This window comes from Cupressus sempervirens, chromosome 1, assembly GCF_028749045.1.
Source record: "Cupressus sempervirens isolate cs-2001-9-10 chromosome 1, ASM2874904v1, whole genome shotgun sequence".
Classification (NCBI taxonomy): domain Eukaryota; kingdom Viridiplantae; phylum Streptophyta; class Pinopsida; order Cupressales; family Cupressaceae; genus Cupressus; species Cupressus sempervirens.
Window position 1 is genome coordinate 677,428,825 of NC_143118.1, and position 72,089 is coordinate 677,500,913.

Sequence of the window (72,089 nt, forward strand, 5' to 3'; positions counted from 1 at the left end):
TCTAAGATCTAGATCAAAATATGACAAAAATTTGCTTATGCCTAGTCCTCCCAAAGTAGCCCCTACAACATAGTTGGCAAAAGAGGCTGTGAATGCTAAGAATGGAAAGATGGGATGTGAAGCAATGAAGAACATATATTGTTTAATGTAAAATACTGAATATAAAGTAGATCTTTAAATCTAGACTGTTTAGGTGTTATTTTTTCTAGAGTCCATTATTGAAGATGCATAACCTACTATAGTTGACAAGTATTGTGCCTTATGGACCGTTCATTGTATAAGCGCTAGATTCATGAATTTTCATCTATACAATATTCCTTGCTATATAAAAAATGTGATAGTTTAATATCATTAGGCAAGGAAAATTTCTATCATCCCATACAATGACTAGAAGATTAGTCAAATCAACAATTTCTTCATGTCAAAGTGGAAATACTTAATGCCCTATTCTCTATTTGTTTCCTAGCTTGAATGTTATGTGAAACATCATCCAGAATATTACCTTTCTGTTGGCAATGAAGCCAAAAACTATACTATGTTTCAAAAAATTTAATTCTTCAAATTAAAGGCTTTCTCCAACATAATTGGAGGAATCAGATTTTTAAAGTAAGTGTTAAAGTCTATTACCTTTAGTTGTGATTCAAAGGAATGGATCTTGTAATTATGATAGATAAGTTGAAAGATACTTATGTTGTAAATAAATGCTCATTTAGCATATTATACAGATGGACTGATTTCTATGCAAGTTAGTTATACTCATTCATATGCATCTTAATTATATCCATAAGGAAATTAAAAGAAGAAGAAGAAGAAGACAATAATTAAAATCTATTGTTTCCTTATAACTTGGATTGAGCTTCTTTAACATATTGACCATAGAACAAGTTCTTTAATTTTTTTCTAGATCTGCCTAAGCCAAACTCTAATTTTTATAGTATATAGATGTCAAACATTTCCATTTGGAAAAGAATACTAATAAATATATTTCTTTAAAATAAAATTCTTTAGCTATGTTGTACTTCAATCATGTAATAGACAAGCTGCAAAAAAATCAATGCAAGCACAATAATTACTTTTAATATATGTGTCCACGAAGTTGTCTAGTGCTTGATTCCTAATGACTATCCTTGAATGTATCTTGTTCTATGGCAGTTGTTGCACCCAATGAAATTCATTGTTTGAACTTATCTCATGCTTGTTTGTTGTTAAATTGATTATGTTCATGGTCAGCTTCAAGGTTGGCATGTGATGATTACCACAAGTCTGACTAAGAATGATGATGATGCTTAATGTGTTGAAGGCATCATAAAAGGGAAATTATGTAAAGATTGTGAAGATGTGGAAAAATTTTACATGATGAAATGTAGCTTAAATCATCCAAGGGTCTACAACATCATGGGAAATTGGCAACATGGGGAGATAATTTTTCTTGGCATAGAAGTTGAAGTAGATAGAATTCTGCCAATGTTTGGGATGGCTACAAGCCTAGTTGGAAGATGTGTAAAATAGTCCCAAAGGCTGCGAAGATTTTTTTTGCTTCTCTTATTGATGTTAACCTACTTCTGGTATTCTATTTTAAGAACAAACTACTATTACTTTTGAATTAATCAAGAGTGGACTTTAATTGATTTGGCTACAAGGTTTGGTCGAGCAGGTTACCACTAGATGCATTGAAGAAGGTTTTTCCAATGTTCTCTTCAACATGATTCAACAGTTGGAAGAATGTAATCCAAATGGAAGTATTCCAAAAGTAATTGATATGTGGAAGGATCATGTAAAGAATATTGGCTATCCAAATGAATATAGTATTAAGAAAAATTGTTGGTTTTAGAAAGGCCAAAAGAGTTAGGACTAGGGTGGTAAATTTGCATCAAAATTTGATAAGGAAACTTGAACATGTCTAGAAAATGATATTTAACTATCATAAATGGTGCAGAAAATAGCCAAAAACTTCTAAAAGGACATATTTTACCTTATGGATGTGACTATAGATTACTAGGAGATTAATGAAATAAGAGAGGTGAGGGAAAAAGCTTCTTAAAGAAAGGCCAAAAGAGTCAGGATTGGGGTGGTAAATCTGCATCAAAAATTTATAAGGAAACTTGAACTTGTCTAAGAAATGATATTTAACTATCATATACGATGCAGAAAAAAGCCAGAAACTTCTAAAGAACATATTTTACTTTATGGACATGACTATAGATTATTGGGAGATTATTGAAATAAGAAAGGCAAGGGAAAAAGTTTCTTTTAGAAAGCCCAAAAGAGATAAGAAAGATTTATCAATCTCTTGTTGCAAATTTCTTAGAATTATTGTTGTGGAAGATGACTTATGGACATCCATAGTTCTTCATAGTTTAAAAGAAATTAAAAAACTTGGCTCCTGTAAATGAAGGTAGTACTAGTAACCACAAAGTATACATACATATATTCAATATTTAGTTTTAGTTACATATATGAGGTGGTTAATCTATTTTGACAATACATCAGGTAAACTACTCAATTACAGAACAAGAAAAAGAAATAGAAGAGACAATAAGAGAGAAACAAGAGCAAATGTTGATCCATTTGAACAAGAATAGTAGACAACATAAATTGTATTAAGCATCTACTCTATTTAATTTGTGAAGGTATCTATCAAAGACATTCAATAGTTTGTATGGAAAATGAGTATATATAAACATCTTACAAATCAAACCTTAATACATATCCATGGATAACAAGGTATGACAATGATTTTACCTTACTAGATGCCAATTTGAGATCCCAAGTGATATAGGAGGTAACAATATCAAGTGCAAGTAGAACCTAAGAATTTTATATTACATAAGAGTATCAGATACAATATCAAACAATCAATAAAATATTATAAAATATTATGAAATACATTGAACAATCTTAAAATTTCAACTTCTAGACTTAGAATTAGAGAGCATTGGAAAATGTTTGTTCATGTACTCATCAAATTAATTTAAATTTTTATATTCAAATTTAAACTAAGATTTTTGTACATGCAGTTGATTCTTTTGATTTATCTATCCAAATTAAAAAGAGGCTTTTTGGAAAATCCTTTAGCTATGACGTGCTTTAAATGCTGGTGCTAAAAATATGAAAGGCACTCTAGAACTGACATCAGACAACAGGGATGCATTTTCTTGATAAAAACATATTCTAGAACTGACATACTCTGGTATTTAGATCTAAGTTTCTATTCAATTTTTGGACTGGCATGGAATATTTGAAAATAATTAGCACTTGGGAATTTTTATATGGTACAACGTATTCAGCTTTTGAGTGAGTGAACTTTCTTCAACAATCTTATCCTTATGCTGTGGCTTTTTTATAATCCTATAAACTTATAAAGCCTTGACTCTTTAATACTTTGAACTCTATCGCCTTATCCCAATTCAGTCCCTTTGAAGGATTTTATAACCATTCATGAGTTTGTTTTCCCATTTAGAATAGGAGCATGAGTGCTAGCTAATACTTCTTCAACTACAAGTCCAAGGACTCAAAAAAAATTCATTATGTGGAAGTTGCTTGAGGTACAATCCCAATCCCATCCCTTATATCATACCTCTATGGGCTTGAGCCTTGTTAGATGGCATACTCACACAAGGTACCATTACCCTCACCCCTTATAATCAACCAAATGAATGAAAAAATTTTGTCAATCTTTACATATTAAAGGTTGCATATGAGCACAAGGTTCTTTCACCAGTATTACGTAGTTTAAGTAGTGAAAACTGATAGTGGCTATCTAGTCACAAACTTGGCTTTTGTTATAAGGCAGTTTATAACTTTTCCAAAGAAAAAACTAAACTAAATGTTCTCCTAGATATGATTCATGGATTTCGTGGCTGCATAGGTGCTGCCATGAAGATTTAGTTGTGTGGTTGCGAGCCCATATCAGATGTCCATGGTCTCCCAGGGGTGGGGATCCAAGACTTATGACTAATGGAACAACATATAGAATTTTATGCTAACAGTCTGCTTGGAGCAGCAATGCTTTCATGTTACAGTTAATAGATAGAATTTATAATGGTCTCTGGACTAAATTTTTCTATTTCCAAACTGATAACAATTATAACTCTTGATAATACTATTCTCATTGAGTTACAATAGTACAATAGTATAATTGAAATGAGATATCAAATAACAAGAGTATAATAGTAATTAAGTTATCTCAAATAATAGAAGATCAATAGCCTTTAGAGGACTAACATCAGAAAAGTTGTCTCCCTTCATTTTGGGATAATGTAAATCCATGTCAATTTCTAGCACTAGAGGATAACATTTTGGAGGAATCTGATACAATAAATTCCAATTAAATTGGGACTGACTCATATTCAACACCATCAACAATTATGCCTAGAATGATTGAAATAAATGATTTATATAGCAATTTCCTAGTGAATTAGAGTATTAAAGCACTCAATCAATATTGATTGAGTTTAGAAAAAGAATTAGAAGAATATGTGGTGCAAACTATCAAGCACAACAACTATTGTGGTGCTTTTAGAATATGTAAATTTGTGCTTAGCAAGACATTAAAATTTGTTGGAAGTATGACATTTAAATATAATTCTTTTGTTTAACTCATCAATCTCATCCTCATAATAAATTATGTAATATGATTTGAAATTTTAATACTAATGAAAATTTATTATGCAAATATTGTAGCATCTGAATATGATTCTTTTGTCTAGCACAAAAAGCTCATGCCAACCAACATTGCTGCTTAAAATCACAAAAAGAAGGCATAACAACACAAATATTACACAATCAAATCCAAGGACCTTAACATTTTAAAAAATTGAAAATTAAATAAAATGCTTCTACAAATTGAATCAGCATAGCAATTCAAAATTTTATTGAAAATCTATTAATAAGAAAACCAAAACTATTAATAATCTATATAGAAACCCACACAATATGTGGGGATCCAAGACATATGACCGATGGATTTCATGACTGCATAGCCGCTGCCATGAAGGTTTGGTTGTGGTTGGGCACCCATATTAGACAACCATGGTCTACCAGGGGTGGGCATCTAAGACATATGAGTAAGACCTATTTTCTTCTGCTAGTTTTATTGAACTTGTAGATTAATGTTTTAGGTTTCTGTATCAAAGTTTCATAACATGAATATCAAGCTTTTTCTTTTTAGGACCACATGATAGGGTGAACTTCGTATGCCTAGCTTTGGGTGTCCTCACATTCCACCCCTTACTTTGATACCCTGTACATTAGTTCTATTATAACATATACCACTAATTTATCAAAACTAAATTGTTAATAAATTATAAGAACAAAGTATGAAGATGACACCTCCAATTATATTGATTCATTTATTTGGGGTTGTATTTACATATCCAAGATTACATAGATGCACAACTACCTTATGAGAAATGCATTCCCTATTGAAGAAGATGCTATGATCTTCATCAAAAAATTTGGCAGACACAAAACTTGTCAATATGAAAAAGGAAATGCAGATAAAGGCTAAAAGATCACTTCAACTGACTACTAAAGTAGAAAAATTATATAAATTCTTCAATTTACTATGACTATGGAAAATAAATACCATAAAACATTGAACTATTCTCAAATGCTTATCACTAGAAAAGAAAGAAATGTGTGAAAGAGAAAAAGTTTCACTTAAATGAAGTATAAAAGCTAGAAATATTAAATTTCTCTTCAATCAACTATAGATGTTGTGGCTATACACCATTAAACATATTTTAAGAGCACCTCTCAAAATAGAGAAAGTTAAAATTCAGTGCATGCCTATTTTCAAAAATAGACAATACTATTGGTTATTGCATAGTTAGGTATGAAACATATCAATAGAAAATCTTCTTGCTTCTAATAGAATATCCTAGCACAATGCCATTACATTCAATATCTTAAGTTTGAACAAAAAAATGGAAAAGGATAATTGCTGAAAAAATCTAAAATTTGATACACAACCGATAATATATGTCTTCCCAAAACAAATAAGTAATATGTCTATAGAAAAGAACATAAGACTTGGAAGATTTGATAGTATTATGAAAAAATCTACATGTAACGCCCCGCTCGGGAACCCAAGAGAAATAAACCTAACATGTTACAATATTTACTGAACTATTTTTTTTTTTTAAGTTTAAACAACATCAAGATAACATTAATGCGGAAGCAATGTGAACATACACATCAAATACACATATGCAAATATAGATACAGTTTCAATTCCTCAAGAGTTCCTTTACGTTGAGTCACAATTAATAATTTTAAATTAATTAGTTTAAGTTTCCAAGTACAATGTCTCATGATCATAAAGAAATAACAAATACATAATCGCATAAGCAAAGCATAAGTATATCTAATACAATGAAAATACATCCACTAAATAACATCCACTGCACATGTCGCAGGGTATGTGAAAATAGATACAATACACCAGGATATATGATAACATATATACATCATCGAAAAAGAAGTCTCTGAGATAAGAAATAAGAATGATAAAGGTACATCTTCTGCAACGAACATCCAATAGCTAGCAATGTAAAGGGGAACCCAAATGGTAAGAAGACACTACCTCCCGACTGCGTGGTTACCTAGTCAGGCTTCCACTCCCACCGTGCAGGGAAGATAATGAACGATCCACATACGGAAAATCAAACATAAAACATTCCTAGGCAAGGTACCCCTAATAGCCAAAACTACCTCAAAGGTAACGCATGCTACTCAAGAAGATAAAATAATCCAAAAGTAAGAACACTCACTCTAATACCGACACCACATAATCAAACATCATACATGAACCAAGTATAAACCAAATACCAAGGTCATAAGATAAAGTCAACAAAAGATAATCACCTCAAGTCAAAAGCCACACGTCAAAAGTACAACATAATGAAACACCAATCATCATCAATGAAAGTAAGTAACCACAATAAACACATCCAACAATAGATACACCACCAGAGGTACACAAATTCTACAGAGGAGACTCAGGCTACATACTAGGGAGTGTCATCACATGGCTGCTTGAGTTACCCTGGACTGATCTCTTAATAGACCCCGGACCCTCAAGTGTTGAGTTACCCAGGACTGGTTACTCTGAACCCTGAACCCTCAACATCACACATATGGAAACTAGAAAGCCCTCTCAAGAAGATGAGGCACTCATCTCATTCCCATCCTTAGTCTATACAAGCACTAAATGCATGGGTAGATCAAAATCTCTAACTTATCTTTTTAGTGTGTTTCCCCCCATAAATTTTAATTACTAGATTATCACTTATTACATAACTTGCATTAGGTTTCCCTGGTACTGACCACTTTGGGTCCCGGACCCCTATGCAAGCCACTCCCAAGTCACATACCTAGACAACCTCTCCTAAGCACATAAAAAACACAGTTGTGTCCCATACCACAACACCCATAAAGATCAAACTCGGTTCCTTAACAGGCAACCTGATAACAAGATGGTTCTCCCATCCAAGTACACATAAATGCTCCATAAAGTAACCCTCATAAATATAATTTCCAAGTACCAGACATAACATGACATCCAACCACAAAATAGTCTCAAAGAATTTTCACAGAACCTCTGGTGTACGTCCTAGACTAGTCGACATCTAATCAACACCAAAATCCCAAAGCATAGACAGTGCATAGAAAACATAACAGTCTCATAGATTAGTTTGATTTGGAAACAAGTTAAACAATAAAGTTTTCAGTTTTGTCTTAATGTATATTTCAAGTAAATAAGTCTCAAAGATCTCCCTTACATATTAACCCGATCTTAGTTCGAATATTACCCTAATTGATTTAAAGTCATTTTCCTAAAAATAATCCCAGGGTAATAATTTAAAGATAATACTTGTTCTCTTCCAAAGAAAATAATCTATAATTTTATTAGTATTACAATAATTAAGTTTACAACTTCGTTGAATAACCTCCATTATAAATAATTCTTAGTTAATCCAATCTAATTAAGTTAATTAATAATCTTTTAAAACCATAATTCATTCTTTAATAATTAATTTAGTTATTAAAAAAAAATAATAATAATATAATTTTTAAATTAATAATTAAAGTTTTATATAATTTAAATTTAATAACTTAAAAAAAATTAACACAATTTAAATTTATTAAATTATAATTAAATTACAATATATTAAAAAAAAAAGCAAAAAAAAAAAAAAATGTTTAAAGCCTGCCGGCTTTTGGCCGCAGCATCTGCTGAGCCGGCGACAGCTCTGCCATAGCAGGCTGCTGCCGCAGTAGCAGTACATAGTACTGTTGTTGTTGCAGTAGTCCCTGCTGCGGCAGCAGCTATGCCGCCCACAAAAAGGGTAAGGCGGGTAGGGGCTGGGGTAAAACCCGCCCCTTCCCAATTTTAATATATATATTTTTTATTATTTAATTTTTATTTTAATATGAAAAAATAAATAATAATAATAAAACCATTTCTCCAAAAATTATATATATATATATATGTGTATTTTGTTTTTTTTTTTTTTTTTACATATCTTGCAATTATGGTCTAATAGAAGAGTTTTCTATTAACCATATATATAAATATATAATGTACAAGGTCCTATGTCAATTTTCAAATTCTTCCCAAACCATCCGATAAAAAGGTTTGTCTAACATTTGAATTTCTCAATTAAATTTACTTTTAAACTTCAAACCCCTTTTCAATTATCTAATAGATTCTTGTATTGTTTGATTTCTTATTCAATCTTATGCAATCCTCTAAAATAAATTCAATGAAGTGTCCATCTAAGCCATGTACAGATATTTCTCTAACAAGAACAATATTGCATACCCGAAAAACAACTCATGCAAAAGACACGGAGCAGACAGAAAATTGAAAAGCGAAAAACTACTATACAATTAAAGCACGAGACCCTACCTGGATCTGATGCTAAACACTAATAGCTAGATGAAAATTCCTATGCAAAATCTTCAAGCCATGCCAAATTCCCTTCTTTTCCAAACCCTTCCAGTTGCTCTCCAAAACCTATGTGTGCCTTGAAAACCTATGTCTGAAAAACTCCCCTAAATAATGACCCCAAACCCTCTAATATAGAATCTAATTACCCTTTAGGGTTTCTATCTCCACAACTCTAAAATTATAATTATTTTATTTAATTAATTCTTTCATGCACAAAAATATTATTTTATTATTCCTTTCATTCACGTTAAATTAATTAATTTAACTTTACACTTTACTTTGCTTTTAAAATTAATTTATTAACTTTTTAAATCTCATGCACACTTAAAAATATCCTTATTAAGTTCACATATTTATCTTTTAATTAATTTTCTATATTTTAAACTCATTCATGAGAACTTAAAACATATTCAAAATTTAATATCTTTTTACTTTTTAATTTATTTTTGAACGTTTTAATTTGATAAATATTTATTAACTTAAATAACAATAATATTTAGCATTTATTTAAAAATGAACTCTAAATATATTATTATTAAATTAAATAAATATTATCTCGTTCTAAATTTATTCTTAAAACTTTTATCTTCAATTCAATTCTTTATATTTAATTAATTTTTCAATTAATTAAATATAATTAAATATTCAAAATATCATAATAATCTTCCATTAAATTAAATTATTAATTTAATCTATAAATTAGACTTAATTAATAGAAATTCATCAAAGACTCACAAAACAACATACGCACAAAATAATCACGGGTTTAAAAAGGGTATACAGTCTGTTACGAGTCCTCCTTGCAGGACAAGTATTATAGGCTTATGGCTAGGATTGGATCTGATCATTATCTTCCCATTCTCACCATTTGAGTATTTGTAATAGGGCACGCTCATCCTGGCAACTCAGGGAAGTCAATGCCCGGTACCTGCATCCTACATAAAAGATGAGCATGTACATGTATATAATATATCTAAACTAAACAGACAATGGCGGGGAGTGGTTCATCATGTAGATCCCGACTAATAGGTGACTACGACTCCCTCCCTTAACCACATCAAACACTTCAGACAGAAAGATAAAATAAACACGCACACCATACACATGCAAGTATGGGGTAAGTATCGTAAAAATCACAAGTCTAACATCAAATGCGTACATGTAATTATGCATCTCTATCAATACAAAATAATCATCATTAAAGACATCATGTTAACATTTTTATGAAAGAAACCACATTTACTAACTAGGATCATCAAAATATCATTAACAACACACGAATGAAATCAACTAAGCAATAATAACCAATGCATTTGTAATCAAAATCATGAAATAATATCCTAATATTGCAAATCCAATATCTCTAAACTAATCAATGCATAAAATCAGCCTAAGGAATTTGACAATGATAACAGAAATGCGAACTAGGGGCAGGCACTACACTACAATTGTTTAGAAGCAAACAAGATTACAGAAAGTGTCTTTGGAAGAAATAACCATAACCATGTTTAGATGATGCAATCCTTGTCAATGCAAGGGATACAAATGTAGATGATCTTTACTCTTTGCAACACTTAAAATATGGTATTAACTCTTTCATTGTATCCAGATTATGATCAGTGTATGAGAATAGATATATGATTGTTGAGTTTACAGCTATTTTGCCATAGTATCTATAATAGTTATCTGAATTTGTTTTAATCAAATCACATTACATCATCTATCATCAGATTAGATAGAAGTAGTGTGATTCATCAATAGATCAGATAGAAGAAAACAAGATAAGAGAATAATATGCAAAAATTTCAAAAATAGAACTAATCTCACTTTTTGCCCCAACTCATCAGTTAACAATTATAGGGCCAAGCCTTTATTCAGATGGCATGAAGCCTTCAACAACACATTTAGACACATTTTAAATTGAAAACACCATGGATCTAACAAGTTAGAACAAACAAACATTGGGATGTAAATGAAGACTAATTAAATTGTACATGTATAAGGTGGGACGCCTATTTTGGCACCATAGAAGAATGTAAATATTACCGAGCTCTGGACATATAAGTATTTAACTTCTTGTAACACAAATGTGAATTAACATACAGAAAAATATTATTCCAATGAATATATAATAAATAGATACTAGTAGTGAGTATAGTAACATTGCATTCTACACCAGAGTGAATAAGATAATGAGACTCAAAAACTTTCTAAAACATTCCAGAGAGCTATGGGAAGTTCCAGAGGCACAGATCCTAATCTAGAGCATAGTCCTCAACCCAATTACAAAAAGGAGAAGGGTCTGAGAGCAGCATAGAGTAGAGCATCTAGTCATATGGTTGCACTAGGAATGTCTCCTACTCAAGCCATAAACACATCTCTGATTTAGGAGCAACATTCTTTGATTCAAGGGGGCTCTCAATTGATGGGCTAACAATTTCATCAGATTGTGTATTGGCACTAATATTAAGGCTAATAGTTTCATCAGATTGTGTATCAACACTAATACTAATAGGAGAAGAAGAGGTAGAGGCACTAGTAGTAGGAGATTGAGTATTAATGGCAGAAGGAGAGTAATTGTATCTTTGACTGGCTGTAGTAGCTGCAAATCTCTGGATGGACCTAGGAAACATAACAACACTAGACGCCTCCTTGCTGCTATTGTTATTGAAGATGGTGTGAAGAGAAATGGTAGAAAGTAGACAAAAACTTCAAAAAGGACATATTTTACCTTATGGACATGACTATAGATTAGTGGGAGATTATTGAAATAAGAGAGGTGAGGGAAAAAGTGGCTTTTAGAAAACTGAAAAAGAGATAAGAAAGATATATCAATCTCTTGTTGCAAATTTCTAGGAATCATGGTTGTGGAAGATGACTTATGGACATTCATAGTTCTCCATAGTTTAAAATGAATTAAAAAACACAGTTCCTGTGAATGAAGGTAGTACTAGTAAGCATAAAGTATACATACATATATTCAATATGTAGTTTCATTTACATATAGTAAACTGCTTAATTACAGAATATGAAAAAGAAATAGAAGAGACATTAAGAGAGAAACAAGATCAAAGTTGATCCATTTGAACAAGAATAGAAGAGAACATAAACTGTATTAAGCATCTACTCTATTTAATTTGTAAAAGTATCTATCAAAGACATTCACTAGTCTGTATGGAGATTGAATATATATAAGCATCTTACAAATCCAACCTTAATACATATCCATGCATAAGAAGAAGGTATGACGATGAATTTATCTCACTAGATGCCAATTTGAGATCCCAAGTGATATAGGACATAATTGTATCAAGTGCAAGTAGAACATGAGGATTTTATATTATATAAGAGTATCAGATATAGTATGAAAGAAATTGCTAAAATATGATAAAATATTATGAGATATATTGAAGAATCTTAAAATTTGATCTTGTAGACTTAGAATTAGAGAGCATTGAACAATGGTTGTTCATGTACCCATCAAATTAATTTAAATGTTTATATTTAGATATGAACTAAGATTTTTGTACATGCAGTTGATTCTTTTGATTTATCTATCCAAATAAGAAAGTGGCTTTTTGGAAAATCCTTTAGCTATGTTGCACTTCAATCATGTAACAAACAAGCTGTAAAAAAAAATCAATTCAATTATAATAATTGCCTTTAATATATGTGCCTACAAAGTTGTCCACTAGATGCAGAAACCAGAAATTGATAAAGAAACTTGAACCTATCTAGGAAATGATATTTAACTATCATAAATAGTGGAGAAAAAAACTAGAAACTTGTAAGAAGACATATTTTACCTTACGGACATGACTATAGATTATTGGGGGATTATTGAAATAAGAGCTAAGTGAAAAAGTTGCTTTTAGAAAGCAAAAAAGAGATAAGAAAGATGTATCAATCTCTTGTTGGAAATTTTCGAGAATCATGGTTGGGGAAAATGACTTTTGGACATTCATAGTTCTCCATAATTTGAAACAAATAAAAAAAACTCAGCTCCCGTGAATGAAGGTAGTACTAGTAACCATAAAGTATACATATAGATATTCAATATTTAGCTTCAGTTACATATATGAGGTGGTTAATCTATTTCAGCAATACATTAAAAAAAAACCAAGAAAATTTAAGACACAATCTTGCAGTCATTAATGTCTCCAGACATACAGATACAATAAACTATAGAAAAGAAATCATTCTTTAAAAACTATGTTATCAACTTTGGGGTTGCAGGATTGAGTAGGTCTGAGTTTAGGAGTAGGTTCTGGTTCACAATGCAAAATGTTGAAATCATTCAATAACTAGGGAAAAATTTAACACGCTAGAGAATAAAATAAGTCAAATTCCATGATAATATTCTAATTTTTTTTCCCCTGAATTTATCACACATTGAGTAAATATGCTTGGAAGTGATGCAATCAACACTAAATCCATGGAATCTATTTTGGAATTTCCACTTAAAGAGAAATAAAGGTTAGTTTTGAATATTTGAGTAGCTACCATATATGTCTTGTTTCATAATTTGCACTAGGAATTGATAGCAATAGAAAGAACTCTAAAACAATGAATATCCATGCAAATTTGTATTTCATAATCAATCAAAATTTCTGCACTAATACCCCAGATTTCACGTTTATCTTACTATTTAAATTTATGGCCATGAATGCACCACACTCATTATTGAGGTAAATGAAATATGTTTATGCCTTCAAAAACTTAGGTTGTGGTTTCTTTTTTGGTTATTTTTAGTTTGGTTCAGTCTAGCTAATTATTGAGATTTTGACACTAGGAATCTGAACAAAAATACATAAAAATTCTAAAATATTAAACAAAACATTAACTGTGCATATAACATTTTCTATGATGATCAATATTTTTGATCAATTTTATATTTAATCCTACTTTAAAACTAAATGTCAAAGAGAGTGAAATGCTAGAGGCTCTGACTTTGCACAAGGAATGCCAAATATAATGAGTTAAGACCTAATATGAACAAGTGTAGAAAAGCTTTTTTGCTAATAGTTCCAAAGACAGTTAGAAGACACTGAATGCTACAAATTGAAATGCATGAGCCTAGGAGGTCTAGAGGACAATGAGCACAATGATTTCCAATTGCCAAGATATGGGACATGATACAATTCTAAAAGGTAGTAGAAGTGTCCTTTTAGTAGTCCAAGTCAAGTCAATGATTTCCTATTATCTTGCACATCTACCATTCTTGGCACCAACATCAAACCCAGAAAAACCATCTAGAGGCACCTGTAAAAATTAAAAAATTAAAAAATTAAAGCTTACTTCGAAAAAAAATTGTGCTCTGATTAGTAATGACAAAAATAGCAAGCTAGTATGAAGAAAAATAATGGCAATCTAAAATTTTGAGCTTCTATTACTAAATATTGTGCATTGATATGATATGGCAACAACTTTGAGCTGATATGGCAACACCTATGCAATTAAATATGTTAGATACTTCTTGTAAATAGTGCACTCAAGTTAGACATCATGTTTGTCTGAGAATGTGTTTTTGTGAAAAATATTAAAACAAAAAACATTCACAACCCTAAACCTAAAAAATTTCTCGGCAACAACTATTACCGAGTGACAGTATTTTCTTGGTAGCCAAAGAAACCAAGTGGCAAGAGAGTTTACCAAGTGATCTCGATAAATGAAAGGAAAAACAACTTGATAGCCAAATGATGCCAAGTGAGCTTGATAAAGGAGTTACTCGGTAGCCATAGAATACCGAGTAAGCTCGGTAGAAGAGAAACTCCGTAGCCACAAGAGAGTGGAACTTGGTAGAAGGCATTGAGTGAACTCAGTAGCCACTGCAGAGAATGACTTCTACCAAAGACAATACCGAGTGCAGACTTATGACGTGAATATTTTCACCATTAAAACCAGAGACCCAAAGCTTGAAATACTCAACAATAAACTTATCAAATGCAATAAAAAAAGGGAAGAGTAATGGACTCAAGTATTCCTATTTGCTTTACTATTCAACTTGATTAAACCATTAAAAAATCTGGGAACATTCGGCTTCAACCAGAAAACCCTAAAATAACCCTAAACTTCAAACTAAACAAATTCAAACTTTAAACTTGAAACTTACAGCTCTAATGGCTGCATACTACAATGCCTGGAGCAATCACTGCTTCAACATGTCAAATCAAACAATGAAATATGAACTTACAGAATGACACAAAGAAAGCACGTGCCACTACAGTTACGGAATAAGCTTCCTCTGTCTTTGCCACAACCAGATCTACTGATCACTTCCTTTCCACTTTGTTCTACTCTGCTGAACTCTGTCTGTCTCTCTGGATCTCTGAATCTATGAATGAATGATAAAACATTCCTTTTTGTCTTTGGAAAAATATTGTCCCCCTCATTTTAGATTTCAAAATCTCACCTACCAAAATAAATGTTTATGACTATTGACAGGTCACCCGGGATGGTAGGTGGGTGTTTGGCTCCAGGGAGAAATGACCATCTGCAATTAATATTCCAACACTCCCCATTTATCCCAAGCCAAACAAACAAGGATCACTACTGATCCACATCAACCACACAAAGACACTCTCTTAGGTTAGACTTTGTAAAAATGTCTGCTATTTATTGCTCAGACTTATAAATTTTTATTTTGATATCCCCATTCTCCACCAACTCTCTGATGAAGTGATATCTGATCTCTATATGTTTGCTTCTCCCATGGAAGACTGGATTCTTGGACAATGCAATTGATGAGATTTTGTCACAATAAATTGTGGTTCCATCCTCTTGCATTTCATTCAAATCTGTCAAGATCCTCCTTAATCAAATAGCTTGACATGCTGCTATGTATTCAGCCTCTATTGTAGATTGAGCAACAATAGGTTGCTTCTTGGATGTCCATGAAATTGCACCAGATCCCATATGAAACATGTATCTAGAAGTGCTCTTCCTATCATCTATACTTCCAGCCCAATCACTATCAGTATAACCTACCAACTTGAATTTATTTGTTGTAGTATACAAAATTCTAAATCCCTTGGTACCTTTCACATATCTTAGGATCGTCTTTCCTGCTTGCCAATGGGAATCCTTTGGTATTTCCACAAATTTGGAAATCAAACTTACTGCATGCATTATGTCAGGCTGAGTTGCAGTCAAGTACATCAGACTTCCAACCATACTGTTGTATAGTGTTGGATCCACTCTCTTGCTAGAGTCTTCTTTGCTCAATTTTAGACCTACTACTATTGGTGTGGGGGTTGCCTTGCTGTTCTACATTTTAAATCTCTCCAAGATCTGCCCTGCATACTTTTCTTGAGAGATGAAGATGTCATCATGCATTTGTTTTACTTCTTTGCCTAGAAAATATTTCAAAAGACCTAGGTTTGTCATCTCAAATTCATTTTTAATGACCTCTTTGAACTCACCAATTAGAGCCTTGTCATTTCCAGTAAAAATTAAATCATCTACATACAAGACAACAATCAACACATTTCCATTTGCTGCCTTGATGTAGAGAGTAGGATCACCATTGCTTTTGCTAAAGCCATTGCTCATCAAATATGAGTCAATCCTATTGTACCATGCCCTTGGAGCTTGCTTGAGCCTATAAAGAGCTCTCTTCAATCTATATACTTTATTCTCTCACTTGCAACTTCATAACCAGGTGGCTGCTCCACATATACTTCTTCTTTCAATACACCATTTAGGAAGATAGACTTCACATCCATTTGATATACCTTCCATTTGTACTAAGCTGTAATTGCTATGACATCACACACGGTTTCCATTCTTGCAACTAGGGCGTATGTCTCATCATAATCTCTGCCATACTACTGTTTGTAGCCCTTGACTACTAGCCTTGCCTTATGCCTATCAGTTTTGCCTTCAGCATTGCATTTGGTCTTATAGACCCATTTCACTCCAATCACTTACTTCTTGGGAGGAAAATTGATTAGCTCCCATGTTTCGTTCCTTTCTATAGCATCTATCTCCTCATCCATAGCCTTACACCATTTCTTCTTCTTAATAGCTTCTTCAAAATATATTGGATCACTATGGGAAAACAATGCAAAATTAACACTCTCATCATAATATTCATACCTTTCATCTTGGTATATCTCCCTAAGACTCTTGGTCTTTCTTGGTAATAGGGAGGAGAGTGTGGGATTAGAATCTCCATTGCTACTGCTTGGCACTGACACTCGGTCATGCTTGTTAGGAATAAGGTGTCTCAACCTTGTATAATTCCTATTCTTATTATTTGTTTTGAAAAATGCATTTTTTTCAAATAATGTTGATGTGTCGACATCTTGAATTGTGTGTAAGGAGATCATGACTAAAACGGTTATGACAGATTCCTATGACACGTAAGAGCTATGTTAGGAAGATTCAATGACAGGTGAAGACATGTGGCAACTAAGATATTTGAGTGCTGAAATTTTTTTGGGGTTCCTATTTTCTCGAAGAATGGTAAAACCCTAATATGGTTTACCTTTTGGGAGTAGCCCTAAAGTGAAGCGCATGTTATAAGCATTTTTAGGGTTGTGAAGAGATGCGATGTTAAAAAGGTGTATTGTTGGTACTGCAAGTAGCTACTAGAGTCTTCTGTTGTTGATGTTGAACTTGGATTACAAGTGTATTGTAATCTCGTGTTGAAGATAATACATTGTGCAGGTTCTGAAGGGGTGGGGTTATTTTACCAAAAGGTTTTTCCCCATCGGCAAATCCTTGTGTTATGAGTTCCTTTCTCTGTCTATTTTCTGTATACATGGTTGGCTGCAATATTGTTGTTTACATGATATTGAATTTGTAAGTGTAGAAGATTTTAATAGGATTTGCATCATACTTTCCTTATGAGATTAGTGTAGGAAGCTGTTTCTGCACCTGAGTTTCCTTACAAGTGGTATCAGAGCTTGATCAACTTTTGATCCTAGTTGTTGGGTAGGGTTTTTTGAGCTAATCTCAAGTTGAGTGGGAGTCTTGTGCAGAGCATCCTGAATCTTATTTGTAGATTGAGATGGCAAGTTCATCATATGGAAGAATGGAGGTGGAGAAATTTAATGGCACTAATTTTGAGTTGTGGAAACTCAAGATGGAAGACATGTTGGAAGATCGTGACCTATGGGAAGCAACTGCAAGTGTTACAAGACCAGAAACTATAGCTCAAGCAGGTTGGGATATCAAAGCCCGTAAAGCTAAGGGTCTCATAAGACTCTGTTTAACTGATGCAATTCTTCTGAATGTTCTAGATGAGAAAACCACATATAGTTTGTGGGAGAGACTTGGGGCCGTGTATCAGGCCAAATCTTTGGTGAACAAGTTGTTCCTAAGGAAGAAGTTGTATTCTCTACAAATGGAGGAAGGTGGATCCTTAACAGATCATTTAAATGCATTTAATCTGCTGGCTGCACAGTTGACATTAGCTGGTGTCAAGTTAGAGGAGGAGGATCATTGCTACACACTTTTGTGTTCTTTACCGGATTCATGGGACCATCTTGTGATGGCTCTCGGAAGCACATTAGTCACGTTCAAAATGGATGATGTGGTGTCTTCACTGCTATCAGAGGAGATGCAGAGAAAGGCTTCTGTTTCAAAAAAAGAAGCCCTTGTTGTTCATGGGAGATCCACGAAAAGAGGGAAGAAAAATGACAATAAGTCTGACAATAAGGGTAGATCCAAATCCCATGGGAAGTCAAAGACTTCCAATAAGTCCAAGGCAAAATGTTGGAACTTTGATAAGACTGGGCACTTCCATAAAGACTGTAAAGAGCCTAAGAAGAAGAAGAAAGCCTCAGATTCTGGTTCTAAAAAATCTCAAGAAGATGGTGATGCATTCATCGTAACTTTGGTAGCCCATGCATCTGATGATGTGTGGTTGGTTGACTCAGGTGCATCTTTTCACATGACCTCTCATCGAAACTAGTTCTCAAGATATGAAGAGTTCAATGGTGGAAAGGTGTACTTGGGTGATGATTCTCACCTAAAGATAGTTGGACGCTGAAGGGTCACTATCAAATTTTCTGATGGACGAGTAAAGGGAATCAATGGAGTTATGGACATTCTAGGTTTGGCACGAAATATATTATCTGTAAGTATGTTGAATGATGTAGGCACATGCAAGTTGTTTTTTCTAAAGATGGATGTAAGATGATGAGAGGAGCTATGGTGCTTGCTACAGGTACTAGGAGAGGTACTTTGTTTCAGCTTGATGCACACATTTCTCAGTGTAATAGTTCTTCTGTTTCAAAGAAGAGAGTAGCTATCGCTTCATCCCCACCATCTGAACAAGCAATAAAGAAGACTGTGGTTAGTGGTTCTGATGGTAGTGCAACAAGTGTACCTAAGGGTGCAAACACTTTGGAAGGAAAGCTTCCTACAGAAAAGACAATGTTGTGGCATTTGAGATTTGGTCACATTGGTGAGAAGGGTCTCAGAACCCTGAAAAATAAAAATTTCGTTGAGGTTTTAAATGATTGCAATCTTGAGTTCGACTTCTGTGAACACTGTGTATATGGTAAACAAAATCGTGTTCAATTTTACTCTAGTTCTCACAAATCTTTTGATGTTTTGGATCTTATTCATTTTGATGTATTTGGTCCTGTAAAAGTTCCTTCAATCTCCAAGTCTGTATTTTTTGTATCTTTCATAGATGATTACAGTAGAAGGACATGGATTTATTTTCTTAAAAGTGAGACACAAGTCTTTAGTCGATTCAAGGAATTTAAAGCCCTTGTAGAGAATCAGACTAGTAAGAAGATTAAGTGTGTGAGAACTGACAATGGTGGTGAGTTTTTCTCAGTAGAGTTTAAACAGTTCTGTAAAGAACAAGGTATCGAGAGGCATAAGACAACTCCATATACCCCACAGCAAAATGGAGTTGCAGAGAGAATGAACAGGACACTGATGGAGAAGGCTAGGAGTATGCTTAGTGAAGCTGGTTTAGAACAAAGGTTTTGGGCCGAAGCTGTGGCCACTGCTTGTTATCTAGTTAACAGATCTCCTACATTAGCCCTTGTTGGTAAGACACCCATGGAGGTGTGGTCTGGTAAGAAGCCTTCAATTAGACATCTTCATTTTTTTGGTTGTGAAGCTTATGCACATGTTTCAATGGAGAAAAGATCTAAGTTGGGAAACAAAGCTGTTAAATGTATTTTCATCGAGTACAGTGCTAGTGTGAAAGGATACAAGCTTTGGGATTCTATGACTAGTAAGGTGTTGTATAGTAGAAATGTTATTTTTAGAGAGCTAACGTCTTCTCCTATTGTGCTACAACTAGATGAAAAAGAAAAGGAAAAAGATGTTGTTCAGTTGCATCCTACCCCTGAGAAGACTGAACAGAGAGACCATGTTGGGTCTAATGATGAGGAGAGCTCTTGCAGCTTTGATAGTTCAGAAGAAGAGGAAGAACAACCTCAACCTCAGCCCTTGAGGAGATCCACGAGAGAAAGAAAGCAACCAGAAAGGTTTGGTTATTCTATGTTAGATTCTAGTTGTGCTTTTGCTTTGATTACTAACACTGATGAGCCTAGATCTGTGAAAGAGGCTTTGGGCATGGAAGATGCAGGTTCCTGGATTGAGGCTATGTATGATGAGATGGATTCATTAGAGAAAAACAAAACATGGGACCTTGTACCTTTGCCTAAAGGCAAAAAATCTATTGGCTTTAAATGGGTGTTCAAGAAGAAATTATGTGCAGATGGCAGTGTTGAAAGGTACAAAGCTAGATTGGTTGCAAAGGTGTATTCAGAGGTAGAGGGAATAGATTATGGTGAAATATTCTCTCCTGTTGCAAAGTTGACATCCATTAGATTTCTATTATCTCTTGTTGCATCATATGATTTAGAGATAGAATAGATGGATGTGAAGATAGCTTTCCTTCATGGTGATTGGGAGGAAGAGATTTATATGTCACAGCCTGAGCACTACATTGTTAAAGGTAAAGAATCCTTAGTTTGCAGATTAAAGAAATCTCTATATGGTTTGAAGCAATCTCCTAGGATGTGGTACCTTAAGTTTTATGCGTTTGTGTTGTCAATTGGATTTGTAAGATCGAAATCAGATCATTGTGTTTATTTTAGAATTGAAAATGATCGTCTTCTTATTGTTGCATTATATGTTGATGATATGTTGCTGTTTGGGAAGGGTAAGGGTATGATTTTTGATTTTAAATCTCAGTTGTCAGCACAGTTTGAGATCAAAGATCTTGGGGCAGCTAGGTACATCTTGGGTATGGAAATCAGTAGAGACAGGTCTAACAGAAAACTTTGGTTGAGTCAGAGTAAGTATGTGAAGTCTGTGTTGGACAGGTTCAACATGGTAGATTGTAGACCACTATGTGTTCCTATTCCTGTGGGAACAAAGTTATCTGTAGATGATTGTCCAAAATCTCCTAGTGAGGTGGAGGAGATAAGTAGAATACCTTATGCTAGTGCAGTTGGCAGTCTTATGTATGCTATGGTCTGTACTAGACTAGACATTGCCCAAGCAGTGGGAGTCCTGAGTCGATTTATGGCTAATCTTGGACGGATACATTGGGATGCAGTTAAGCGAGTATTCAAATATTTGAGGGGTACATCAAATTACTCCATATGTTATCATGGTAACTCTTTTGGATCTCTGAATTTAGTTTGTATTCATGGGTTTGTGGATTCAGATTGGGCAAGTGATATTGACCACAGGAGATCCACCAATGCTTATGTGTTCACTATGTTTGGTGGTGCCATCAGTTGGATGAGCAAGTGACAACCTATGGTTGATTTGTCCACTACATAAGCTGAGTACATGGCTGCTACTCATGCTTGTAAGGAAGCCATTTGGCTTAAGAGATTGTGTTCTGATGTTGGTGTTGATGTAGAACAGATTACTATTTGGTTTGATAGTTAGAGTGCTATTTGCCTTGCAAAGAATCCAACTTTCCATGCCAAAACGAAGCACATTGATGTGCAGTATCACTTTGTGAGAGATATGGTGGAAGATGGAAAGGTAAAATTGGAAAAGGTAGATACTATGAAGAATGTTGCAGATGCATTAACGAAACCAGTGGGCACTGAGAAGTTTAGATGGTGTTTGGAGTCTATGGGCCTTTCAGCCTATAGCGGTTAGTTCCTGTTATGTTCCTGTTGCTCTTACAAGGTGTTCGACAAGTGGGAGAATGTTAGGAATAAGGTGTCTCAACCTTGTATAATTCCTATTCTTATTATTTGTTTTGAAAAATGTATTTCTTGCAAATAATGTTGATGTGTCGACATCTTGAATTGTGTGTAAGGAGATCATGACTAAAACGGTTATGATGGATTCCTATGACACATAAGAGCTATGTTAGGAAGATTCAATGACAAGTGAAGACATGTGGCAACTAAGATATTTGAGTACTGACATTTTTTTGGGGTTCCTATTTTCTCAAAGAATGGTAAAACCCTAATACAGTTTACCTTTTGGGAGTAGCCCTAAAGTGAAGCGCATGTTATAAGCATTTTTAGGGTTGCAAAGACATGTGATGCAAAAAAGGTGTATTGTTGGTACTACAAGTAGCTACTAGAGTCTTTTGTTGTTGATGTTGAACTTGCATTGCAAGTGTATTGTAACCTTATGTTGAAGATAATACATTGTGCAGGTTCTGAAGGGGTGGGGTTGTTTTACCGAAAGGTTTTTTCCCACCGTAAAATTCTTGTGTTATGTGTTCGTTTCTCTGTCTATTTTCTATATGCATGGTTGGCTGCAATATTGTTTTTTACATGATATTGAATCTGTAAGTGTAGAAGATTTTAATAGGATTTGTATCATACTTTCCTTATGAGATTAGTGTAGGAAGCTGTTTCCACACCTGAGTTTCTGTACAATGCCTAGAGGAGCTCGGTAATGACTGAGGCTGCTTGCCTTTTCTTCTATTTGCTCCTTCTTCATGTTCATCAGCATCCTCTTCACTTATAATTGGCACTTTACTTGAAATGCTCGGTGACTCATCAATTGGACCATACCAAGACTAATTTTCAAGAAATTCCACATCTCTTGAAAGAGTCATCTTGTTATTCAATGGGTCATACAATCTGTATGCCTTTGATTCTGAGCTATACCCTATGAAGATGCACTTCACTCCTTTTCATCTAATTTTTGCCTTTTCTCTTTAGGCACATGTGCATATGCAACACATCCAAACACCCTTAGCTGTTCAACTATCCATCTTCTTTGTGACCATGCTTCCATTGGAATTCTATCACGAACTGCCTTTGTAGGACACCTATTAATTAGGTAAACTATTGTTGCCACAGCCTCTCACCAAAATTCAGTTGGGAGACCTTTCTCTTCCATCATGCTCCTTGCCATTTCAACAATGGTCCTGTTCTTTGTTTCAACCACTCCATTTTGCTATGATGTGTAGCTAGCTATGAGCTCTTTCTTTATGCCATGTTTCTTGCAAAAATTTACAAAAGAATTGGAGGTATACTCCCCTCTTCTATCTGATCTTAGGACTTTAATATAGTGTCCACATTCACTTTCAGCCTAGGCTTTAAATTCTACAAATTTATCAAATGCTTCAGATTTATTCTTTAAGAAATACACCCATGTCTTACGACTGAAATCATCTATAAATGTCATAAAATAAGTACTCCCCCCAATGAAAGTAACTTGCATAGGACCGACTAGGTCAGTATGCACTAACTCTAATGGATATCTAGCCCTCCTAGAATTTTCAAAATTAAAGGGAAGCCTATGTTGCTTACCCAAAATACAAGCCTCACACTTGTCACATGAATTTCCTATGCGTGGAAAACCTTCTACCATTCTTTTATTTGACAATAAATTTAAACTAGCATAGCCAAGATGACCATACCTGAGGTGCCATAGCTGTGAGGGGTCTTCAATCACACTCCTTAGAGCTGATTGTGTGGGAGGTGCAGCACCAACTTGAGATGAGAAACGTGTCTCTATCTTCAAGGGAAACATTCTGTTCTTTGTCATTTGAACTGCTGCAAGTAGGTTCTTGGTCCCATCTTTTTCATGAATGACACATGTGTCATTCTCCATCATCACTTTGTATCCATTTTGAATGAGCTGACCAATGCTCATCAAATTGTGCTTCATACCAGGGGTGAAATACACATTTTGTATTTCCTTCTTCTCACCTTTCTTGGTGCGGACCATAATAGATCATTTGCCCAGTATTGGTAAGGTTCCATTATTACCCATTTTAATCTCAGATTTGAAACTCTTGTCAATGAATGAAAACAAGGTTTCATTTCCACTCATGTGGTTGCTACATCCACTATTGAGGTACCAAACCTCAGGGCTTCCTTCTTCACCAACATTACACATGATGAAGGCAGTGTTTTCACTTCCCATATTCACGTCAGCCACATTTGCTTGTCCTGACTGATCTTTCTGCTTCTTCCAAAATTCATTTGTATAATGCCCATATTTATGACAGTAGTAGCATTCTACATTACTCTTATTTCAATTGTAATTTTTCTTACCTCCTCTTCAAGTATTCTGTGAGCTACTTGCTCCATCTGCTCTTCCTGAGCTTTTTGTTGCAGCATTTCTTTGTTCTCCATTTCCTCGGCCTCTAGCTCTAGAGTTTTTGCCTAAGCCATTTCTTCCTCTCCCCCTTCCTCTTAGATTTGATTGAGCCTTGAATGCCTGCTCTTGGGAAGAAGAAGATGTAGATCTGTTGATCCTATGCTCATGGGTTTGAAGAGTACCCATCAATTCATCCATTGTCAAAATAGTGAGGTCTTTTGCCTCTTCTATGGTCATGACCAAATTGTCATATTTATGAGGTAAACTCCTCAATATCTTCTCCACTATCCTCTGCTCTTGATAGTCTTCTCCATTTGACTTCAGTTGGTTAATCACATTGGAGGTCCTTGAACTAAAGTCTACAATTGATTCATTTTCCTTCACCTGAAGGTTCTCAAACTCCTTCCTTATGTTTTGTAGCTTTATAGTACAGGCTTTATCAATCCCCTTGAAGTTTATCTCAAGGATATCCCAGGCTTCCTTTGCATAATTTGCTGCTGCAATCTTTGGGAATATAGTCTCTGTCATTGCTGCTTCAATCAAACTTAATGCCTTAGCATCCTTCCTCCTTGACTCTTTCAAATGAGTCTTATGTGCATTTTTGAAAGTAGTATACTGAGCTGGGCCTGTCACATCATTGAACCCATTAACTACAAACTCCCACAAATCATTTGCAACCATTATGGTCTTCATCATCTTTGCCCATGTATCATAGTTTTTCCCATTGAATGGTGGTGGTTGCTGCCATAACTTTCCTACATCTCCTACCATGATAAATATCCCAAGAATTTTTTTCCTAACTCACTTTGGATGTGGGCCTCAAGTCTCTAATACCATGTGAAAAATATTAAAACAAAAAACATTCACAACCCTAAACCTAAGAATTTTCTCAGCAACAACTATTACCGAGTGACAGGAGAGTTTACCAAGTGATCTCGGTAAATGAAAGGAAAAAAAACTTGGTAGCCAAAGGATGTTGAGTGAGCTCTGTAAAGGAGTAACTCGGTAGCCACAAGATACCGAGTGAGCTCAGCAGAAGAGCAACTCAATAGCTACAGGAGAGTGGAACTCGGTAGAAGGCACCGAGTGAACTCGGTAGCCACTGCAGAGAATGACTTCTACCAAAGACAATATCGAGTGCAGACTTATGACGTGAATATTTTCACCATTAAAACTAGAGACCCAAAGCTTGAAATACTCAACAATAAACTTATCAAATGCAATAAACAAAGGGAAGAGTAATGGATTCAAGTATGCATGTTTTCTTTACTATTCAACTTGATTAAACCATTACAAAATCTGGGAGCGTTCGGCTTCAACCAGAAAACCCTAAAATAACCCTAAACTTCAAACTAAAAAAACTTCAAACTTTAAACTTCAAACTTACAGCTCTAATGGATGCATACTACAATGCCTGGAGCAATCACTGCTTCAACAAGTTGAATCAAACAATGAAATATGAACTTACAGAATGACACAAAGAAAGCATGTGCCACTGCAGTCACAGAATAAGCTTCCTTTGTCTCTGCAACAACCAAATCTGTTGATCACTTCCTTTCCACTTTGTTCTGCTCTGCTGAACTCTCTTTGTCTCTTGGGATCTCTGAATCTATGAATGAATGACAAAACATTCCTTTTTGTCTTTGGAAAAATATTTTCCCCCTCATTTTTTATTTCAAAATCTCACCTACCAAAATAAATGTTTATGACTATTGCCATCGCCAGGGATGGTAGGTGGGCATTTGGCTCCAAGGAGAAACAACCATCTGCAATTAATATTCCAACAATTTTGATTGTTGTTCTTCAATTTAATGTTATTAAACAAAATTTTATTAAATGCATTAAATAATTTCAATATTTGACATCCTCAATTTGGTTTTAATCTGTAAAACCTAAATTTATTAGAAACTTGTGAAGCTCATTGTTCACGCATTTACAAAAATTTTGAATAGCATTAAGATGTCCACCATATTAAAATTATTATTGATTGACTAACATTGTCGTGGAATTCTCGAGCATTGAATTTTGTCAGAAGAATTAAATAAACAGCATTTGTTCACGTTTCCTGGTCATGTATGTTTGCATGTCAGAATAGGTTCAAAAAGTTAGAAATAATCTTCTATTAGCTGGCATTTAGTCAAGAATTGTTTTACGCTATTCAAGAGAGAGATTGTTATTTAACTGCTTCATACTGTGCAAAAAATTTGTTCCTTTTGGCATTTTCTTGCTATAGATATGCGCACAGAATCAAACAATACAGATTTCCTACTAATAATAATTTCATTTCATCCATTGTCAGTGACAGGTTCCAGGGGAAAAACAGACACTCTGAAATAAGAATTGTGCCCAAAGCTTAAAGATTCTTGAATGTAAACCTTCATGCTTTACAGACTATCTGAAAGGTTGGTTGGATTGAAGTTTGGATGCATCATCAGTTCTGAAGGGGATGAGTATGGTAGGAAGATTGAATGGTGCAAAATGGGTGATAACTACGTTTATTTTTTTCTACTTCCTTACCTTTACCTTGGTTACTCTATCAACTTAGTATTATCCAACAATTTTCACTATAACTTCTGAAAATTATTAGCTGAATAATCAAGGTCAAGAATTTAGGACAACCGATAAGGAAACACTTGGTTTCTTAATTTGTCCTGATTATTTTTAAAATCGAAGAATATGAGTATAATAGAGCAATGAACTATAGCTTTTTGAAAAACATGGGGACATTGAATACGACAAGTTTTAGTGCAAATGTATCACCCAAGCTTTCAGCAAGAAATTCATATACAGTGTCCTTTAATTCAGTTGATGATTTCAGTGATGTATTTGGGGAGCCTCCCAAGTATATTGCATTGAAGCAATTCAAAGACCCTTGAAAAGCCCATTCACTATTGCAGCCTTCAAGCAGGTTTTCAGGCCTAGGCCAGTCTGAGGTACCTCTGTTCAGAGAAACAAGGAAAAGATATGTTAGTGACGAATTCTACAATGATATATTTAGTGGAGATACTATTTCTAATGGTGGAGGAGTGTTTGATAAGTGTTTGATAGCTACCAAAGAAAATAATTCAAACATTTGGCTCTCTAGCACACAAGAAGGAAGCCAAGAGATTGGAACCAAATGACTTAGCACAAATGGCACCGATAGTGGGGAAGAATCAGAAACCAAATCAGTAAACACGGTAACTAAAAAAACAAATCGAAATCAAAGAGCAGGAAAATAGAAAAGGTTCACATAAACTAAAATTTCAGATAGAGGTTTCTTAAGGACTGAATATAACATAGCAGTAAATAGTAGTAAGTCGCAGTGACCACGAAGTTTTAAAAACCAAAATCAGAGACATAAATCCCCATTTAGAAAATTTCAAGGACGTTAGTAGCTTGGTTTATTAGCTGCTAAAATGTGTCTTCATCTTTATTTCTCTTGTAAATAGTGTTGTTCTTCGGCGGCAAATGCGATGACTCATTTATTTTGGTCAAGGCAGAAATCTAAGAATATTCGAACAAGGGTTCATTTGGCAAACATATGTAGGCAGATTAATCACAAGCAAAAATGCTCCATTATTATATAGAAAAGACTTTTTCCAGACAAATGCCCGATAGTTGAAAATCATTAACCCAACTAAAACCCTAATCATTTCAGCTCAGAAAGTAATCAATATTTAGCTTTCAAAACTAGAACAAAGGTCAAACATGGAAATGAGAGCAATGGTTTCATCAATTTGTAAATTGTGTAAAAAAGAGCTGGCCAAATCTTACAAAGAAGCATAGCAAATGCCCCCAGCGCTAAATAGATCACCATGCTCACTAACAATTGTTGGAAAACCAGTCAATAAGAGCAATACCTGAAAAAACAAATTCAATTCAGCCACACAAGACCTGCTGCGAAATCCTCGAAGATGATGAAAACCAAAGGCCCAACTTAGATTGCAGCAAAACAATAATCTTGCTTACATGAAACAAGGTAAAGCTTGGGCTGAATTTAATGAACCCATTTATGCATGATTTGAAGGAAGCCAGGCTGACGATTTAATGCACCATTTAACTGTCATTATGAAAATAGTAAATGTTGAAACGTGTAAACCTGTCCTTAAAACCTCGACAATTGTTTTGCACAGCGACTGCTCCTTTTTAAATTTTTAATATAGAAAAATTAATTAAACGACTAGAAAAATTTGACTGACCAATAGAAAAAATCATATATACATCAAAATTGTACATATGAAATATTAGAGACCATAGGATATGTGATTTTTTTCTAAAATTTGCATCCACTATTAATGTCTATATTTCATGTGAAAACATTAGTCTCTGCCTTTTTAAAGGCAGGGACTAACAAAAACAATTATTTCAGACATTAGTTTTTCCAAATTACAGACTTGCTTGCCACTTTCAGGGATTAAGCACATCAGAGCCATGCAATACGGACTGTCTAAAACTTAAAACTCTGACATAAAACCAAGCAATCAACGTCAATTTTTTTTTTTGTATCTACGTACTAACAACAGCTTGGTCATGCGTGACGGAAGGAGAAGAAAAAATCCTCACGAGAGTTGCCCGAAGCTCATCTTCGAGTCTCACCACAAAACTCATTCCAATTATTTTATCGAATAATCCGCTTTTTTAATAAGGAGGACGACGACTTCATTTCAAGAGCTTTATGTGTGTTGGCGAAGATGAGCGATTTGAAGAAGCCTCATGTTGTGGCGCTGCCATTTCCAGCGCTTGGTCGGCATTGGCTAAATAGCCACGAAATTGCACCGGCTAATCAGCCAGTGCCGTTACTGTCTCCATCTCCGTCTGGCAAGTTTGAAATTATGGTGCCCGTGCATGTGCTGATTCCTTCCCTGTCTGCATTGTCAAATGACCCGTGTTGTCAGTGTCCTTGCTTGGAAGACACGCTGAGCATCATCTGCCAGTGCTGCCAAATTTGGATTATGCAACAATAAATCTTTGGCCACATTGCATTCCATTTTAATCATTTAAATTAATCAAACTTTTTAAAATAATGTTATTATTATCACGTATTGGCTTAGGTTGTATTTAAATAGTGCTTATTTTAAGGTGTTTGATAAAATTAAATAAATGTTTAATTTTTTAATGTATATTAATTAAATATATTTAAATGAAAGTACAAAATAGATTTATGTAGATCAAAAGATTACGTTAATTTGGTATTTTAATTTTAGAATGATTTTATATTGTTTTAATTCATTTTTCCATCTCTACTCCAAATTTAATTACATTCTTTTTTTTTTAATAAATCAAAGATAAAAATCATTTTGGATTATATAGCACATTATATAAATTTAATAGATTAAATTATAAGTTCAAAAATAAAGAGTGCAGATAATTGGCAACATAGAATAAATAAATATTAAAATCAGTCATTTTTATTTTTATTTCAAAAAAAATAATTTTACTTAATCAACAAAACACAATAATAACATTAAATAAATACTTCCATTTACTTGTTTACAAAAGCATAGTTCCACCTTTAAAAGGTAATAAACACTATAATTTCTATATATATATATATATATATATATAACTCTCACAGACAATCAAATCTTGCATACAAATTCTACTCCCACACAATTATGTTATGAACCAAGTTGTCACTAAAATAAGACATCACAAAAGTAAGATTTGTATACCAATACAATGTTATCCTACTAACTTTGTCTTTGGAAGTGAATCTACAACATCATCCAAAGATTTACCAAGCGTCAATTATTACCATATACTCTTGTTCGTTAATAGTTTTTTCCTCCTTCTAACTTGGCTTTATCTTGACTCTAGATGCCTAGAATATGAGGAAACAAAAGGATGTCACCAACAAATGGGTCAGTGTATGTGTTATATCACTATCCTCTAAATTATATGGTACTACTCTCTTATATGCAGGATATTCTTGGAATGATGTTTTTATGTGATCAAAAGGGTGACTATGGGTATGCTCTTAACCTGAGAGTAGAAGAGGCTAACCAAATTAATGATAGACATAAGAAACCTAGGTGAGGTTCTAGGTCTAATACTAACTCTACTCCTAAATGCATCTAAAACTATAGGATGCAAGGAGATGCAATGGAAGAAGAACATCCATGGCCCTAAGTGGCTCTCTGACCAGTCAAGGTTACCTAGTGGAAAACTCCCAGCACATTTCAACCCTAACTTCACATCACAAATACAGGATGTTATGTAGCTCTAGAAAAGAGTAGAAATACCTATGAAAGATAGCACTCTGACTACCCATGCTACTAACACTTCACTAACACTCTGATTAGCCAAAATACTAATAGGTTTGCAAGTACTTGTCCTATAGTTGCAAAAAGACTAATCTGTGTGCATGTTAGCTTAGCTAAAGGAGACAATGAAAGAAACCTAGGCATGCTAGCTCTAAGTGGAATTATAATATCACATTACCTAGTTACAAACATCAATCTAATCCTTCATTCCATACACCTCTCGATTCTCACTTAATAATCTCTACTACAAGAGGAGAAAATGCATGAAACTTGTCGATCCCTTCTAGGTGAACCCACAATAATGGGTACCACTTTTGTGGCACAAAGGAAATCATGAAATGATGCAGAATTCCCATATTCAATTTTACGTATGATCGCGTGAACCTATTAACGATATTCATGCGAACCTAAAAGAATTGTATGTTCATTGAACATATTAAGTTTAAATAAGGGATGTTCGTGCGAACATCCCTTATTAATATGTTCGTGTGAATGCATTTTTATGATGATTTTGATGTGAAAACCCTAGAATATTTAGGCTTGCATGTAACAATTATTTCACAACCTAAGTATTAGGTAACAATTATTCTTATCCCACTTTTGAGGAGTCTTTAATCCACTACACGTACCCTATGCAAATCTCTAACATAAAATCCTTCTCTTATATTATTCAACATATAAAACTTGATTTGATCTACTTCTTTCTACATATCATGCCAACTGAAGGTTGCCTAGATCTAATTAGAGGGATTACAAGTACATGATCTAATTATATAAGTATCAATCACATGATATAAAGTGTATATACATATTAACCTACATATATGCTCTTGTTATAACATTCATATAGAAAATCACATCTAAAATATGCTTATAATACATGGCATTTGTTATATACTTTAAATATATTAATTTCCCAATAATATTTCAAAATATTAAATTTAAAATGTGAGAATATAAATTTTATGTTCAAGTTTTTAAGATAACATTTCAACTTTTCTGCAAAATTATATTTTCGTAGGACACATAGAATGTATAGAAATGGACTTTCAATTAGCATCATCACTTAAATGTACAATTGGAGTAACTTACAAGATCAACTCAGAAGATGTGATAGTTTGTTCAATACTCTCTCACATAATTTAGGGGAATTGAATCTGGGTTCTGTTGTTCATATCAAATATAGATTTCTCATTGTACCCAAACATGCACTTGTTGACATAAAGAGGAATTGAATCTAGGTTGTCTTTGATATCACGTATAGATTTCTTACTATACCAAAACCTTAGATATATCATATAGATTTGTGATTATACCATAAGTATAATTAATAAACTTTCAAATCTATATCATCACTTAGACCCATAATGATGATTAGTCCATGCCATCAAGTTCCAAATAAGTAAGGGTTCATTCAACCGTCTATACCATGTTCCAAGGCTTCTATTTTGGTAGGGTCTAGGATGAAAACATGTGTTATGCTAGTTGCATTTTCTTGAAAGCTTCTAAAGACTTTTCAACAAACACAAAATCTTTACTGTCCATGTGAGTACATTTCTTTGAACAATTTTGTCAAATAGTTCATATGTCTTACTCTTTGCTTTCACATTTAGGAGCACTCAAAAATTTTGTGCCTATATTTATCTTTCTTATTCAATTTTTCATAGAGAAAGTATTAGATTTGTAGATGGGCATAAGCCTTATTAGAGGGAGAGGAGATGAGGGGAGTGAGAAAAGAGTTCACAGATGGAAGAATAGGCAGACAAGTGGGAAGGGGAAGAAATGATTTTAAATAAAAGGCTGTGAGACAACATTTCAAAATTGGAATAAATATTCTTCCAATAATTCACCTATATAATTTAGTGAATGAACAACTCTATCGTGTAGTCTTCATCAAAAAAAAAATTTATTGTCATTACTAAGTTGATTGCTAAGAGAATTAAAAAGTGGCTCCCCATTATCATCTCAGAGGAACAAGGTGGTTTTTTTGTTGGAAGACAAATTTTGGATGGGGTGGTTATTGCTACTGAGGCTATTCACTCTATGGCTAGTTCAAGGAAGCGAACAATGTTTATCAAGTTGGATATGGCTAAGCCCTATGATAGAGTTAAATGGATTTTCTTGATGAATATTCTTCTTACCTTTGGCTTTAGCTATGACTAAGTGACTTGGAATGTGAGTTGTGTTACTTTTGCCTCTTTTTCAGTTCTTCATGGTCAACCTTCTTAACTATTTGATGCCTCTAGAGGTCTCCACTTGGGTGATCCTCTCTCTCCCTATCTTTTCATCATCATGGTTGAGGGCTTGGGTAGATTCATTAAGTATTAGGTGTCCTAGAATTCTATTCAAGGGTGGTGGTGGGGTAATGGTTTACCTACTCTTTCTCACCTTCAATTTGTTGATGATTCTGCTCTTGCGGGTCTTGCTAGGATCAAGGAAGTTGAAGCCTTTCGACATACTCTGGATATTTATTTGGCAGCTTCAAGTCAAAAAGTTAATGAGCACAAATCTTCCATTTACTTTTTTAACACTCCTGATTCTATTAAGTAAAGGATTGTTGATATCCTACGATTTTAGATTGGGTTTCTTCCTTTGACTTATCTTGGCATCCCTATTGTTGTTTCTAATGGTTCTTTCCGGGGGAATCCAGGCCCTTGGGAATCTTCCTATTATTTTTGTTTCTATGGGTTCTTCCTATTAACACGAATGGTTCTTCCCGAGGGAATCCAGGCCCTTCTAGTATTGGGGGAGTGGCTTGTTACATTTTTGCTAAAGTTAAATTCTTTTTCTCAGTGCATAAGGGTGACTACACTAACAATCTCATGGACGCTTAGGCCATTTTATATGCTATGGAATAGTGTTGTTTGCAGAGATGGCCCAAGATTATCTGTGAATCTAACTCCTAAGTGGTGGTGAATTTGCTTTCCTCACAGGAGCTTAAGGATATTAGTTGGCAGCTGGCCACTATTGCTAATCAGACTCTTCTCTTTTGTACGTCTCTTAAGTTCATTAGGTTTACTTACATTCCTCGTAAATGGAACAGAATATTGGTTCATTTGATTATCTTTGATTATCAATAGAACTTTTCCAAAGATAATCAAAAAGCTTTTTCCAAGCAGGAGCATCTAGATCAGCATACCAAGTATTATTAATATGACTGATAATCTCTTCACTATGATTGATAACAGTGTAAATATTCTTAGTTTTGAGCTTGGAGAAAATAATTCCACCAGGCCATTTAATTTTCAGATAGCTATTAGAGTCAACATGATATAAAGTAGGGATATCCTTACTAGCGTTGGCTATCATATTATATGTCTTCTTGTGAGAGTCAGAAAGACTATATTTATTCTTCAACTCATCCCGCTACCCATTTTTAAAAAAAATTACATTTGAAATTAAAATTATAAATTACAATTACACTAAATCAAGGGCACTTGTTTATTATGTACTAACAACAAAAAATGAAATATAATATTTTATAAAGTGTTATATTATAATTATAATTATATTTTAATTTTAATATTATAATAATAACATTTGGTTATCATCTACAGAATTCCTCTCAATGCTACAAAAAGAAGATTACAAAAGAAGGTGACAACTTGGTTCATAACATAATTGTGTGGGAGTAGAATTTGTATGCAAGGTTTGATTGTGTGTGAGAGTTACATATATATAGAAAAATTATAGTGTTTATTACCTTTTAAAGGTGGAACTATGCTTTTGTAAACAAGTAAATGGAAGTATTTATTTAATGTTATTATTTTGTTTTGTTGATTAAGTAAAATTAATTTTTTTGAAATAAAAATAAAAATGATTGATTTTAAAATTTATTTATTCTATGTTGCCAATTATCTACACTCTTTATTTTTGAACTTATAATGCAATCTATTAAATTTATATAATGTGCTATATAATCCAAAATGATGTTTATCTTTGATTTATTAAAAAAAAAGAATGTAATTAAATTTGAAGTAGAGATGGAAAAATGAATTAAAACAATATAAAATCATTCTAAAATTAAAATACCAAATTAACATAATCTTTTGATCTACATAAATCTATTTTGTACTTTCATTTAAATATATTTAATTAATATACATTAAAAAAATTAAACATCTATTTAATTTTATCAATGATTAAAATGGAATGCAATGTGGCCAAAGATTTATTGTTGCATAATCCAAATTTGGCGGCACTGGCAGATGATGCTCAGCGTGTCTTCCAAGCAAGGACACTGACAACACGGGTCGTCTGACAATGCGGACAGGGAAGGAATCAGCACATGCACGGGCACCATAATTTCAAACTTGCCAGACGGAGACGGAGACAGTAACGGCACTGGCTGATTAGCCGATGCAATTTCGTGGCTATTTAGCCAGTGCCCGCTTGGTTAGTCCATCCCTTTTCTCGATCTCGTAAAGCTCCTCGCTTCTAACGGCGTTGCCGTGAGTTATGTCACAACGCCTGCTAACGTCTCTCTGCTCCAGGAACATCTTCAGCAAGCTGTTAAAGATGATCTCGACATCCGTCCAGTCGCCCTTCCCACGCCTGCCGTTGAAAATTTACGTGGACGAGAGAGGATGGATCTCGTTCCCTTCGAGTCGAGAGGTCTCATCTTCCAAATGGTCCAAAAACTTCAATACCCTTTCGACAACTGGATGGAGGAGCAATTCCACAAACACACAGCGACACCTACCGTGTGTATTGTCTACGACAGATTTATGGGGTGGGCTATGGACACGGCGCAAAAATATAACGTTGCCAGTGTTCTGTTCAATACATGCGGCGTCTTTGCGACGACGCTGATGCATTCCTTTGCTTGTTCGATATTGCAAAACATGGTGGAGAAAGATGAGGACGGCAGTCTTGTCGTGACCTTGAATCTGCCACGTCCTCTCAGATTGTCCAAGTATGAGGTGTCCCCTCTTTTCGTCAATTCAGACCTTTCAAACCCCATTCAGCGTGCTTTTTATAAGCATATGCAGGTGATTGGAAAAGGGTCGGGAATACTGATCAATACGTTCCACGATCTCGAGCCTTCCTCTGTCCAGCACTTGAAATCTTTGATTGCTAAACCAGTTTGGACCATAGGCCCTGTGCACCCACAAAATTTATCCAGTGGAGCAAGAAATGTTAACATGGTTCGAGGGAAAATGGTGGACATTGATGAAGAAAAGCTGGTTTGCTGGCTGGATTCGAAAAGCCCTCGTTCTGTTGTGTATGTTTCGTTCGGAAGTCAGACCGTTTTGTAGAAGAGCAAACGCATGCCTGAAGATTGATGCTGAGATCTTCACTTCAAACTCCAGCTCCACCGTTCCATTTCCACCGTTCTATAAATAATTTTTAGAATAGTTCTGTTTAGGAGTAGTTTAAACAAGAAGCATGATGTACATATGGCATGCATTAGATGATATTTTTGGATGCATTTTAGTTTAGTCTTAGTTACTCCTTCTCCCATCCTTAATCATAGGCATGGAATAATGCTAAAACTACTGTTAGAACTCCTGATCTATATTTTGATCTATGTGTTAGGGATTAGTTTTAACAATTTTTATTTGAATAAATGTATTTGGCTGAACAGCAATTTGTTGGTGGAATAATATATCAGTTTTTTTCTCTGCAGTAAAACAGAGCCTCCCCTGTTTTGAATATTATCATTTTTTTTGTGTTGCTGCTGTTGTTTGAATCCTACATTTGGTATCAGAGCTGAAGGTGTTTGGAAGACAGCAGCATGGCAAACAATTTGCAAATCCCAAAGTTTGATGGAGTTGATTATCAATATTGGTCAATCAAGATGAAGACTTTTTTGATTGGGAAAGATTTTTGGGAGATCGTTGAATCCGGATATGAAGAGACTGCAGATTGGAATACTCTCCAACCTAATGACAGGAGATTGAAGAAAGAAGCTGAGAAGAAAAATGCAATGGCATTGTTTCACATTCAGATGGCTCTTGATAAGAGCTTGTTTCCTCGAATTGCTGATGCACAGACAGCAAAAGAGGCCTGGAAGACTCTAAAAGATGCTTACCATGGCAATGATCAGATCAACGTTGTGAAGCTACAAACCTTGAAAAGAGAATATGAGAACTTGAAGATGAAGGAGACAGAGAGTGTGGGAGATTTCTGTGTGAGAGTGAAAGATGTGACTCATAAAATGGCCACTTTGGGTGAATCTATTGCTCAAGAGAAAATAATACAAAAGGTATTGAGATCTCTAACCCCAAGATGGAATATTGTAGTAATTGCCATAGAAGAAAGCAAAAATTTAGCTACCATGGAGTATGATGAATTGGTTGGATCTCTTATATCACATGAGGATAGAATAAGGGACACATCTATCAGTGTTAATGAGAAGGCTTTTGCTTCCCAATTGCAAATTTCAAAGAACGATGGTGCTAGCAGCAGTAGTAACAACAACAAAGGCTTGGGAAGGGGCCAAAATCAGATTTTTTCAAGAGGATCTAGAGGAAGAGGAGGTGCTCAAGGAGGAAGAGGTAGAGGCAAATTTGATAAAAGGAACATCCAATGCTATCATTGCAATAAGTATGGACATTTTGAGAGAGAGTGTAGACTGAAATCAGGTAACTATAGTGCAAATTATGCCCAACAAGATGAGGATCCTTCCTTGAGTAATTTATTTTTGTGTTATGGGAAAGGTGAAAGTAATGTGAATGATGTTTGGTATTTGGATTCTGGATGTTCTAACCATATGTTTGGTAACAGAGAAATATTTTCAAAGCTTGATGATAGTTACAGATCCAATATTACCCTTGGTAATAACAATACTGTGGATGTTGCGGCCAAAGGAGCCATGGATGTTCAGACAAAGGAAGGTATGAAAAGTGTTCAAGATATTTATTATACTCCCAAGTTAAAGCATAATTTATTGAGTGTTGGACAACTATGTGAGAAGAATTATAGAGTGGTATTTGAGAACATGCACTGTACTATCTATGATAAGAATAAAAAAAATAAAGTGATTACAGTTGTTCCTATGACAAAGAATAGGATGTTTCCTTTGAAGTTTGGTCAAAATGATAATCAGCTTGTCAATATGGCTTATGAGGATAAAAGTTGGTTGTGGCATCTCAGGTATGGCCATTTGAATTTCAATAGTTTGAAGAATCTAACATCAAACGCATTAGTTCTTGGATTGCCTAAGGTTGAAGAGCATAAACAGATTTGTGAAGGGTGTACAAAAGGGAAACATTCAAGGGAATCATTTCCAAAAGGCAATGCATGGCGGGCCCAATACCCACTTCAACTTATTCATTCAGATATTTGTGGTCCAATGCAAACACAAAGTTTGGGTAAGTCATCATATTTCATTACTTTTATTGATGATTACTCATGCATGTGTTGGGTATATTTTTTGAAGACTAAAGATGAAGCCTTTGATACATTCAAGAAGTTTAAAGCTCGTGTAGAGAATGAGAAAGGAAACATAATAAGATGTTTGAGAACAGATCGAGGAGGAGAATTTTGCTCAAACAATTTTCAGAATTTTTGTGAGATGAATGGCATCAATAGACAACTGACAACTGCATACACACCCCAACAGAATGGAGTGGCTGAAAGGAAGAATCGTACTATGGTAGAAATGGCAAGGAGCATGTTACAAACCAAGGGTTTGAACAATTCTTATTAGGCTGATTCAGTTGCTACAGCCATATATATTCTCAACAGGAGTCCTACAAGTGCCCTACACAAGATGACTCCATATGAAGCATGGTATGAGAAAAAGCCTAATGTAAATCATTTTAAAGTTTTTGGTTGTTTGGCTTATGTTCACATCCCTGATCAGAATAGGCAAAAGCTAGATGCTAAAAGTGAATCGTGTATTTTTGTGGGCTATAGTGAAGAAAGAAAAGCTTGTAGATTATTCAATCCTATTACTAATAAGATTATTGTTTCAAGAGATGTGATTTTTGATGAAGGGGGAGCTTATGGTCATCAAAAACATGTTGGAAAGCCAAAATCAGTTTTGGATGATGTTGATATTGTTGATAATGATAATGAGCAGCCAGCTAATGGTTCTATTTCAAGATCACCAAGCCCACCAAGAAACCCCTCACCAATACCAAGAGCAAGTCCATCCTCTAGTCCTCCAAGGAAGGTAAGAAGATTGAGTGATATTCATGAGAGGTGTCAAAATCAAGCACATGAAGAAGATCCAATAGGTGAGACAGTAAATTTTGCATTACTTGCTAAAGCTGATTTTGAGCCATCATGTTTTGAAGATGCATGTGCTAATGAGGTTTGGATGCAAGCAATGAATGAAGAGATGGATTCCATTGATAGGAATGAAACATGGGAGCTTGTAGATCTTCCACATAAGAAGAAGAATATTGACACAAAATGGGTCTATAAGACCAAGTATAATAGTGATGGGAGTGTTGAAAGACACAAGGCAAGATTGGTTGCTAAAGGTTTCACTCAAAGGTATGGCATTGATTATGAAGAAACTTTTGCACCAGTAGCAAGACAAGAAACTATTAGGATGCTAATCTCTCTTGCAGCTCAAAAGGAATGGAGTATTCATCACATGGATGTGAAAAGTGATTTCTTGAATGGGTACTTAGAAGAAGAGGTATATGTGGGACAGCCACAAGGTTTTGAGATTCAAGGCAAAGAAGATTATGTCTACAAGTTGAAGAAGGCTTTGTATGGCCTCAAGCAAGCACCACGTGCATGGTATGCAAGAATTGATGGATATTTTCAGCAGAATGGCTTTCAAAGAAGTAAGAGTGAACCTACCCTTTACTACAAACAAGAAGGTAATGATATTCTCATTGTGAGTTTGTATGTTGATGATTTGTTATATATGGGTAGTAGTTCAAAGATGAAAGATGAATTTAAAGTTGCTATGATGAATGAGTTTGAGATGAAAGATTTAGGTCTCATGAAGTACTTTCTTGGCATGGAGGTTTATCAAGGTAAAGATGAAATTTTTATTTGTCAAGAAAAGTATGCAAAAGATATGTTGAAAAAATTTGATATGGCTGATTGTAAACCTCTTTCCACTCCAATTGCTCATGGAGTTACATTATGTAGAGATGATGGTGCTAAAATTGTTGATGAAACATTATATAGGAGCATTGTGGGGAGTTTGATGTTTTTAACTCACACAAGGCCTGATATTGCTTATTCAGTTTCATTGGTTTCAAGGTATATGACAAATCCATCAGAGGAACATATGAAGGCAGCCAAGAGAATTTTGAAGTATGTGAAAAGCACGATAGATTTTGGCATTCACTATTCTTCTAATAAGTTTGAGCTTGTTGGCTTTAGTGATTCAGATTGGGGAGGTTGTTTGGATGACCGAAAATCTACATCTAGTAATTGTTTTTCTTTGGGTTATGGTTTAATTACATGGAGTTCAAAGAAGCAAAGTATGGTTTCTCTCTCTTCTACAGAAGCGGAATATGTTGCGGTAACTTCAGCTGGCACACAAGCTTTATGGCTTAGAAAGCTTCTTGAAGAAATTGGAGAGATACAGGTTCAACCTACTGTGATTTTTTGTGACAACATAAGTGCCATTAAATTGGCCAAGAATCCAGTTCATCACAGCAGAACCAAACACTTTGATCTTAAACAACATTTTATCAGAGATTTGGTACAAAATAAAGCGGTTGAGTTGAAGTACATTAGCACAAACGAGCAAATTGCAAACATATTCACAAAGGTAGTTACAAAAGATCAGTTTTTGGTACTCAAAGATCAGATTGTGAGTCCTCTCAGCATCAAGGGGGAGTATGAAGATTGATGCTGAGATCTTCACTTCAAACTCCAGCTCCACCGCTCCATTTCCAGGAGTAGTTTAAACAAGAAGCATGATGTACATATGGCATGCATTAGATGATATTTTTGGATGCATTTTAGTTTAGTCTTAGTTACTTCTTCTCCCATCCTTAATCATAGGCATGGAATAATGCTAAAACTACTGTTAGAACTCCTGATCTATATTTTGATCTATGTGTTAAGGATTAGTTTTAACAATTTTTATTTGAATAAATGTATTTGGCTGAACAACAATTTGTTGGTGGAATAATATATCAGTTTTTTTCTCTACAGTAAAACAGAGCCTCCCTTGTTTTGAATATTATCATTTTTTTTTGTGTTGTTGCTGTTGTTTGAATCCTACAATACCTTGGCCAGAGGTCTGGAAGCCAGCGGACAACCATTTGTATGGGCTATCAAAATGTATCCAAATATTGAACCAGCATCCTTAGATTAGCACATATTTGACAGAAGGCTTAATGGAGCGAACGAAAGAAAAAGGGTTTATAGTATGCGGTTGGGCGCCTCAACTTGTAATTCTTTCTCATCCCTCGGTAGGTGCCTTCATAAGTCACTGCAGATTGAACTCTGCGCTGGAGAGCATTTCTCTTGGTGTTCTGATTCTCACATGGCCCATGTTTGGAGATCAGCACTTCAATTCTAAGCTTTTTGCTGAACTGGGCGTATTAATCCAATTGTGTGAGCAATTAGATGGGATTCCAGAGGAGAAAAGAATAAAGGAAGGTGTGAGAATGGTTCTGGTTGGAGAGAAAGGAGAAGAGATGAGAGAGCGTGCAGAGAAATTGAAGGAGATGGCTGCAAATGTAATCAAGGAGAAAGGATCTTCAGCCGCAGATTTGACAGCTTTTGTAAATCACGTATATAAGTTAAATTCCACATCGACCATGCACAAGAAAGAGGTGGAACCGAGTCTCATAAATCCAAGTGCTGGATAAGGTTTTATCGCTGAATATTGCTTCTCCACTATAATCCCTTTCCCTCTATGTTTAGTTTTCCAATGACTTTAATCCGACTTCAAGAATTCTCATTTAGTACTAATTCTCAAATTTTTAATCTTTATTAATGTTTTCACTAGTTTCTTTTAATTAATTTTTATAATTAAAAATTTGTAAAATTCTAAGGTGTGAATCTTTTTATTTTCAAAAATAAGTTTTTTTGTTTTTTTTTTCTGTTGATAGGTAATTGGTCGACTATTTATTATTCATTTATTATTATTGTTAAGTTTAATTATTATTGTTATGTGTTAATTTTGAATAGAATTGAATGCAAAACTTGTTGGTGGAGTAATTTCTCCACCTACCCACCGTCAACAGCTATAGGGAAACAGACCACACATTTTCTATGTGCAGCCGTCCAAGCACTGGCCAATACACCAACTTCATTGTCCAACATTAATTATATTGCCAAATCTTTTCTACAGCATTAAATATGCATTTGCTTATAAATATAATGGATTGGGATTGTGATCAACAGGGCCCATTTTGGGTTTCTCATTGTGGATCATGAGTGGATAGAATGCTATAGCATTCTAATGACTTGTAATAGATTTTAGTTATGTATGAAGTGCTGTAGCACATTGTGATAAGTCTTTTTATTTTACATATTGAACTGAATCCTTATCTTTTAGTTGGTGTTTGTCTTTGATCCACTCCATCCACCTCCTTCAAGTGGTATCAGAGATTGATGAAGAGTGTTGTGGCATCATAGTCCAATAGGCAATGGTATTTTAAGTTATCTTTTGCAAGAATAAAGAGAAGAACAAATCAAGAGACTACTATGAGAAACAAAGAAGCCATGAAAAGAAGAAAGCCAAAGTTCAAGTGTGTTTGAGTTAGTGCTATGTGACACTATCATTCAGATATTTGGAGCATCTCTCTGCAAGCAGGAGTGCCAAAGAATGCATACACATGGCATGAAAGATATTGATTATGGAATTTTTTAATTATGTCTATGTTTGAAGTATGTGTGTTTTAATTATGTGTTTTGGATGTTATAGAATAGTTATTTAAGTTAGTTGTGGTTGCAATAAGTGAAAGTAGGTTGTATTCATGGTGAGTTGGTTGTCATGATTCAAAGGCCTGTGTGTGTGTCCTAATTGGATAAAAGTGTTGGGATTGGAAGTGAGAATTTGTTTGTCTAATTGTGAAGGATATGATGTTCTTGATAGTGGTCATGTAATAGGAGTTGGTTGCATTGATATCTCCCAATCAAGTGATGGAGATTGAATGAGAATTGTTTGTTAATGAGCTATTGTAAGGGGTGCATTATCAGTTGTATCTAACACCCTAAAAGTTTTTGGTTTGACATATTGATGAACCATGTATGTGAAAAAGATTTCTATAGAATTGATGAGTACGGCGACTAGGTATCCATGTATCTCGGTAGATGGATTTCTTTTTATATGGACTCAATAATTAATTTGATGCAAGTCAAGAAGGAGAAAAGCCGAAGTGATGATAGTTTTCCCATCATGTGAGTTAGTGGTAATCTAAAACCATTTGTAATGTTTGATGGTCTATTGTAACCACTATTATGTGAGGTTCATGGTTAGTGAAAACCATTCAAATGTAAAGTTTTTTGTCAGCTAGAAACCATTTGTATTCTATTTGTTAGGGTTAAGCTGTAAAACCCAAAGTAATTATGACAAGGGAAAACAATATGAATGTAGTAGCATTAGTGGAAGAAATTAAGGGAGAGTGTTGGCAGAGTAATTTCTCCACCTACCCACTGTCAAAAGCTGCAAATAAATAGACCACACATTTTGCATGTGTAGCCATCCAAGCACCAACCAATACAACACCTTCACCTTCCAACATTAATTATATTGCCAAATCTTTTCTACAACATTAAATATGTATTTGCTTATAAATATAATGGATTGGACTTGTGATCAGTAGAGCCCATTTTGGGTTTCTCATTGCAGATCATGAGTGGATAGAATGTTATAGCATTCTAATGACTTGTAATAGATTTTAGTTATGTATGAAGTGTTGTAGCACATTGTCATAAGTCTTTGTATTTTACATATTTAACTGAATGCTTATCTTTTAGTTGGTGTTTGTCTTTGATCCACTCCATCCAGCTCCTTTAAAACCTCCCTAATAAGAAGCTCACAATTTATCAATGCATCATAGGCTCTTGCCTATATTTTTAAAATAATTTTATATAATAATTTTTGTGTTTATTATTGATTAAAATTAGTTTTATCAAGATTTAATTATTTTTTCAAATCATAAAAAGTGTACAAATAATTTTCAAAAATAACTCCACTTCCTCTTGGTTCATTGAATCTTGGTGGACCTCTAATAATTCTATTCCCATCTTAGTACAAGATTCACCCTCTACTTTTGTTGTATCACCTTGTCCCAAGACCTAGTTCTACTATCTCAAGCACCCCTTCACCCCAAGGTCTCCTTCCCTGAATCACCAGCCTAATTCTTCTATTGGTCTTCATGGGGAGGATCTTGTTGGTAAAGGGGAAGAGCTACATATCTACCACAATAAACTTAAAGGAATCACCATGTGGTTGTTGTGCTAGCTCCAAATTGTGAGATGAAAAATCAATAAATTAGAGGTGTTTATCGAAGCTAAAAGAAGAGTTGAGGACAAGACCATGGGAAAGGATGATGATATGTTGTGGCAAGGATATTGGATAAAAAATAAATAATTGGGAGTTCCTAGAGGAATAAATTGTAGAGCTTAAAAGTCAAGTATCCTCAAAGGAGAGGAACATTGAAATAGTTAATGTCATCACCTCTATTAAGGAGTCTCTAACCTAACTAGGTAAGAAAACATTGGAGTTGGCAAGAAAGAGTAAGTAGATGCAAGAGAATATAAAATATGCCATTAGTGGTATTCAGGTTAAGTTAGAGGAGAGGAGGATGAAAATAAAGAGAAGGGAGGACCGTGTCTAGATGGCACCAAGAGAGGGTAGGCAAGTGATGATGTGGTGTCCTCTAGACCTATGAAGAGTGCTTCCTTCTTGGAGAAATTCAAGGAATTAAGTAAATAATTTTTGTTCATCTAGATTTTTTGGGTTATTCATTGTTTAGGTGTTGTGGTAGTGGTTGTTGATGTTGCTCATGGTTGCTATCAGTTTATGGTTAGATTTTGTTAGTTTCTTGTTTTTCATGTTTTTTGTAGTTGATGTTAGCTACTAGAATTCACTTCTTATGAATTTAATTTCTTATGTCCATTGGACTTGATATTATTTTTATGTTAAGGGTTTGAGCTCTCTCCCAATTTACGTAATTAGAAAAAACTAAATTATAAAAATAATTTTAAAATTAGGTTGTGTTATTGTAGTTGGAGTTCTGCCTATTGCAAATAAGTGGATTGTAATCATTCAAGTGCAATTCCTTTGGAGTTTTCTCAGTTTAAACATTCATAGATAGTTTATTTTTACTGCAACATGTTGGGAGTAACTATTCCTGAATTTTTTGACAATTTGACAAACTTTGCAAATCTTAGATTAAACAACAATCCTTTTGATGAATATATTGGAAATTTTCTTGAACTATAATAGATATAGATGAGAAAATGTAATGTATAAGGAGATATCCCAAGCTCCATTAGTGGATAAGAAGAGTTGGATGAACAGAGCTTTAACATTTGATGTTTCTCACAATAACCTAAATGGGTCTTGGGTTGGAGGTAACACCCAATTTTTCACTTTTGATTAACCAACAATCAATTAAACTGATACAAGCTTAACCCATGTTTCCTATTTGAATTTCATATGCCATCACTTAAACCCATAGTTTTATAGAGGAAAAAGATGTTAAATAAATAGTGCATAGTAATAAAAGGATGGAGATTTCTTCAACCTTATAGTTTGATTTCTGCTAGGTGATGGGATAACTCTCTTATCCTTTCCATGCTAAGTATTGATCTTTTCATGTATCAATAAATTTTTCTTCTTCATAGTGCATATATTGCAATGAGAGTATAAGGTCAAGAAATATCCATCCTTCTATTGGTGTGCCTCCTTCCATCTCTTGTAACTTTTTTGCATAGTCTAGTGCAACATTTAAATTTCTCTTCTCTACATTCTCCAACTAGATACACATAACCCATTTATAATATTTGATAATATTCCTCTCTCATTTATGCTTTGATAGATATCCATACCCTTATTTAGACTCCCCATCATGGCTCCAATGGGGAGGATGCTAGTAAAGGTTGTGGAATTTGAAACAAGTTGATATACTTTAAGTATACTAAAAAAATTAGTACCATCGTCATTGCATAAAATACCAAATAATTTTTAACATATAAAATATGAAAGATAGTCAAAATACCTATGTGAATCATGATCAATGAACAAAGACAATATAGTCTAAAATTGAAAGCTATAAAATGAAGAAAGAAATTATATTTTAACACCCATTATTTAACAAACTATATAGTTAAACTCATTGAGGATGACATTAAAGACCTATTTTTTAATCCTCCCCATGGAGTTTTGGAAATTACTAAAGTTGTTTCCCTGTATTTTCTTAGAATGGATGGATGGACTTTTCACTCCATCAAGATGTTGAGCCTGAAATGTAAATCTTTCCAAAGGAGAATTGATGAGATGCAAATTAGGATAGGGCATAAGGAGAGTGCTAGAGAATGGTAGGATAACCAAGAGATTATACAAGAATTGAAGATATAGATAGATAAAATGGAAAAATTCAATAAGGATGCATTGACTAAATGCTAAATTTTTTTGAACTCTTGAATTGAGTGCTTGCATAGAGTGTTAAGCCATTCAGACCAAGGTAAGGAGGTGAGTTGGTGCTTGACCTAGAGGAGGTTATAAAAGAGTGGAGGTTGGATGTAGAAACAAAATCGTGCCAATACTAAGAAGAAATAGAAGAAGGAGGCCTAGATTGACCAACAAGACATCAAATAGGTCACTGAGAGGATAAAAGCTATTCAACAAGAGTTGAAAGATAAGGTGGAAGCTCTAGCCTAGCATGGTCCACTTCTTTTTTGTCTCTTTTTTGCTTTGTTTGATCTTTCTAGGCTATTAGTTTTGTTTCTTTAGTTGTTAGTTTTTGTGCTTGCTTTAGCTAGGTTGTGTTGGTATTGGTAGTGGGTGTTTCTTCTAGTTAAAACACTATTTTATTTTGAGTCTTAATGTTTTTTATCTTTCTGTAAAATAATTGGGATTTTGTGACCCCTATAAAAAACTTGTTTTAGCCTTAATAAAAAAACAAACTATATAGTTCTATACAAAAAAATTATTTAGTCCATCAGGAACACTGCTAAAGCTTCCAAGCCAATAATCTCCAACTTTTATTCAATTCTATACTCAATTTGAATGCAAACTTATCATCCAAGATTTGAAATAGAACTATTCTTTGTACTAGTGAAGATTCACCAAGATTTTGTGCATTCAAAGAAGAGTTTCCAATATAAATTATAATATATATATTTTCAATCAATTCTTATGAATACTTGTGATATTGATTGATTGTTATACACTTACAAGATTCAACATAGCTAAAGAAGAATATATATATTAGAAGAGCCACACCTTGGTTACCAATGTTAGAAATACAATTGTGAAGCCTTCATATCAAAACTAATACCAATATATTACATTGATCTCAAGATCCAATGAACATAAATAATTATTTTTCTTGTAGATCTTTTGTCCAAAATAAGTTTTAAAAAAATTCTTTATAAGTTCCCTCTTTGTCAATGTGTGATAATATCTTGTCATATCATTTGAATTTCCATTTTTGTTGCTAGCAGACCATAATCAATGCCAAGGATCACATAAATAATTATAAAAATAACTAAGAGCACACAAAAATATTTTAGAGATGCTAGAAAATAATCCAAAATTACTCATCCATAACAACAATTGCAACATCCTACTGTACATGGATTATTTTTGTTGATTGACAAATATTACATACTATCAGACCTCCAATGCCCAAGATTAAAAAGAAAACAAAAAATCCAACATTCATAATTTAGTGGGATTATTGAAATTAAGTGCATAAAAAGTTACAATTAAAAAAATAAAAAAAATTATAAGTTTATGAGATTCAAGACAATTAACACCAGTGAAACATGAGGACTCACACCTACCCCCCCCCCCCACTCAAGCAAAGCCCTCAAATTACTTGCCTTTGCATTGGGTACTTTTCTACCTGAGGACACCCCCCCAACCATTCTACAACCATGCAATTTTTGGGATGGATACTTGAATTTCTATTTGAATTTTAGTTTTTGAAAGTTACTATTGGATATGTATTATGTTACTATGTTAAATTTTCAATGGTTCTAGTTATTGTTGCAATTTTTCTATCTTCAACTATTTCAATATGGTATGTCATACTGAAATATCATTTCATAGCTACCATTTCAAGTTCTACATTTATCTAGTATACAATACCCCTACCCCTTTTTAAAATTAATGGATCTCTAATAGACAAAACTATTACTATGAATATGAGAATAATATAAATCTTATTTGTATCACTATTGTGCAATCTTGTTCTTCAAATATTGATAATCTCTAGGATTGTAAGTGTAGAATCAATTTCTTTATCTTTATTTTTGATGACTTGAGATAGTTACTTGATGTCCTTGTAGATTAGATAGAATGGAGAAGTGTTTATGATAAATTGGGTGCAGATTGTTGAACACAAGATGTCATGAATAAATGTTGTAATGTAACAATCTGGACATTGCATAAATATTATAGAGAAGGGTCATGACCTCCCATAGAGTCATGGCCCTATGTGGCCTTTGGCGACATAGGGTCATGCATCTACAATGGCATGAGCAACCACTGCTTAACACAAACTATCCTTACCATATGATAGTCAGTGTTTACCATATTTACTTGCAATGATAATTAGATCATGATCTCCGCTGAGTGATAAAGAATCTTAGCCAATAATGTCATTTATTCAACCAATATAAATACATACATACATACATACATGTATGTATGTATGTATGTATGTATATAAATAATCATAATGAATGTTTATCTAGAAACATAAATAGAGATTAGTAAATATGATAATCACTATTTATGTCTACAGAAGCTAAAAACATATACATACATACATACATACATACATATATAATCATAATGAATGTTTATCTGGAAACATAAATAGAGATTAGTATATACAATAATCACTATTTACGTCTACAGAAGCTAAAATCATTAACACTCCCTCTTTAGCAAGGGAGCAGTAATACACCATTAGAATTTTAGTATAGAATACTTGATCACTTTATCTAATCTTCACACAATGAAATAGTTATAAGTCAGATAACAAAAATCATCAAGCTATGAACACTATCATAATGTATATTATAATCTCTAATTGTCTAAAACAACATATAGAGTAAACACAATGGAAATGTTACCTATGATCTCTAATTGCCCATAGCAATGTCTAGAGATGTCCATGAAAATTTGTTACTCATGACCTCTAATTGCTCAAGGCAATGTCTAGAGATGTCCATGATAATAACATGAGTTTTTTAATCTATGATCTCTAATTGCCTGAAGCAATGTCTAGAGATGTCCATGATAATAGGCCTATTATTTACAAGATTATCACCTTGTAAATAATCACCTTTTGAATAAATATGTCCATGAAAGATTGTCACCTTTCATTACATATGATGCTGCTAACAAACAATAGAAGCATAAACTCACATGAATTTAAAATTTAATTTAATATTCAATATTACAAATTTATCATACCAAGTTTTCTCTAAAGTATTTCAACTTCACTTTAGCAAGAGGCTTGGTAAAGATATTAGCTGTTTTCTCATTAGTACAGATATACTTTAATTGAATGATTCCTTGGTTCACCATATCTCAAATGTAATGAAAAGGAATCTCAATATACTTGGAGCGATTTTGGAATACTAGATTGGTTGAAAGCTTGATGCAACTTTGATTATCAAAATGAATCACAATGGGCTTCAAAGGTCTTTAAAAAAAAATTTCTAACAACTTCCATAGCCATACTGCTTCTCTAGCACCCAAGGATGATGTGATGTACTTTGCTTCGGTGGAACTTAATGCAACTGAAGCTTGTTTTCTGTTGGACTAAGAAACAATGCTAGATCCTAAACTAAAGCAATATCCAAAAGTACTTTTACGTTCAATAGGACTTCCTACCCAATTAGAATCTAAATATCCATGAAGTTCGATGTTGACTTTATCATATTTGATTCCCATTCCAATAGTACCCTTAATTATCTCAAAATGTATTCAGCTACATGAAGATGTATCTTCTTTGGTGCACACATGAATTGACTTAAGGTGTGAGTAGCATACCATATGTCAGGATGAGTATTAACCAAATACATCAAAGAACCAATAATTTTCCTGTAGTAAGTAGAATCAATAGGTTCTGATTTGATCATATCATCCTTCAACTTGTGTAGGTTTACTTCCATAGGAGCAGCCACTGGTTTACATTCCATCATTCCAAATTTTGTTAAAATGTTGACTATATATTTTCCTTGATTCAAAAGAATGTGGTTATCTTATTGCTAGACTTCTAATCCAAGAAAGTAGTGAAGAAGACCTAAATCTTTCATTTCAAACTCTGCTATGAGTTCTTGTTTGCATTTCTTTATGAGATGTTCCTCACCCATTATCAACAAGTCATCAACATATAACACAAGAATTATCATATCATCACCATCTATTTTGAAATATCAATAGGTAGTTGTCTATCCTTTCATACCAAGATTTGGGAGCCTTCTTGAGCCATAAAGTTCTTTCTTTAATTTACAGACATGAATTTTGCTGTCATGAGTACTAAACCCTTCTAGTTGATCGATATAGACTTCTTCATTAATCTTGCCATTGAGGAATGTTGTTTTGACATCCATTTGATGTACCTTCCATCCCTTGGATATTGTAATAGCCAAGATGGTTCTAACTAAAGTCTATCTAGCAACTAGAGTAAATGTTTCTTCATAATCAAAGCCTTCTTTCTATGAGAAGCCCCATGCTACAAATTGGCTTTTATTTTTCAATGCTACCATCATATGTGTGTTTAATTTTGAATAGCCATTTGGAGGAGACAACTAATTTGTTCTTAGGTCTTGGTACAAAATCCCATACATCATTTTTTATTATCGAGTTATATTCTTCAATCATTTCTTCTTTCCAAGACTGGTTTGAAAGTGCTTCTTTAACATTGGAAGGTTCTGTTTTTATAAGTTCAGTTAACAATGCAACATAACATGATTGATTTCTTGTTCTTTTTCTCTCTTGAATCACTTTATTAGGTCCAACTTGATTTTCTTCTATGATTTTCCTAGCCCAAAGTGGCCTCTTTTTATTATTGACATTTTTAGAGTCTTCCTGATTAGACATAGTGGAAGAAGATGGTTCAATACTATTCTCCCTCTCAATTTCTATTGGTTGATTTTCATCAACTTTGGGACAAGATTCATTAATGGATTCATCACTATTCCTAGAAATGTTAAAAGCTATATCTTCTTCAAATTTCACATCTCTACTAATCTCAATTGTTCTTTGACCTAGAATGAAAACCCTGTATCCTTTTGTAGTTTCATTATATCCAATGAATATCCCCTTCTTCCCAAATGGTTATAGTTTTGTTATTTTCTCTTTCAAAATGTGAATATGAAATGGACATCCAAATATTCTTAGATGAATTAGATCAAGTTTAATGCCTATGAATACTTCTTCTCAAGTGGTGTTCTCTAATACTCAGTGTGGGCATCTATTTTGGATGTAAACTATAGTGTTAGATGCTTCGGCCCAAAATGAATAATGAAGGTTTTGATTGTGCATCATAGCTTTGGTAGATTCAACAATTGATCTATTCTTACGTTCAACAATTCCATTCTGTTGAGGATTATAACGTATAGAAAACTCACTCTTAATCCCAATAGTAATGCAAAAGTTCTTAAAAATATCAAAGATGTATTCACGTCCATTTTCTAACCTTAGTGGTTTAATTTTCTATCCTGATTGGTTTTCAACTAATGCTTTAAAATCTTTGAATTTTGATAAGAATTCAGCTGATTCTTTCTGTTTCAAAAATAGATCCAAGTTCTTCTTGAATAATCATCAATAAAAAATATATAGAAGAAGCACCCATTAAGAGAAGGTACAAACATAGGACCACATAGATTAGTGTGGATTCGTTCAAGGGTGGATTTAGATTTGTGATCACTTTTAGGAAATGATTGTTTAGTATTTTTTCCTAATGCACATGCTTTGCAAATACTTAAATGATCAATTTTTAAGCTAGCTAAACCTTTTACAATTTTTCCTATGGATGATAATGCCTGACCTAGTGAAGGCAACCTAGCCTCCTATGCCAAATTTCAGTGGAATTTGTAATTTCATAACTAAGAGCTAGTTTTAGGTTTTGATTATTACAAAGTTTGTAAAGACTTCCATCTCTAAATCTGATGGAAATGGCTTTCTTAATATTAGAGTTCTTGGGCCAAGATAGAAATCTATCCTCTTGAAATGTGATTCTAAAACCTTGATCAGCATGTCTAGAAATAGAGACTAGGTTTCTCTTTATTCTTGGTACATATAGAACATTCTTGAGTTGTAGTGTAATTCCCAAATTTAGTTGAATTGAACATGGACCAATTACTTCAATAGTATGAGTAGAGTTATCTCCAGTAGTAACTTCTTCTAAGGCTTGATTTGAGAAGGTTTCAAATTTGTCTTTAAAACCTGTAATGTGTCGAGATGCTCCACTATCTATGATCCAAGTATTGTGGTTAGAGTTTAATTCACTTGAAAGGGCTAAGTAAAAGGCATAGTTTTCTCTTTCTTCTTTCTCTTCACCCTCTTCTTTGATTTTTGCTAAGGTTTCTTGAATTCTCTTCTTTTTAGGACATAATATATGTGGGTGACCAATTTTATCACATTTAAAACATCTAATTTTTGACCAATCACATTGCTTGTAAGATTTTTTAGATTACTTTTTGTTATATTTGAATTTTCTTTTCTTATTTGATTTTACATGTAGTGCTTGAATTTCTCCCTCTTGATTTGTGCTTAGTCCTCTTAAGATTAATCTAGATTCCTCTTAAGTGCATTCAAATACATCAAATTTGGAAGTTTGGGTCGAGAGCTTAAACCTCGAATAAATGTTTCCCATGATAGTGGAAGACCTCTAAGTGCTATCATACTGAGTTCTTTGTCATCAACTCGATTTTCCATTGTTGGAAGTTGATCTTTAAGTTCAGAGATTCTTTGAAAGTATGAGGTGATAGATTATCTATTTTTCATCTTTATGTATAGTAGATCTTGTTTTAAAGTTAATAATCTACTAGAATTGTTGATTTCAAATGTATCTCAAATTGTGGAGAACATCTCAAATGCAGTCTTGAGACTAGATATGGATGGTAGGATATGATCTTTTATAGAATCAATAATGATTTTTATTGGTTTTTTATTATGTCTTTTCCATGTAACTTTCTCTGGTCCATTTTTAGGAATAGACATGTTTGTTTCAATATATTCTTCTAATTCCATTTCCCTTAATATTATCATTACTTTAATTTTCCATGATGAGAAATTAGATGCACCCTAAAGCCTATCTTCTAGTCTCACATGATTCACCATTTTAATTTTGAATTTTATTCTCTTTTAAAGTTTTGAGAATTTAGATTTTAACTCTAATTAATAGTTTTTTCTTATTAGAATGGCTCTGATACCATGTTAAAATTAATGGATCTTTGATAGACAAAACTACTATGAATATGAGAATAATATAAATCTTACTTGTATCAATGTTGTATAGTCTTGTTCTTCAAATATTGATAATCTTTGGGACTGTAAGTGTAGAATCAACTTCTTTATCTTTATTGATGATGACTTGAGATAGTTACTTGATGTCCCTAAAGATTAGATGGAATGAATAAGTGCTTATAATAAATCGGGTGCAGATCACTAAAGACAAGATGTCATGAATAGATGTTGTAATGCAGCAATCTGGACATTACATAAATATTATAGTGAAGCATCATGACCTTATGTAGAGTCATGGCCCTACATGGCCTTTGGCCATGTAGGATCATGCCTCTAAGATGACATGAACAACTACTGCTTAACACAAAACAATCCGTAACATATGATAGGCAATGTTTACCATATTGACTTGCAATGATAATTAGATCATGATCTCTGCTGATGTGATAAATAATCTTAGCCGATAATATCATTTATTCAACCAATATACATATATATATTTACATGTATATATATATATATATATGTATATATGTATATATATATATATGTGTGTGTGTGTATATATATATCTATGTATATATGTATATATATGTATACATATATATATATATATATATACATATATATATATATATGTATACATATATATATATGTATACATATATATATATATATATATGTATACATATATATATATATATGTATATATACATATATATATATGTATACATATATATATATATATATATATACATATATATATACATATATATACATATATGTATACATATACATATACATACATACATACATACATATATATATACATATATATATACGTGTGTGTATATATACAAATATATATATGTATATAAATAATCATAATGAATATTTATCTGGAAACATAAATACAGATTAGTATATCAGATAATCACTACTTACTTCTACAGAAGCTAAAAATATTAACACCCCTCACCACCTATTGTTGTTCCACTGTTGTCTCCCTACTATCCCAAAATTGAGGCCCTTTTTCACCCTGTCTTGAAAATTCATCTTGTTTTCCTCATATACCCCAGTACTAGTGTTACATTAACTCACACAAATCAATAATAGATATCGGTTGAGTAGACAACCTATTATGGGAGTTTGAATCAAAATCTAAGGAATATATACCAAAACAATAGTAGAAGGATATTTGACACTTAGAAAACACTAGAAATGGTGCTAAGAATGAGAACACCAAAACTCTCAAGATACCTTGTATTTTTTTATGCTTCTGGATAAAAATAAGATACATCCTTCCATAAATATTGTTAATAGTGTTGTAAACCTTAAATCTTTAATAGACAATAAATAACAAAGTGAAATGTATATTATTAAAGCCTTACGTAAATCCTAAATCATAAATGTCTACCTCAAAAAAATTTGAAACAAATATTGTTTAAGTATAAGATGTGGTCTCAAAATCCTCAATTCCTGATACCAAAAAATTTGTAATAGATAAAGATTGTGGGTAAAGTGATGCAATAATATCTAGAGGATACAATCCTAAACTAAAAGCCTTTAGTAGGAAATAAAATGAAACATGAGAAACAAGTAGGTCTTGTAACATTTAATGCAACATAACATGTGAGAGGTTTCCAAAATTTAGAAAAAATTACAAAGATGTAGGCTGAATCACCTAAAATCTTAGAAACAATGAAATGAATAATTAGCTTAATTATTGAATTTTCAAGTCCTTATATGATGGATTTTTTTAAACTATATATCTAATTGAAGGTTGTGCCACTCTCCTATGTATTCTATTAATTGCTACATGTCCATATGAAAATAAATCTATTATTTTTCATCCCATAACAAGAAAAGATAAGAAAAACATGAAAGAATTATAAGAATAATATTTTCTTGGCATAATGGAAAAAATGAAGTGAAAAAATCAAAGTGGAAGAGAATCCTACCTTTTTCTACCAAATTCTCGTAGCCAGCTGAAATTCAGAAGTCACCATCTTCCACCTATCCTTGCATGTATATGAAATGTGGAAGCATAAATGTTACACATAGACCATTGTATGAACACCACATGCAAATTTCTTGTAAATTTTCTTCATATTTCTTAGTTAATAAAAGAAAACACTACCAAAAAGTTAAGCTCTCACTAATGAGGAAATATAAATAATATAACAAAATCACCTAATATTTTGAAAAAATGGATAAAGAATATAGGTCAAGTGTTTATTACATAGTTTTCAAAGATAGATAAATTTCCTTAAGAGATATGTAAAAAAATTAGTCTCTGGCTTAAAAGAAGAGACTAATTTTTTAAAATTAATTATTAGAAATTATAAAGTATAAGTATAAAATTATTCTCTGTAAACAATACCTCAATTTATATTTCACACCAAAAATATGATTAATAGATTCCTATCATTATCTACAATTGACTTTCCATAATATATGGAATTTCCTCAAGCCACAAGAGTGAAGGGAGTTGAGCACAAAAAACATAAATGACAATTGAATACGAGCTTCACATATCTTTAAATTTGGTGTTGGGTTTTCACTTTTTAGACTATACTCATGCTTTTGTTTTAGCTACAATAGTATAAAACCCAAACTTTTGGATATTATTTTATATAATTAAAGTTGGTACTTTTAGATATTATTTTATAAAATTAAAGTTGGTATATATATTTTCATTCATTTTATTATTTTCATTCTTGAGATTTTGCAATATATTTGACAAGTAAGACAAAACATATGCTAATCAATTTTTTTGATTTTTGTTGTGACATCTTACTTAATATCTATTGATATTCATATGATTTTAACATCATACAATATAAATACTAATATCAATTTTCCCATATTTGTACATTAAATAAACATGTATGATCTTATACTAAAATAGCATCCTTATTTTAACAAATTTACATATAGATTTAAATATATTTAAACTTGAAATGAATATATTTTTAAAACATATAATGCTAAATATTGACAATTTTTCACAATAATTATTAACATTTTATAATCTTAGATTTTTTTAAATATAATACATAAGTTTTAAAGAAAGTACTTCAATTAAAAAGTCCACTTATTGTAGAAGAGGATCTTATTGTTGAATAGTAAATTAAATCAGACAAATTTATATAAAAATATTTCAATATCACTTTTAATTTTATATTTAATTTTTTTATAAGAACTTTATTTTTGACCAAGGGTTAGAACAAGTTTTTTACATGAGACCCAAAACCCAAAAAGTGAATACAAAATAAAAGTAATAGTTTAAACATAAAGAACAACATTGGAACAACAACCAACACCCCAAGCCAAACAACAAAAACTAACAGTGAGCCAAACAATAGAGACAAAAGCTAGCACCAAAACCAAACTGCTACCTATATGAATTAGAAGCAAAAATCCAAAAATCTAAATACTAGACAAACAAACCATCATTAAGTTGGCTCCAATACCATCTGCTCATTCTTTTCTTTGATCTTCTTAGCAATGGCTTTAACATCCTCCTTAATTTGTTCATCTGTCTTCACCTTTAGCTTCCTAGTGGAAGACCTAGATCTCTTCTTACTCGGAGTCTCTTTTGTGCCCTTTGCCTCATCCAAATCCAAAACCATAATGTTGTCCAATTACATGTCAACATTGCCAACAATTTTGTTCATATTTTCCACTGAGGCCTCCAATTTCTAGTAATTGTTGATCAACGTGGAAGTATTTCTTTCCAAATTTTCAAATATGTTCACCAAACCATTTATCTCTTCTTCCATATTATCACCATCATTATCATTTCCTACCTCCACATTCAAATTTTTTTTTCAATTCCCTCCATCTTAGGATTCAGGGCTCTATTATTAATATTAAGTTTTTTGATGAAGTTAAAAGTCCACTACACCATTCTAAAAGACTATATTGAAATTTCTTTAGTGGTTTGAAGCACACCAAGTGGGGGATAGATATCAATGTCTTTCAGGTCCTCCTAGACATCAGGTTGACATGGACCTCTTCCACACTTACTGTGTTTCAAATAGCGAATTGCACGTCTCTTTTTTCTCTCTATCCTCTCCTTGGATTCTTCAGGGGCCACATTAAGGGGAAAATCCCAGTCTCAATAAAGACAACATGAGTAAAATTATCCTCAAAGGATTTGTAGTAGGGGGCCTCTTTATCATATTCCATTTCTTCCTCCCCTATCTTTGCATTCTTGTTTTCCTCATCTTCTTCACAAATTTCAAAATTTTTGCCTCCCCTCTCTTCCTTTTTGTAAAACCCACCCTTCATCTCCTTAAAATAGACCAAAATGGGAGAATGGAAAGTACTTGGTTTCTAGAAAAGATTTTCCACCAACCCACCAAAGTAATCACTCTCAACTTCCTTGTCTATTTCAAGACTTTTGGCTTTGTCCTTAGAGACATCATCCAAATCTAGCTCCCTTTCCTTATAGCTAACCTTTTTTCTTAATAATTATCGCTAACTCCCTTTTCACCTCTCCTAGCTCAACCATCATCCTCTTACCTTTTCCTTTACTCACTAGGGTTTTAGGGCTTTTGTCTTTTTTAACAAGGACAAGCAAAGGGAGAGATTCCTTTATATGATCCATCATAAAATTCAAGATTAACCACATTAACCCTTCATGAAGAATGAATTTGTTGCATTGCTCCTTAAACTATTTGATACTATGAGAAAGAAAACACAACAAATAGAAAGGGAAACAAACCCTAATTTTATGGAGAAAGTGATTAAGAAAGAAAAAATGATAGTTACAATCACTATCATGTCTCCCATTACAAGTAACATAGTGAATTACAGCTTTCACAACAAGTTTCCATAATTTCTTGATAGAAAAAGTAGCCAAAATACAACCTCCTACTCACCAAGTTTTCCCTAACCAAAGATCTATTCTTAGCCTTAGGAAATTCACTAACCACTTCTTCAATAATTTCTTTGTTGCAATAGAAATTCATCCCTTTGTTGTTGACACCCATAATGAGAACCGTAATATCGATTTCCTACTTAAGATGTCACTTAGCCAAAGTCATTGTGCTCACTTCCCAGCCATTCGTGAAGGATTCATTTTTTTCTGGCTTGGCATCTTTCACTCTAGTCATATATAGGACCATACCACCTTTGTCCAACTTCTCCCAGATTTTTGATCTTTTTTCTTTAGTGATCACAGTTCCTCGACTCCCTCCTTTTCAAAGCTCCACCCATGGTGATACCACTACAACTATTTCCAATGCCAAAGAAACTAGAAATGCAACTTTCTAAAAGCAGAGAGAAACCCAAATACAAACTCAAAATGAAAATTGAAATGACCCATACCAATAGGCCACTAAACAAAACCCTAAATTTAATACACTGCTAAAATATATTGCTGAAATAAAAGAAATAATAGTGCCAATGTATTCATTCAATGAAAACCAAATGTTTTTATAAATGATATGTCAATTTTCAGCACTAAAAAATTATTACATGGCACATTAGAGACAACCCTAACTGGATGTATACAATTGAGAACTTATTACAACTACAAACTGAAATGAAGAACCTAGATTGATCAAATACTAGAGACTGACTACTGAAGATGATATGTTGAAAGTGTAACTCCACTTGAAACTCCAAATCAGCAATTAAGCACAAGTGAAAGGACAGAAATATCCTTCCCACAGCTGCAATAATTCAGGTGATCTCTCACAACCTCAAAATTGCCTACCAATTGAGAGTTTTCGTTCTCAATGGCCAATTGTGACTACTTACAGAAACCCTAGGCTCCACAATGCACATAAGAAAAAATCAATAATAAATCTCAATGATAGGTAATGATCCCTCAATGCCTATTTATTTATTTTTTTCTCGATAGGTCGGCCTCCTTTTTATTTATTCATCGCTTCTTCCAACAACCTCTAGAAGATTGTTTTATTTAATGATTTTATAAAATATCACTTTATTGAGTTAATTAAATATAAAGTTATCTTGTAATATATTTTTATTGATAACTTTATAAATAATTTAACTCCTCCAAAAAATGGGGACATTACAGGTCCACCCCTCCTAAAATTGCTTGGCCTCAAGCAATCTTAATGTTGGATGCTACAAAATCACTTCTCCCTCCCAAGTAGCATCTTCAATAGGTAAATCTTTCCACTTAACCAGATACTCTCTAATTACTCTCTTGTGAAGCTGCTTCTCTCTACTATCCAGAATGGATTCTTGCACTAAGATCAGTTTCCCCTCATCATCCAAGGGAGGTAATACAATAGAAGGCATCACATTCTGACCCAACACCTTTTTGAGGTGTGATACATGAAACACATTATGCACTGTACTATTTGTGGGAAGCTCCAACTCATAAGCCACCTTACCAACTTGTTTGATGATCCTAAATGGTCCATAATAGTGTGGCTTGAGTTTCTCTACACCACTCTTCTTGAGAGTGAACTGCTTATATGGCTGCAACATGAGGTAAACCATATCATTTACCTCAAAACTATGCTCAGTCCTCTTCTTGTCTGCATGCTATTATTGCTGCTTCTGAGCTCTAGCAATGTTGTCTCTGAGAGTAGCAACTATATTCTTACTTTCTTGTAATAGTTCACTTGCACGGGGTACTCAACTGTCTCCCAAAAACAAATCTAAGAAACTAGGTGCCTCATAACTGTAAAGTGCCATGAAGGTGTCATTTGTATATCATATGATATGTAGTATTGTAACAATACTCACAGAGATATATCCATCTGACCCAAGCTTGTTGTTGATTCGCCACATAATTCCTCAAATACCCATCCACCCATTTGTTTACCATCTCCGTTTGACCATCAGTTTGTGGGTGATAACTAGTACTAGGTGTAAGCTCAATGCCACACAACCAAAATATCTCCTGCCAAAAGTGACTATGAAGCGGCTGTCCCTGTCACTCACAATGCTCTGAGGCAAACCGTGTAATCTAAAAATCTCCCTGAAGAAAACCTCTGCCACTTGAGTTGCTGAGTATGTAGTAGGGATAGGGAAGAAGTGAGCATATTTTGTTAGCCTATCTGCCACCACATAGACGCAATCGCACCCCTGGGCCCTGGGCAAACCCGTAATAAAATCCATAGAGATGCACTCCCACTTCCTATCAAGAATATGAAGTGGTTGTAGGAGCCCTACCGGATAAGTGTGCTCTTGTTTGTTCTGCTGGCAAACATGACACTCTCGCACATACTATAAAACATCAGTCGTAAGTCCCTTCCAAGTGAACCATTCTCGTACTAACCTATAAGTCTTGAAAGACCCAGGATGGTCTACTGTAGGTGAATTATGGAATGCTCTCAAAATCAATTGCTTCACTTTCGATCCTGGGACTAAGTAAATCCTATTGTTCTAAATGATCAAATTATCTATGAGAGTGTATCTGGTGTCGATTGTTGTCCCCTCCACTATAGCAGAGGCCCATGTGCCTTTGGCATATTCTACTACAATCAAGTGTCGCCAATCCTCTGATATCTGAATCATAGAAGTGATGTGTGGCTTACGGGATAAAGCATCTGCAACAATATTTTGTGTCCCCTTAACATATGTGATATCAAAATCATATGCTTGTAACTTACTCACCCACTTATGTTGATGATCATTCAGGTCCCTCTATCCCAAAAAGTTCCTCAAACTATTGCGATCAGTTTTAATACAAAATTTGTTGCCCACAAGATACTGTCTGAATTTGGCCAAGGCATGCATGATGGCTAGCATCTCCTTATCATATATGCTGAATGATCTCTTAGGCCCTCTGAGTTTCCTACTCTCATAAGCTATAGGATGCTTTTCCTGCATGAGTACAGCACCAACTCCCTCTCCAGAAGCATCACATTGAAGCTCAAATGCCTTTGTGAAATTAGGTAATGCTAATACTGGGCATGTAGTCATTATTTCCTTGAACTACATAAAACACTCCTGTGCCTCCCGAGTCCACACAAATGCCCCTTTCTTCAGAAAATTTGTCATGGGCACTACATGTCATAAGTAGTCACTAACAAACCTATGATAGAATCCACATAGACCAAGGAACCATCTTAACTATGTAAGGTTCTTTGGTGGTGGCCAATCAACAATAGCACGAATCTTTTTAGGATCCATTTGTACTTCTTTCGCACTAATGATGTTCCAAGATACAACAATTCTGTCATCCCTAAATCACATTTAGACTCCTTGGCATACAAGGACTCGCTCTATAAAATGCTTAATACTGTCTCCAAGTGCTCTAAATGTTCTTGCCATATCTTTCTATAGATCAAAATATCATCAAAGAACACTAGCACAAATTTCCTCAACTGATGGTGGAAGAACTTGTTCATAGTGGATTGAAAAGTGGCAGGTGCATTAGCAAAACCAAAAGGTATGACTACAAACTCGAAATACCCATAATGACATCTAAAAGTAGTTTTTTCAATATCCTGCTCTCGAACTCTAATCTGGTGATAGCTTGATCTCAAATCATTTTTTGTGAAATAACAAGCTCCAGGGAATTCGTCTATCAGCTCATCAATGCGTGGGATGGTATATGTGTTCTTTATAGTTCTTTTATTCAACACCCTATAATCAATACTCATTCATAGAGTACCATCCTTCTTTTTTACCAAAAAAATAGAAGATGCAAAGGGTGACTTACTCAATTTGATGTGTCCCATTGCTAGCAACTCGTTGATGGTCCTGTTGATCTCATCTTTGAGTCATTTTGGGTGCCGATATGGTGTGATCATGACAGGCTTAGCACCTTCCTCCAACTCAATAATGTGCTCAATACCTCTGTCTAGTGGCCTACCTGGTGGAATCTCACTGAATACCTTCCCATACTTGATTCTCAATTTTTGAATATCTGGATGATATTCAATCTTGTGTTGCCCCTCTTGGGTAGGCATCAAAGCGAACATTATTGCCCACTTTATATTATTATGTTTGGCTAATCTCTTCGGTCGCCTAAATGAGATAGTCCTGACATTACCATTATGGATAGCCTTTAGCTCATGAGTCCTGCCATCCACCACAAATCATATCTCCATATCCTCCAATCTTAGGGTAACCTCCTTCAAAGAATGTAGCCATTGCATCCCAAGTACTATGTCCATGTCACCCATGTTGACCACATGATAGTCTGCCTTAAACTCATAGTTGTTCAGGAGCAAAGGTAGATCTCGCACCATCCTATCACAACGAAGAATATATCCATCAGCTACCTTAACTCTTAGTCCCTCTAACTCCTCAGTAATGAGTCCACACCTCTCCACAAATCATGGATCAATGAAATTATGCGTGGCACCTGTATCCAGTAGAGTAATAATCTTTTGTCCTACCAAGACTCCCCAAAATCTAAAAGATCCCTCTCTTTGAATACTAGATAGATGTGCCTCCTATAAATATATCTCTAGAGCCTCTTTTTTCTCAGCACTATCTACCTCTTGGTTAGCCTCTGCCTCATCAGGATCCTCATCAAGGTGCTCTGAGATCTCTAAATCTGAACCTTTGTAATAAGCCCACATCACCCAATTAGCCTTCCCCTTAGGCTTCATAGGACAATCATGACCAAACTCATAGGGAGCTTTGCAAAAGAAGCATAGCTTCTTCCTACGCATGTCATTAAGTGTTTCCTTATCCCAAGGTGTAGCTAGCTTGTCTTTTGAGTCACTAACCTTCTCTTTACCCTTGCTGAATTCCCCTATGTTATCTCTAAATGATGAAGAACTCTTTGAACTAAACCAGTTTGCTGGAGCTGCAAGTTCCATACTGTGGGCTTTCTTCATGGCTTCCCATAATGTAGGAGGATCAAAGGCCTTTACCCACCCCTTGAGTGGTTCAGTTAATCCCTCTGTGAATAAAATGACTAGCCTCCTTTTTGAAATGTCAGGCACCATCATTGCAAGCTTCTGGAAGTCATTGATAAATTGTTCTAAGCCTCATGACGGTCTCAACTGGGCTAACTCCCAGAAATAAACTTTAGGATTTTTTTTATCAAACCTTTCTATCAATCTATCCACAAACTCTTGATAAGTGGTTAACTGATTATGTTGCAACGTGATCATGCCATGTGTCCACCAATCATGTCCTGCCCCATCTAAGTGTAAAGTGGCATACTTGAGTGCTTCAAATTCTATCATCATCTTCAAAGATAGGGAAGTATCCACCTTATGAATCCAAGCATGAGCAATCATTTTTCCACTACCATCAAATGTGGATAATACCAACTTGTTGGTGACCTGTTGCAACTCACTGTATTTATCTACTTGTTCTGCCTAGCAGCTCTATAGTTCAAGTACCTGTCAAATTTCCATCCATCCTGTACATATTGTAGTAATGAATCCCACTCATTCCTTGCTTGTCGAAGTTCTTCTACAATATCTATTACTATAGCATCAGGTGTGCATGCTAGAGTTTCTTCTCTGAATGTAGGACGTGTGGGTCTGTCAGCTATTCCAAACCATGTTCTATGTTGTGATCCTGCTATGCTCCTATCATCCTGGTCATTATTATGATTATTCCTCCTATTTTCCCCAATCAAATGTTGCATCATAACTATCATTGCATGTGTACTTGCCTCTATTGATTGTAGAAGCCTCTCCTGTTGCTGTAAAGTCTCATCATCTCGCACACTTCTGGATGGGCTTTGAGAATGTCTCTTAGTTATGTTGGTTCTTTTGTAAACTAAATTAAATGGTGGTTGGGTAACCCTATCAGGTTGGCAGGAAACTACTCCGATACCACTGTAATGACCCATACCAATAGGCCACTAAACAAAACCCTAAATTTAATACACTGCTAAAATAAATTGCTGAAATAAAAGAAATAATAGTGCCAATGTATTCATTCAATGAAAACCAAATGTTTTTACAAATGATATGTCAATTTTCAGCACTAAAACATTATGACATGGCACATTAGAGACAACCCTAACTGGCTGTATACAATTGAGAACTTATTACAACTACAAACTAAAATGAAGAACCTAGATTGATCAGATACTAGAGAGTGACTGCTGAAGATGATATGGTGAAAGTGCAACTCCACTTGAAACTCCAAATCAGCAATTAAGCACAAGTGAAAGGACTAAAATATCCTTCCCACAGCTGTAATAATTCAGGTGATCTCTCACACCCTCAAAATTGCGTACCAATTGAGAGTTTTCATTCTCAATGGCCAATTGTGACTACTTGTAGAAACCCTAGGCTCCACAACGCACATAAGAAAAAATCAATAATAAATGATGATACGCAATGAGCCCTCAATGCCTATTTTTTTTTTTTTTTTCTCAATAGGTCAGCCTCCTTTTTATTTATTCATCGCTTCTTCTAGCAACCTCTAGAAGATTGCTTTATTTAATGATTTTATAAAATATCACTTTATTGAGTTAATTAAATATAAATTTATCTTGTAATATATTTTTATTGATAACTTTATAAATAATTTAACTCCTCCAAAAAATGGGGACATTACAAAAACCCCCCAATAAAAGGCTAGAAAATTTATGATTTTGATACATAAACTTGATATAAGTACACTCATAATTACACTTCATTTTCCAATGCATGCTCTTCATTAATAACCAAAATTTTAAAATCTTCAACTTTACAAAGCACCTTGTCATGATCAATTACTTTGAAGCTGCTATGAAACATCCCTAAAGACTATTGTTATTTTATTTCTAGAGATTCTATAACACATGGAGGGCCAACAATTTCCAGAAGCCTTTTTCCACAAGTGGAGAACAACTACACCATATAGAGTAGACATTAGTCATCTCCCTCTGAAAAATTCACTAAAGATTCTAACATTGAAAGATACACATCTATGTCTCCCACACATAGAGAAACTATAAAAATATATGATCCCTAGACTCCTGGGCCCCTTCACAAAGAAAACACCTATTAGAAGAAGACATGTACATATTTTCATTATATTTCCAATCATGAGGATCTTGTTCTATAGAAGAAGCTAGAGGAAAATATTAATTCTAGATATAAGATGTTGGTTCCATGACTTAGTCTAGACATGAGAAGGAGAGATGGGCATTTGAAGAGAAGTTCCTGAAGCCACCGTATAGGTGTCACTTGCACAACCCTCCCAAATAACCCTATCCAATTCATTATTTACCAACACAATCAAGTTGAGTTCTAGCATCAAAGAGGAAAGAAATGGATCAAGGGTTGTGAGATCCACCCACTTACAGTTCTTCAAATAATCCACAACCTAAGAACCAATCAAAATTTTGCATTTGTCCTTGAAGAGTGCTAACCTTATTAAAGAAAAAATCGGACACTAGAAGATCCACTTATCATCCCAAAAATCCACACCAATGCCATTACCCACTTTCCATTTGGCTTTGGATAAAATCAATTCTTTAGCTTGTTAGATGCTATTCCAAATACTAGACCCATTTTGGGATCTCAAGAATTTCATAATATTCAAATTGTTGGTATGGTACTTACTCTTGAGGATTTTGTTCCAATTTTTAACATCTTAAAAGATGTGCTAATTTTTTTTCCAGAAGAGCATAATTAAATAATTTTAAAGAATGAATTCCCAGACTTCCATTCACTTTGGGAGAACAAATTTGATTGCATGAAACCAACACCAACCTTTTTTTATCCTCAACACTGGACCAAAGAAAGTTTCTCTAAATTTTTTCAATGGCATCCACAAACTTGCCAATAATTTTACACAAACTAAGATCATAAATAAAAAGGTTTTGTAGAATAGAATTAAGGAGTTGGAGTTTCCTTTCTTGGATCAACAAGGCCCCTTTCCAACCAACAAGTTTGTAATCAAACCTATCAACTAGCTTAGCACATAAAGCCTTAGGAGGTTTCAAACATAAAAGAAGGCCTAGATAGGAAGTTGGAAAGCATTAAATCTCACTTCCATAATTGTGGCTATATTCTTCTATTTCTGGATAGGGGTGTTAACAAAAAATATAGAATTTTTTTCCTAATTGGTCAATTGACTAGTGGCATTAGGGTAGACCTAAAGACAATCTTTGAAGCTTTAGGCTTCCTTAATACTTAATAGAGGATTCTCCCATCATAATTGCATCATCCACAAACTACTTAATACAACAAGAAAGATCATTAGATGAAGGCTTAAGACCCATAATCATTCCTCCAAACACTCAGGCACTAACAAATATTCCCAAGGTCTCCACCATAATCATAAAAAGAATGGGAGATAGAGGATCACCTTGTCTCAGTTCTCTGGAAGGTTTAAAATAATTTGAAGAGGATCCATTGATAATAATCACTGACAAAGAAGTACCAATCAAATGGGAAACAAATTCATTGAAAAAATTCACAAAACCAAAATTTCCCAAAACTTTAAATATAAAATCCCAATCAACTCTGTGATAGGCCTTTAACTAATCAATCTTGAGGAGGAAACCTTGAGTATTGGAACAATTAGTGGAATGAATCACCTCATGGACTTTGATAATGGAATCCAAAATTTTCCTACCCAACATAAAACCATATTTCTTAGTCAAAATCATAGAGGGGGGAATAGGCAACAATCTAGAAGTCATAACTTCAGAAAATGCCTTATAAATAAAATTGCATAAATTGATCACTCTAAAGGATTCTACTGTTCTAGCCCCACATTTTTTAGGGATCAAAATAATGAAGGTAGAATTGAGTTCCTTGAGAAATTTCGTAGATCTTAAAAATTCTTTAATTATAGCAAAAACATCTAACCCTATAACATGCAATAGCGTTGGAAAAAGAACATCAAGAACCCATTAGGTCCTAGGGATTTCTCACCTTCAAAAGAGAACACAACTTTATGAGTTTCATCCACTAAAGAAATAACCACCAAAATTTGATTAGTCTCATTTACAACTAGAGAGGGATATAATTTTTTTTAAAATGGTTTTGACTACTATGGAAAACATTGACCTCTTTTTTCAACAGATTGAAAAAAAAAAGTCCACAAAAGCTTCATAATTTCCCCCATTAGAGTGGACTTCCCTTGAAGGAGTAAAGATATTTAAGATTCTTTTAGAATCTCTATGTTTATATGTCATGATATGAAAAAACCTAGTATTATGGTTACTAGCTTTTAGCCAGAGAGCTCTTGATCTATCTCCAGTAAAGTTCTTCTTTGGTCATAATATCACAATACTTCACCAATAACTCGTTTTCCATACTCAAAATATCTTGAACATCCCCTTCCTCTTGGTTAGATTTTTGAACATCATCTAGACCAACTTAAATAAAAAAAATTGAAGAAAAATATACCCAAAATTCTCCTTATTCCAAACTTTGACTTTATTCTTGATGTAAATGAGTTCTTTTAGCTATTTTGAACATAGTTGACCTTTCAACTAGCAAGTTCCACCAATCTATGACAAGACAAGCAAAGGAAAGATGTTCTAGCCATATCCATTCAAATCTAAAGGGGAAATTGCACTTGACCACAAGAGGATCATCCAACATAGAAATAGGGAAGTGATCAAAACCAAACTTAGTGATAGAGGAAAGGAAGCACTAGAATCTATTAAGCTAGTCTCCTGAGATAAGAGATCTATCTAGCCTTAATTGAATGAGATGTTTACCCTCCCTATGACCTGACTACTTATAAGAACATCTATGAAGATTCATATCCATCAAGTCATGAAGTTTAGTAAAATCCATAAAATCCAACCTACCATCCAAATGAGCTTCGGAAGAAATACCCCACCTTGTCATTATCATTCAGCAGAGAGTTGAAATCACCAATAACTAGCCATAGGAAGTTATTGACAAAACTCCTAAAAGACCCCAATCTAGATCCCAAAAATCAAACCTCCCATTCTTAGAGTGGGGAGCATCTACATTAGAAAGAATCCAAGAGAAATTATCTCTAATATGGGATAACTTAATACAAATAATGTTATTTTCAGCCAAAAGAACCTCATCTTGGATTAAAAAGTCATTCCAGAAGACAACCACACCACCCGAAGCTCCTTCTAAATCACACCCTACAAGTTTAGGCATATTCTTGAAAAGACAAAGGACTTCAACATTTTCTTTTGGGGTAAAAGCACAAACCTATGTCACCCTTTTATAAAGGAAAAGGCTAACAAAAGTATAATTATTCACCTTCAATGACATAAAACTAGTATTATTATTTAGAATTTGGAATAAAATTTGTATAAATGGATGAAGTTTAGGATTATATTTTTTAATAATTATTTGAAATTAGAATTGATACATTTTCCTAATTTTTATAGACAATTTTTTGGTTGCTGAAAAATGCTAAAAATTAGGGGTTTAGTTCCCACCACAAAAATATATGGAAATAAACTTATTTCCATTTGAAATCAGACTATGTTATAGATAACATATATAGCTAGAACAAATAAAACTAAAAATTGGCCTTTGACCTATATTTTCTATTTTATAATGATTCAAATTTCAACACACTTGGAATCGATATTTTTCATCTCCCACCACATTTTTCAAAACAAATCTATTCTAACTAGAAGAAAAATTATAAAATCTAAAAGAGGACTCTCTCCTCTAGAGAGTCATATAATTTTTAATTTTTTTTTATATGATTTAACATTTTTCTCTCTCAAAATTGACATCTTTTTGAGTGTCAAAATGTGTGCTTGTAGAAATTTTTAATTACAATATACTATATCTAATTAAAACATCATAAAATCTATATGAGAATATTCTTAACTTTGAGCTCTATAAAATAGTGTTTGTATTTTAGTAAAATAATACTGTAAAAAAATAGTAAGAGTTATTGAAACTCCAATTTTTTGAAATAATTTTATTTCTTTACTAATTGGATACAAACTAATATAAAACATGCATTAATAGACATTTCCAATTGGAAAAGCATGAGACCATATATAACTTGGCTATAATGAATTTATCTAGATCATATGTTTGAAGAAAATTGACTTTTAGATAGAAATGTTCAAATTTAGTTGTTCTGATAAGTTAGCTTGAAAGGTGACACAACTTTGTACTTTTACCCTTTGACATCTTGGTTTCCTAGATCAACATGCAACACATCTAGTTTATGATCCCAAATCACATTCCTCATAATATGTTACTTATGAGGGGCATTAAATCCCCTTATATTCCATGACATAATCTTCATTTAGAATTAGGGGAGTAGATCTCCTAGATGGTTCTATGTTTACCATCTATAATATATTGTTTACTAGCAAAGTCTTGAGCCTCCTTCTTAATGTTCTTACCTAGCCCATATTTATTACCTCCCACATCTAGGTTTATGAGGTTGCATGTCACCTTATTGACAAATGTAGGTTGATGTTGTTTGACTTTCCTCTTGTTACTCATAAATTGCTAGGGTGGATCAGAGAAATAGCTTTTCTAAACTAATTTCTTTGACTCCTAACCCTCCTAAGAAAAATAGGTGTCAATGACCTAAGAAAGGATATTTGAGAATTGAGAGGACTCCTAAGGCTAAATCCCTAACTTTGGAAGATTCACAATAATCTCTTGACAAGGGGCTGAAGGTCTAGGGAGCATCACATGAAGTTTTTGGATCAACCTTTTAGAAAAAGGGGCCACCTCCATGTCAACCATACCCATTCCCTTGGGGTCTGGACCAAAAAACTCCTCCCCAAAAATGTCCTAAAAAACCACTTCCATCCCAAAAATACCAAAAGAATCGTAGTTTTCCAGGGGATCTACTATCTAGGAAGATAAAAATTTGGTCTTCTTGTTTGAGTTGAGGGTATCTGCTACCACCTATGTCAAGATAGATTCCTTGTCAAGAACACTTTGAGGATTCATTCTAACAGTAATATTGAGGATATCCAAAGAATCTTCCACAATCACATTCTTTGTTGAAATGAGAATACTATGATTTCCATAACATTTCTCCTCCCCCTTGGCATCATACTTGGGTAGGGCCCTATTTGGAAATCCATTCCTTTCTATATCCTTCCATTATATGAGCTTGAGAAACCTTCATAGCTTTTTTGGAACAATTTTTAGCTTAGCGTCTTGTCTTATTACAAAGAAAACATGCAAAGGGAAGGGTTTCAAATTCCACCTCCTATTTGAATAGCCCCTACTCAAAGTTGATAGTGATAGCAGATGTTAGATTATCTAGTCTACATATATTGATATGGATATGAATAAAGACAAGTCTAGATCTAGTTGTTGCACTCTAATTAGCTGCCAAAAGTTGAATAAAATAAGAAGTCATACCTTTAAAAATTGCTTTATTCCAAAACTCCAATGGTAAACTTGACATATGAACTCAAACTAGAATAGAGACAAAAAATTGCCCTCAAAATTCCATTTTGGGACCATTTCTGAAAAGACAAGGCCAACTTTCCAATCATCCAAGGACCCCACAAAGGATGTGATTGCAATCCTCTTTTTTAGAAAATTTAAAAGGAAAAAAACCTTTGGGAAGTGCCACAATCTCCAATTGGCCTTTCAAATACCATTTCCTTTTACATATGATCGAACTTTCTAAATATTGGGGTGGGATCCAAGGAACTTACCTATGAGTGTAAGCTTCAATGGAAAAATAGGAAAATCTAAAAGAGGATCAGGAAGAAAAATATAAAACATCTCCACATTTTGGCATCCCACTTTGATATGCTCCACTAGCAAAGCAGGCTTTTTATTCATAGTGGCCCCAAACAACTCCCCCCAGCGCTTTTGTTCCCATTTAAACATACCTATCATAGGACCTCAAGCTCCAAGTTTTGCATCCACATTATGTCCCCATGTGCTAGATCTGAAAGCTATAGACCCAAATCATGGGATTGCAACAAGTATAGCCTCTATGGTTGCCTCCTTCCTTATAGAAACAACTGGCCATCCCATAGATTCTAGGAACAACACATTGTTAGGAATAAACCCTGTAGCTAGACAAAATTCTCTAGTAGATCCCTCTAAACCACCAATAACCTAATGAATACCTCTATTCTTCCTACTTAGACCAATCAAATTTGAACTTGCATTATCATCCCACTCTTCCACTAACCACTCTATTCTTGTCATTCCCTTGATCATTAGACAAAGTTGTTCAATTATTGATTAATGTTATTAAATGTGAATCTTAGGTAGCTTTGATAGTTGTTCATCCTCATGTGATTAATTGGAAACTAATTGTTAGAGTTACGAAAAATAATTATTTGTTAATTAATTGACTCCTTCTAGAAGCCACTAGTAACCTATTGGTTAGGTTTTTTCAATAGAGAAGCAACTAGAAACTTCTTGGTTAGGAAACAACTAGAAACTTCTTTCTTGAGTTGTCTTGATCAAGAAGAAACTAGAAACCTCTTGGTTAAGTAGTATAAAAGGGGGTCAAGGGAGGCATTTGGAGAACATAATAGTACAAAGAACAACAAGAGTTGTAAGAAGCATTTGTAGTGATAGTGTTGGGGATAGTAGTGGAGAATATTAGTAGGAGAAATTAGGAGGTTGTCTAAATTCTACCAGTGAGAGGCAAAGAATTTAGTATCTCTTGATTTGCTGAAGTTAATTTATTTTCCATCTACCAAACTAGTTTTCCCTGAGGGGTTTTTCCAGGGATGATTTTTCCAAAAATATTGTGTTCTTTGTGTTCTAAATTTCTTTCTATATTTTATTGTTGAAGTTGTAGTTGTGTTATTTTTCTATATCAACTATGAATTTGTTTTCAATAGTTTTTTTTTTTTTTACGAGAGGAGATTAATAATTAGTGATTGCAACAGTGTTAATTTTCACATGGTATCAAAGTGTTGTTGAGGGTAGAAGAGTTTTTCTCTAGGAAAGAAATTGTGATCTCTTCGAATTTATTATTGCTTTAATCCCTTGAGATGGCTTCAACTAGTTTGAGA

At 33.8% G+C, this 72,089-nt stretch overlaps 1 pseudogene; it reads left to right on the forward strand.

Moving 5' to 3' along the window:
* The first annotated feature begins 29,142 nt into the window (after window positions 1-29,142).
* Window positions 29,143-41,456, forward strand: LOC149579699 (scopoletin glucosyltransferase-like; annotated as a pseudogene).
* The last annotated feature ends 30,633 nt before the right edge of the window (window positions 41,457-72,089 follow it).